At 38.6% G+C, this 72,089-nt stretch overlaps 1 protein-coding gene and 1 non-coding gene across 3 annotated transcripts; one reads left to right on the forward strand and one right to left on the reverse strand.

Moving 5' to 3' along the window:
• Positions 1-1,035: 1,035 nt before the first annotated feature.
• LOC141610206 (small nucleolar RNA R71) lies at positions 1,036-1,142 on the forward strand. Its single transcript, XR_012528099.1, has one exon. It is a non-coding gene; the product is annotated as a small nucleolar RNA R71 (small nucleolar RNA).
• Positions 1,143-23,889: 22,747 nt separating this feature from the next.
• Positions 23,890-41,269, reverse strand: LOC141605810 (phosphoinositide phosphatase SAC4-like). 2 transcript variants are annotated; one of them, XM_074424712.1, is made up of 17 exons: positions 40,979-41,216; positions 40,608-40,866; positions 37,921-38,125; positions 37,664-37,829; positions 36,814-37,036; positions 36,046-36,122; positions 35,343-35,530; positions 34,971-35,068; positions 33,928-34,061; positions 33,606-33,725; positions 29,956-30,313; positions 29,572-29,693; positions 29,204-29,317; positions 28,183-28,374; positions 26,294-26,470; positions 25,104-25,206; positions 23,890-24,437 (listed from the first exon to the last, which is right to left on the reverse strand). In XM_074424712.1, the coding sequence occupies exons 2-17, from the start codon at positions 40,707-40,709 to the stop codon at positions 24,321-24,323; spliced, it is 2,496 nt and encodes an 831-aa protein (XP_074280813.1). In that variant the 5' UTR covers positions 40,710-40,866; positions 40,979-41,216; the 3' UTR covers positions 23,890-24,320. The 2 variants fall into 2 exon arrangements, with proteins under 2 accessions (XP_074280813.1, XP_074280812.1); XM_074424711.1 differs by having other exon boundaries at positions 40,608-41,269.
• Positions 41,270-72,089: the final 30,820 nt, after the last annotated feature.

The raw sequence follows: 72,089 nt of genomic DNA on the forward strand, positions 1-72,089 counted from the left end.
ACACTTTGAATTTTTCCGGCACCTTTGCTTCAACATCTTTCTTTGGAGGAGCATCCTCCACATCTTTGACTTTATCATCAACAAGTGGATCATCCACCTTCTTTGGAACATCTTCACTTTCCTTACCTTTTGGAGAAATCTCCAACTCAACAAGTACCTCCTCATCTTCTTTGGGCATGGATGGCCCATCATATTTCGTACCACTTCTTAAGGAGATATCATTAAGGGTAGCATGGTTTCTCACCTTGAGAGGGTAGTTGACCCGTTTTCCTTGAAGAGCTAGATGAGGCAAGTTGAGCCATTTGTTGTTCCAACATCTTGATCGCGGCATTTTGAGCTTGCTCATTCTTTTGGATTTGAGCCAACAATTCCTTTTGCATTTGGACTATCAAGCCCTCTAGCTTACCTCCTCCTTTGTTGTTTTGTTGGCCATTTTGTGGTGGGGGTTGATTTTGTTGGTAATTGTTTTGTGGGGGCCTTTGTTGATTTTGATAACCCGGTGGAGGATTATACTTTTGTTGTTGAGGGACATAGGCATTTTGTTGTGGTGGGGGTTGTGGTAAGACATATTCGGGTGAAATCTTGTATTTGGATTATATGTGTTTAAGAATGTACCCGGTGGATAAGCATTTTGTCTTAAAGAGCTAGAAAGGCATTTACGTCTTCAATAGGAGCTTGGCAATGAGCGGTGTAATGACCCGCACCTCCGCAACCATCACAAATGATGATTTGACTTGTAGAAGACATGGCATTGAGTTATTGAATGGAATCTCTAGCATCCATTTCCGCCAATTGTTGTTGGAGTGAGGCAATTTGAGCTAGAAAGACGGAGTTGTTGGAGTATTATTCTTTACCTTTGAGTGGCGTAATGCGGGAATTGACATATTGTGCATCATGGACCGCCATAGATTCGATCGTGGCATGAGCAAGGTCGTGTCAATTTGATCAAACCGCCCATTGTTGGCGGAATCAAGAATCTTTCGGGATTCGGCACAACATCCATTGTAGAATGTTATAGCTAGAAACCAATCGTCTAGCCCATGATGTGGGCATTGTCTTTGTAGCTCCTTGTACCTCTCCCAAGCTTCATATAAGCTCTCAAGAGCTTGTTGACGGAATCCGGTGATTTGGCTCCTCAAAGTTTGAGTTTTCTCCGGTGGAAAAAACTTTTGATAGAAAGCGAGAGCCAATCTCTCCTAATTGGTGATTCCCATGGCGGTGCGGTCAAGGCTATTGATCCAAAGCTTGGCCTTGTCCTTCAAAGAGAAAGGGAAAAGTTTTCCCTTATTTGGGCTTGAGTGACGCCCTTTGACGGATCATGGAGCAATAATCACAGAAATTTTGCACATGAAAATTGGGATCTTCCAAAGGAATTCCCCCAAATTGCTTCCTCTCCACAAGGCTAATGAAAGCCGGTTTGATCTCGAATTCCGGCACGGTAATTTGAGTAGTTATGATACCGGCCGGAAGCATGGCCGTGGTGGGCTTTGAGTGATCGAAAAGTTTTACCATGTTTTTAGTAGTAGATGGTGGTGGTGGTGGAGATGATGAACTAGAAACCTTCTCCTCTTCAAGAACTTCTAGATCGTCTAAGTAAAACTTTCTAGCACTTTCAACTTGTACGGGAGAAGTGGCTTCTTTCACTTCCTTCCAAAAACGTCGTCTTCTCCTAAAGGTTTTCTCGGGGTCGGAATCCGGTGAAAGTAATTCTCCACTACCAGAGGACCTGGGCATAAGACAACAATTTCTAGGAAAATGATAAGTAACGGTCTCAAGGAACAAGTGTTCCTCAAGACAAAAGAAAACAAGATAAACATCGACAATTCAAAACGTAATAAAATTGTTTCCCCGGCAATGGCGCCAAAATTTGATAGGCTTATCGTGTACCTATGCAAAGATAATTACCCTAAACAACAAATGAATGTAGCAATAGGGGTCGAACACAAGAAAACGGGAATTAAGTTGTGAAATGCTTATGGGAAGATTTCTATCAAGATCGATTTCGTTTTTGGGTTTGGTTGTTTGATGACTAACAAAAACTATGATGTAAATTATATAATAAAAAGGAGTCTAAGGGGATCGGGTCACACATGCAAAGGTAAATATATAATTATGTTAAACTCGGTATTAAAACATTGTCAATTACTTAGGCTTAGAGACACCCACCTTACGGCATTAGTATCAACCATAGACCGGGTCCTAGAGAAACTTTCGTCCATGACTAGGTCGTCCTACTACACATGCTTTGTCTAATTCAATTCCATGCCTCTCGACTTTTAGAATGAATGAACAAACTTAACCAATGGATAAGGCCTTAAACAAAGATTAAACATTATGGTGCAAACATGTGATAGAAACAATTGAACAATATTATTATCAACCTATTTTAACATGTTATATACTTGATTTTGCATGGCTCCTCTAGCCCTTAGACTAGGAAATTTAGCTACTCATATTAAAGTGTAAATTATAAACTATATTGTAAGAAATGCTAAACATGATTGTGTGATTTATATAAACTAAATAATATAACATGTAATATAAATAATGCTAATGAAATGTAAATAAAGTACTAATAATAAACTATGCGTAAACTAAATAGAAATGTAACATTGTGAACTAGAAATAGAAATACCTTAATAGAAAAGAACTTGTATGGAAGAAACAAATAGAACCAATTGCTTGAAATGTATTAAGAACCAAATGTTGATAACTACAAGCTTAACTTATATTGAAATCTAAAATGAAAACTATTGAGAGAATTATAATGCTTAAGGCTATTGTAAATATATGAGACGTAAAAATTAAGATGCCTAAGCTATGAAGCGGCTCCCCTTTATATAGGGGAGGGAGTGAAACGTAAACGAGCTAGAGACAGCCAACCCCGATCGGGGTTGGGGGCCCCAATCGGGGACGTGTGATTCCTGATTAATTTCCTTAATTCCTCAATTAATTGTTCGAGGAATCTCTATGTTTATGTTTAATGCTCCTTAATCATCCGGTATTGCTCTAAATTCATAGCATCCTAAGCTTCTTGGTATCCAATGCTTGCACCTTAATATGGACCTTCTTTTTTTGGCTTGACTTTGCTTTTGACTTCAATTGTAATTCTTACTTCAATCCATCAAATCTTCATGCAAAACCCATGACAACACTTCATGCTAGTCCAACTTTGTTCCTACTTAGCTTAGTGAACTTGGTGTATGCTAAAATGATAGGAAAAAGCCTCTAAATGCTTAGATTCCTACAAAAATGTAACAAACACAACAATACACCTAGAACACAAGATTAGCTCATAAATATACTTTTTAAAGTATGATAAAAATAGAAACCGAGCTAAAATGAGGGGTAAAAGTATATATAAAATGAACACATCAATTTCACACCAAACTTTCTATATAAAAAGCAAGGGTTGACCATTAGAAAAGATTAACCGAAAAAATCATCAAGAGCTTTGAGAGATCTGTACGTAAACGTATTATTTTCGATCAACTGTGTTTTTCAAGCTTATTCTTGCAAATTGCTTTTCACGTTTTCAAACTCGTCTTTTGCAAAATTAGTTTAAGCCGTGTTTTATAAGATCGTTCTTGAGTACACAAGTTCTTATATTCATAAGGATATTTTGTTCTCCATTGTTCCGATTGTTGAACCATATAAGGAGGCAATTTGTGTTGTAATTTTCTCTTTTGTGAGAGAGTGTTTTTGGGGTACGGGGTTGTACTCGGGTTGCACGATCGGAGTAGATCGTGGGGGTTTTCTTTGTAATCGAGTTTGGTTATGAAGAAAATATTAATAAGAGAGAGGGTGGACGTAGACCTTTAGAGAGTAGGTCGAACCACGTTAAAAATCGCGTGTCTCTTGCTTTCTTTTATTTCGTTTGCCTTTGATTTTATTTGTTTTCATTTTTGGTTCACGCATTTGTTCAAACAAACAATAAAGCACAACTATGATTGTTTGAACAGTCATCGAGACTGTTCAATTGGCCTATGTATTGTTTCAGAAGGAAAATCGTGAACGACCTTTTGCCTTAATTTCGCCTTAATTTTAAAAAGGGTACTTAATTCACCCCCTCCCCCTCTTAAGTACCGGGTCGATAAACTCAACAATTGGTATCAGAGCCTCGTGCTCTTGATTGCCTTACCGCAAAGAGTTTGATCCTTTTTGAGTTTATCAGTTTATTTTTTCTTTTCTCAATGAATTCCAAATCTGTCAAATGTCCTGTCTTTGATGGCACGGACTATGGCTGGTGGAAAAATTGTATGATGCATTTCATACAAGGAACAGATTACGAGTGTTGGGTAATCATCGAAAACGGACCTCTAGCTATCACAACCACCAATGCAACTGGTGTGTCTAGTGTAAAAGCGCCCAAGGACTACACATCCGATGATTACAAAAAGGCGGAGAAGAATGCTAGGGCCATATCACTCCTGCAATCCGAAATTGGCAAATCAAAAACTAGTCGTATTGCAGGATGTAAAACCGCCAAACAAATCTGGGATAGTCTAGCACTAGCCTATGAGGGGACCCTGCAAGTAAAGAAACAACGTATTGATCTCTTAATGCAACAATACGAATCCTTTAAAATGCACGAGGATGAACCAATAAAAAGTATGTCTTCACGCTTTTCAAATATAACTAACGAACTTTCAGATGTTGGTAGACAATTTGAAACTGAGGACATTGTTTGTAAAATTTTAAGAAGTCTCACCAAGAAATGGCGACAAAAGGTCGCGGCCATTGAAGAGTGCAGAGATTTAGCCACGCTCACCTGTGAAGCTTTAATGGGATCTCTTATGGCACACGAAATAACTCTTGATAATGATGCCGAAGAGAAACCCAAAGCTAAGGAACTAGCCTTGAATGTCATCTCAAGTGATAATGAAAGTGATCTTGAGGAGGAAGTTGCCTTACTATCTAAAAGAATTGCCAAAACAATTAGAAAGCAAAATCAAGGAAAGTTCGAAAGTTATAAACCAAAAAAATCTGTTTCTTCGTCTTCTTCATCGCGTTCTATATCTAGAATGGGATGTTTTAAATGTGGTGAGCGAGATCATCAGATCCGAAATTGTCCCAAATGAGAAGAAGAAAAAACTAAGGATAAACGTGAAAAGTCTAAGCAGGAGTACAAACGAGCAATGATAGCTGCTGTTAGGGGTGAGTCCGATTCAGAGGACGAGGAACCTTCTGAAAATGAGAAAGATGAGAAGTTCTGCCTACGGTCTATCTACAAGTCTAGATCTCAACGAAACAGAGATGACGACTCTCTAAGGTGTCTTATGGCACACTCTGATGCATCGGATAGGGAATCCGAAGATGAGGTAAATCTCTCAAATCTCAAAATTAAGCTAAGATTAGATCTTTATCTAAAGAAAAAATTGTAAGATTGTTTGATGAGACATTAGATACTAGTTATGAACAAAATAAACGTCTGGAGGCTATGCAATCTGAAATTGAAAGTATTGCGGAGAAAAATATAGAGCTAAAATGAAATCTGAAGAACATTAAAAGACAGACAGTCGACCAGACTGTTCAATCTGAACTCACTGCTGAAAACGAGTCTCTTGTTAGCAAAATCCATGTTTTAACAAATGAACTAGATGAGATTAAAAGAATGCATGTTACTAGTTCAACTTCTTATTCTGAAATTTGTTCTAAGTTTGATAGACTTAATAATGATTATAATTCTCTACTTGATAAGAATAAAAAATTGCTCGTAGTAGTCAAAAATCTTGAAATTGACTTAAGTAATGCGAGAAATGTAGTTGCTAAATGGGAAGGTAGTACTACCGTCCTTGATTTTCTAGTCAATCAATCTAAGAACAACAATAAACTTGGATTAGGCTATGACTCACGTTCTGATTTCAGACAAAGCGATTCTTAATATCGTACTGTCTGGATCCCTGAACAGAAAGTAAACACTCCTTCCGACTGTTCAGTACGGTTTGACGCCAGTACTGCTGAGATTAAGAGACCTAAACCCATTAAGAGAGATTTTCGCAAGCGTAAATATGTGGGTCTACCTGAATACACTCTTTGCAAATTTTGTGGACACACAGGTCACGTATTTAACGCTTGTAAAAAACGCTTAAGTCATCTGGATCAAAACATAAGAGTTCTTAAGAAAATGTGGATTAGAAAAGATGTTTTAGATACCATTCGTTATAAGAAGGGACCCAAACTTGTTTGGGTTCCTAAATCATCTAACTAATTCTCTTTTGCAGGTCCATATGAGAGGAGGCAGCCGTTGGTATCTTGACAGTGGATGTTCACGACATATGACAGGTAATAGACACCAATTTCTCTCATTATCGGCCTACGATGATGGAAATGTGACGTTTGGAGACAACAAAAAAGGTGAGGTACTTGGCACTGGAAAAATTGGTAAGTCTCTTTCACATTCCATTGACGATGTGCTGCTCGTAAGAGGTCTCAAACACAATTTAATTAGTATTTCCCAATTATGTGACAAAGGAAATAAAGTTGAGTTTTATGCAAATCTTTGTTACGTAATCAAGGAAAGTACTAACGAAATTGTTCTTGAAGGTAAGCGAATTAACAACATTTATGTGGCTGACTTAGGAAGTATTCCTAGAGAAACCATTAAGTGTTTAACGGTCATGCAAAACGATCCTATTTTATGGCATAAAAGATTTGAACACGTCGGTTTTGATTCATTGAACAAACTCTACAAACTCGATCTTGTGGATGGTTTACCATCTATTAAATTTTAAATTGAAGGAGTTTGTGATGTTTGTGCTCGATGTAAACATGTCCAAAGCTCTTTCAAATCTAAAAGGTTCGTTAGCACCACTAAACCTCTAGAACTCATTCACATGGATTTGTATGGTCCAATGAGGATTAGAAGTCGAGGTAGACGTCTTTATATATGTGTTCTAGTGGACAACTATTCCCGGTTTGTTTGGACCTTATTTCTACATGCCAAAAGTGAAGCTTTCGAAGAATTTCATGTTTTACTTAAAAAGCTTCAAAACAAACTCGGCCATAAGTTAATCTCCATTAGAACCGACCATGGAAAAGAATTTGATAATGAATCGTTTATATCATTTTGCAGGGAAAATGGTGTGGATCATAATTTTTCAGCTCCTAGGACACCGCAACAAAATGGAGTAGTGGAAAGAATGAATAGAACCTTGGAAGACATGACAAGATCCATGTTGCTTTGTAGCGAATTGCCAAGAAACTTTTGGGCCGAAGCTATGAACACAGCTTGCTATATTCGTAACCGTGTTGCTATTAGATCTATCCATAGAAAAACGCCTTATGAGCTTCTATATGGGCGAAAGCCAAACATTTCACATTTCCTCTGCTTTGGATCAAAATGCTATGTTCATAACAATGGCAAAAACAATTTGGGAAAATTTGATCCAAGAAGCGATGAGGCGGTTTTCATTGGATATTCAAACAAAAGCAAGGCCTATAAAGTTTACAATAAAATAACTGTGTTTTGAGGAAAGTGTCCATGTAATTTTCGATGAAACTAATGTGCTTAACGCTGAATTGCAGGATGATGATGACTTTGAGATTGGATTTGTAAGAGATGATTCACCTGAACTATAGGAGGAGCCCTCATCGTTGGAAGGAACAGGTGCATAACAGTCCACGAATTCAGGGGGAACTGAATAGAACACAAAATTGTCCAGTCGTGGAAAATCACCAAGTCCAAACGAGTCTGAACAGACAGCTGAACCGTTTAATGACACAAATCGGGCTTCCAGCAGCTCTAATGCGTCACGAAATACAGATGTGAATGATGAACAGAATCGAACAGGTGACATGAATGTTCAACCTTCACCAGAAGCAGAAACCTTTGTTCCACGACCATAGAAGCATCAAAGTTCCCATCCTATGGATAACATCTTGACTAACATACATGAGGGAGTCAAAACTCGATCTTCATTGAAAAATTTTTGTGCCCATTATTCCTTTTTGTCTGAACTAGAACCTTCTAATGTTAATGATGCCTTAACTGATTCTGATTGGGTTATTGCTATGCAGGAAGAGCTTAATCAATTTGAGCGAAGCAAGGTGTGGCATTTGGAACCACGTCCAAGAGATCGTTCCGTCATAGGAACAAAATGGGTATATTTCGAAACAAATTGGATGACGCAGGTGTGATTGTGAGAAACAAGGCTAGACTTGTAGTGCAAGGATACAATCAACAGGAAGGGATCAATTACGATGAAACCTTTGCACCTGTGGCAAGACTTGAAGCCATTCGTCTCCTTATTGCCTTTGCAGCTCATATGGGTATCAAACTCTTTCAAATGGATGTTAAGACCGCGTTTCTTAATGGCTATTTGCAAGAGGAAGTATATGTTGAACAACCTCCCGGTTTTTTAGATAGTAATTTTCCTAATCATGTGTATAAATTAGATAAGGCACTTTATGGTCTTAAACAAGCACCTAGGTCTTGGTATGATAGACTATCAAAGTTCCTTATTGAAAATGGATTTCACAGAGGTTCCATTGACAAAACACTATTTCTAAAACCGGTGAAAGAGGACTTATTAGTTGTTCAAATATATGTAGATGATATCATTTTTGGAGCAACTAATGATGTGTTATGTGCCTATTTTTCCAATCTTATGCAATCGGAGTTCGAAATGAGCATGATAGGCGAACTAGGATTCTTTTTTGGTCTTCAGATAAAGCAAACCACACATGGCATAATGATCCATCAAAGAAAATATATCAAGGAGATGCTAAAGAAATTTGGTATGACTACAACAAATCCATTTCCTACACCTATGTGTTCTACACTAAAGCTTGATAAAGATGAGAAAGGTAAAAGTGTTGATGAAAAGGTGTATCGAGGTATGATAGGTTCACTCTTATATCTTACCGCTAGTCATCCAGATATTCTTTATAGTGTGTGTTTGTGTGCTCGGTTTCAGTCAAATCCTAAAGAATCACATTTAACAGCTGTAAAACGTATTCTTCGATATTTTATTGGAACTCAGGATTTATATTTATGGTACCCTATGGATTGCAATTTCACTCTCACGGGGTATTCAGATGCAGATTATGCAGGTTGCTCAGTTGAGAGAAAGAGTACCTCTGGTGTTGCTACCTTTGTAGGACCGTGTCTTATCTCTTGGGCTTCCAAGAAACAAAATACGGTTGCTTTATCTACTGCTAAGAGTGAATATGTCGCTGCTGCTCAATGTTGTGCTCAAATCTTATGGGTAAGACAACAGCTGCGGGATTACGGTATGATCATTAATTGTGTTCCTATTCTTTGTGATAACACTAGTGCAATTAATATTTCAAAAAATCCTGTTCAGCATTCCAGGACAAAACACATTGACATTCGTCATCATTTTCTTCGTGATAACGTGGAAAAAGGAAACATAAGTTTAAAATTTTGTAAAACGGAAGATCAGTTGTCAGATATTTTTACTAAACCTTTGGCTAGAGAACAATTTGAGAAAATTCGGTTGGAATTGGGTCTTCTGAATGATAGCTCGTAGTTAATTTTCTCCTAAAATTTATCTCCCAATGATTGACTAATTTGGAGAAGTCGTGATTGTGTGTTGGCAATTTGTCCTAGGTCTTTGAGGTTGAGGTGCAATCTGCTTGCTCTAGTCGTTTCTGTGTCTCATATAGATTAGTAGCGAATTGACCATTGTGGAATATTAACGTATCTGTAACACCCCCTCATACCAAGGTGCCTTACCAGGACCACCCTACCATGAAAGTGTGTTACCATCTCGGTTGCCCGAGGTTAGTACATATCAAAAGCGTCTGAACTGAGCACATTTATTAAAGTACTGTAAAGTATAAAGTTTACAACATCCAAATCCAAATACTGGTTTAACAAAATACAACTCCAAAGTCTAACAATAAAAGACATCCAACTAAGACTCAGACGGTGATGCTATGACTGGTGATGGCAATACTCCCAAGACAGTCCCCAAGCTCACACTAGCAATACACATCAAGCTTTGCTCACCATCCCCGAATGGATCACCGCAGATTCCACAAACAACAACGGGTCGAGATACTCAAATATTAAGACAAACAAACGGAGAAATCAACGATCATCGCCAATTCCCAATCCTCCATTCTCACACAAGAACCGACTACACACACCGTAGTGTGTAGCCCTGCCAGATTACCCATCGCAACAGGTAATCCTCGCCGCCAGTGGGTGACCGCAGCCGATCCCACCTAGTCCAGCTCCTCAACGAGCGACAACAATCCCTATCCCTTAATGTGCACATCCCCTCCCGTGGCGGGTTCCACGGAGGGCGAACTAGGGTGTGAAGCCACTCCCGCAAGTGACTCCACCACAATCACAATCACATGATATCACAGCCATCTCAACACCCTCACACCAACATCGTCACAACAATCTCCATACTCCGATGATCAACAGATAACAATAATCACAACAAACATGTCTTACAAATAACAGTAAACTGAGTAGGAAACCCTACCTTAGAAATCAACAGTGGAATGAACTTGAACACTCAGAAAGGCTCCTCTACGAAGTCTTCTCCTATACCATAATCATATCACACAATTACACATTGCACAACCCCCATATTCCCAATTCCGTAAATGTACAGTAACCCCAACGAATACAAATAACATAGAATAGAACTTACCAACAGTAGGATGAGGAATTATACGCAAGGACTCCGAAGATTTCACAAACAACAAGGCTATGGGATGATTAGGGAGTGATTAGGGAGAGATTAGGGTTGACGTAGAAATGATGAAGTTGAAATGATGTTTTGAAAACTGACGCGGGATATAAAATAATCTTAAACACTCCCTAATCAAACCGTCAAAATAATACTCGCCAGACCGAATACTCGGTCGAGTAAAGTTATACTCGGCCGAGTATCTGCTACTCGGTCGAGTATTCACTATACTCGGCCGAGTATTCATCGGCAGAACCAAAACAGCTCACAACAACAGCACTACTCGGCCGAGTAGGCTCTACTCGGTCGAGTAGTCACCAAAGAAAATCCGTAGTATTACAGTCTTCCCCCCTTAAAAAGAACTTCGTCCCGAAGTTCACACACTACTCTAAAAACAAGGCACAACACAACGCCACAAGACTATACTAACCACATAAAACAACACCAAAGAACTACACAAGTCACCACAAAATCACTACCCCGACTCAAAGCAAAACAACAAAATAAGACAAAACACGACCGCAACCATCTCCTACCCCCCTAAAAAGACAACGGTTACGTCCCCGTAACCAAACATACCTGATCAAAAAGCTTAGGAAAACGTTCTCGCATAGCTTCCTCGGGTTCCCATGTGGCTTCCTCCACGTTATGATTAGACCAAAGGACCTTGAGTAAGACCGTCTCACCATTACGGGTCTTACGAACCTTGCGCTCAAGAATCTCCTTAGGAATCTCGGCGTAGGACAAGGATTCATCAAGCTCGATGTTCTCCATTTCAAGGATATGCGACGGATCGCTCACATACTTCCGAAGTTGAGATACATGAAAAACATTGTGTACTCTATCCAAAGCCGGTGGTAATGCTAACCGGTAAGCTACCTCGCCAACACGGTCCAAGATCTCATAAGGACCTATAAACTTTTGGCTTAGCTTACCCTTTTTCCCAAACCTCATAACACCTCGCATAGGTGACCCTTTCAAAAGAACCTTGTCACCTACCGTAAACTCAATGTCCCTGCGGTGTAAGTCGGCGTAGCTCTTCTGACGATCTTGAGCTGCTCTCATCTTTTGCCGAATTAACTGGACTTGCTCAACCATATCTTGAACCAGCTGTGGCCCTAAAACCACCGTCTCGGAACTATCATCCCAACAAACTGGACTTCGGCAGTTCCGGCCATACAAAGCTTCAAAAGGTGCCATCCCAATGCTTGTATGATAACTGTTATTGTATGAAAACTCGATCACATCAAGCCTGTCTTCCCAACTGCCCCCAAACTCCATAACACATGCCCTCAACATGTCCTCTAAGGTCTTGATGGTCCGTTCCGTCTGACCATCGGTTGCTTGGATGAAAGGTCAGTACTCATCTTTAAAGTTGTACCCATCAACTCTTGCAGCTCTTGCCAAAACTTGGATATGAACCTCGCATCACGATCAGAAACGATATCTTTAGGTATACCATGTAACCGAACCACATGCCTCCTGTAACCCAATGCCAGCTGCATCTTAGACCAAGTATCTTTCATGGGAACGAAATGGGCTGACTTGGTTAACCGATCAACAATCACCCAAATCATGTTGTTACCTTGTTGTGACCTAGGCAACCCCACAATGAAGTCCATTGAGATCGACTCCCACTTCCACTCGGGTACTTCCAAAGACTGAATCTTACCTTGTGGTCTCCTTTGTTCACCCTTGACCCTTTGACAGGTCAAACATATGGCTACAAACTCAGCTACATCTCTCTTCATATTTGGCCACCAAAAAGTCTTCTTAAGGTCTTTATAAAGCTTGTCACCACCCGGGTGAACTGAATAGGGAGTGCAATGAGCCTCCGTCAAGATCACTCTCCGCAACTCTGCATCCTCAGGAACACACCATCTCCCATCAAAACGAACACTCCCATCTGAATGGATAGAAAACCTGGAAACCGTTCCACTCTCTACCTTTGACTTCCACTCCTGAATCTTAGGATCAAGCTCTTGCTTACTCTTGATGTTCTCATACAACTCTGGCTCGATCGTCAAATCCCCGATGGTATCCCCCTCTCGAATCATAAAGATCCCCAACCTAGACATCTCATCCCTCAACTTCAGCAAGGACATAGCTGTACATAGCGAATGAACGCTCTTCCTACTCAGTGCATCTGCAACAACATTAGCCTTACCCTCGTGATAGATGATCTCCATATCATAATCTCCAATCAGCTCCATCCACCGTCTCTGTCGCATGTTAAGCTCCTTCTGAGTGTAGATATACTTTAGACTCTTATGATCAGAGAACACCTTAAAAGTTGCTCCATAAAGGTAGTGCCTCCAAATCTTAAGAGCGAACACAACTGCACCCAGCTCCAGATCATGAGTAGGGTAGTTCTCCTCATATTGCTTCAGCTGCCTCGAAGCATAAGCTATGACTTTCCCTTCCTGCATCAAAACACAACCAAGACCATTCTTTGAAGCGTCGGTATATATCTCAAAATTCTCACAACCCTCTGGCAAGGCTAGGATAGGAGCTGTGGTCAAACGTTCCTTTAAGGTCTGAAACGCCGTCTCACAACTCTCATCCCAAACAAATCTGACTTCCTTCCTCATCAAAGATGTCATAGGCCGCGCTATGGTAGAGAAATCTTTCACAAATCTCCTGTAGTAGCCGGCAAGGCCTAAGAAACTCCGAATCTCAGCAACATTCTTCGGCGATTCCCACTTGGTAACGGCCTCAATCTTACTAGGTTCCACGGATACCCCCTTCTTAGATATTACATGGCCCAGAAAAGCCACTTCCTCTAACCAGAACTCACACTTGGATAGCTTGGCATAAAGCTGATTTTCTCTCAAGGTCTGCAGGACTATCCTCAAGTGCTCCTCATGCTCTTCCTTAGTCTTAGAATAGACTAAGATATCGTCGATGAAAACAACCACAAACCTATCCAAAAACGGTGTAAAGATCCGATTCATCAAATCCATAAAAGCTGCTGGCGCATTGGTCAACCCAAAAGGCATCACCACGTACTCGTAATGACCATATCGAGATCGGAATGCTGTCTTAGGAATATCCTCATCTGCTATCCTCAGCTGGTGATATCCCGACCTAAGATCAATCTTGGAAAACACACATGCTCCACTAAGCTGATCAAACAGGTCGTCAATCCTAGGCAACGGATACTTGTTCTTCACTGTGACACGATTGAGCTCTCTGTAATCAATGCACAGTCTCATACTCCCATCTTTCTTCTTTACAAAAAGAACTGGAGCTCCCCACGGTGACACACTAGGCCTGATGTAACCCTTGCCTAGCAACTCATGTATCTGCTTTTTCAACTCGCGCAACTCTTTAGGTGCCATACGGTAAGGTGCTTTAGATATAGGACCCGTTTCCGGCTTAAGCTCCACGCTGAAATCAACATCCCTCTTGGGAGGCAAACTCGGTATCTCCTCGGGAAAAACATCTTCGAACTCTCTCACCACGGATATCTCGGAAGTCGCTTCGGTGGCTCTACTCGGTGGTCTCTCACATGACAGAGAATCAAGGGACACTTCTTCCTCAAACATGACTTTAAAGTCATCACAGCTATGAACCTACACTTAGGCTTTACCACAAACCCTCTATAGGACACCCTAATACCCTTGGGACCCTTTAAGGACACCCTTTTTGCCGACAATCTATTCTCGGCATCATACTTACCCACCCAATCCATCCCGACAATCACCTCGAACCCATCCATAGGAAACTCTAACAGTCTCTTGGTAAATCTACCCCTCCAACTACCATGGATACTCCCTTATACAACTTGAGACACGACACAGACTCCCCTGAAGGTATGAACACATCATCTTTTACAACCTCAAACTTCTCCAAACCCATAGACACAAAGATGACTCTTAGACACAAAAGAATGTAGCCCCTAATCAAACAAAACAAAGGACGGTACATTATGAACAAGAAAGGTACCGGTAACTACATGAGCATCATCATGTGCTTCCCGCTTGTCCATCATGAAAAGCTTTCCACTTTTTTTCCGTCCTCCACCCCGAATCAAAGCATTGGAGGTACTTGGCTTGGTTGCTTAATCTCGAGTGGTCTTTGTTGTTCGGCGCCGATAAGATCCACCACCACCGCGGTTGTAACCGCCCTGGTTGCCCTGTCCACCTCTGTTGCCCCATGAACCTCCCGGTCGGTTACTAGCAAAACTCGAGTCGGGCCCCGAGAAAAATTCCCCGGCCGAGCTCCCGAACCGATCTTGGCCCGTAGCTCGTGCACTCCCGTCTTTTGTGGCCTATCCCACCACAGTTGAAGCATGTAAGGTTAGAGTTGTCACTCACACTCCGACCTCCATTCTTTCCCCACCACGAGATCCTCCCGAAAAACCAGCTCCCCCGAAAAAAGCCTTAACATGGGTCAAGTTCCCTTTCTTGTTGGCCGGTGACTCGTTGTTTCCACCATCAGCCTTCCTCTTTTCAAAGCAATGATCCTCTCATCGATCTCTCTTGAGAGATATACCATTCTCTCAGCTTGACCCGCTCTCAGGTACACTTTCTTGAGGTCAGTAGCAACCCCAGCTGGCATACGACTCACGATCTTAGCAGATAAACCCCTCTCAAAACGGAGAGCCAAACCTCTATGTCCTAGCTGCATGTCCTCAACATAACGAGATAGCTCCAAAAACCGATGATAGTAGTCAGTGACCGTCATCTCCTCAGTCATGGTGAAGGAATCAAAGTCAGATCTCATCTTGTGTCGGATATGCTCCGGCACGAACTGCTCCCTCATAGCACTCTTCAACCCAGACCAAGGAATAGCTCCTTCTGCCTGGTAAAAAGCTCTAGCATCTTCCTTGACATTTTGCCACCAAACTGCAGCTTCACCTCTTAGGTAGTACACTACCTGCTCAACAATCATGTCTTCGGGGCACTTAACCATTTCCATGAGAGCTTCAATCTCACGGTGTCACTTCTCGAGTAGCTTTGGTTCACCTACCCCATCATATGTGGGAGGGTTGAAGCGAGCAATGATGATGCTGAGCTGAGTTGCATCCATCGACTTCTCGTTCCCCTTTCCCGCATTTTTGAGAGCTTCAAGGAGAGCCTCTTGTTTCTCAATCATGCGAGCAACCTCATCAAGAGTCATCTCCGAAGCTTGGATATGCGCGGGAGTTCTTTTGGGCGGCATACTGAGCTGACAAGAAACACGGAAACGTAAACACAAAAGCCTACAACTCAAAACGTAATAACCTTCCGCTAAAAGAACACTCGGCCGAGTATACAACCATACTCGGTCGAGTAACGACTACTCGGTCGAGTATCTTAGATACTCGGTCGAGTATTCGACTCCAGAAGCGAACGTCAAAAACTCAAAAACAACACTCGGTCGAGTTAAAACAACACTCGGCCGAGTAGACCCTACTCGGTCGAGTATACTTTCTTACTCGGTCGAGTTATCACATACAGTAGCTACTGCTACTCACTGCCAATCAATACTCGGTCGAGTGCTTGGTTACTCGGCCGAGTGCTCCCTACTCGGTCGAGTACCTGCCCTGCTCGGCCAAGTCACAGAATAGACGGGTATACAGTATAAAGTTCTCTATCATGCTCACTATTCCCGCAACGAACACATAACATCAAGGACTTTAATGCCACGTTACAATCACATCAGCATACAATTCAAATATCAAGAACTTTAATGCCACGTTATAATCATATCAGCATACAATTCATGCATATGCTAAATCCAACATGACAAACATTCACACACCCGTCACATCCTCCATTTCTCCCATCACCACACTTACAACTTTCAACACACACACTTTCAACTATCAACTATTACCAACATGCATCTTCACATACATGTACATACAAAACCTAACTCTCATCACACTTCCCCATGTTACCGGCTCGAGTTAGTGAGGGCCAATTTGCGACTCCGGGACGTCTCTCGAGTCTTTGCGGTAGCTCCAAACAACTCTCCCCGGGTTCATTTTATTTAGACTCCCTAGGTTCATTAAATTTATTTGTTTAGGTGCCGGAATCTTCGGCTCTGATACCACTTTGTAACACCCCCTCATACCAAGGTGCCTTACCAGGACCACCCTACCATGAAAGTGTGTTACCATCTCGGTTGCCCGAGGTTAGTACATATCAAAAGCGTCTGAACTGAGCACATTTATTAAAGTACTGTAAAGTATAAATTTTACAACATCCAAATCCAAATACTGGTTTAACAAAATACAACTCCAAAGTCTAACAATAAAAGAAATCCAACTAAGACTCAGACGGTGATGCTATGACTGGTGATGGCAATACTCCCAAGACAGTCCCCAAGCTCACACTAGCAATACCTGTCAAGCCTGCTCACCATTCCCGAATGGATCACCGCAGATTCCACAAACAACAACGGGGTCAGTATTACTCAAATATTAAGACAAGCAAACGGAGAAATCAACTGATCATCGCCAATTCCCAATCCTCCATTCTCACACAGTAACCGACTACACACTGAAGTGTGTAGCCCTGCCAGATTACCCATCGCAACAGGTAATCCTCGCCGCCAGTGGGTGACCGCAGCCGATCCCACCTAGTCCAGCTCCTCAACGAGCGACAACAATCCCTGTCCCTTAATGTGCACATCCCCTCCCGTGGCGGGTTCCACGGAGGGCGAACTAGGGTGTGAAGCCACTCCCGCAAGTGACTCCACCACAATCACAATCACATGATATCACAGCCATCTCAACACCCTCACACCAACATCGTCACAACAATCTCCATACTCCGATGATCAACAGATAACAATAATCACAACAAACATGTCTTACAAAGAACAGTAAACTGAGTAGGAAACCCTACCTTAGAAATCAACAGTGGAATGAACTTGAACACTCAGAAAGGCTCCTCTACTAAATCTTCTCCTATACCATAATCATATCACACAATTACACATTGCACAACCCCCATATTCCCAATTCCGTAAATGTACAGTAACCCCAACGAATACAAATAACATAGAATAGAACTTACCAACAGTAGGATGAAGAATTATACGCAAGGACTCCGAAGATTTCACAAACAACAAGGCTATGGGATTATTAGGGAGTGATTAGGGAGAGATTAGGGTTGACGTAGAAATGATGAAGTTGAAATGATGTTTTGAAAACTGACGCGGGATATAAAATAATCTTAAACACTCCCTAATCAAACCGTCAAAATAATACTCGCTAGACCGAATACTCGGTCGAGTAAAGTTATACTCGGCCGAGTATCCGCTACTCGGTCGAGTATTCACTATACTCGGTCGAGTATTCATCGGCAGAACCAAAACAACTCACAACAACAGCACTACTCGGCCGAGTAGGCTCTACTCGGTCGAGTAGTCACCAAAGAAAATCCGTAGTATTACAGTATCTGTCTTATGCATATTTATTTATGGCAAAATAAATCCCTTTTTAATCCGTCTTAAATACTTCCTTCAACCGACCCACCTCATGAAACCTTCCTATACTCTCGTAACTTCCCATCTACCTCTCTCTCTCTCATCAAATAAACCACAAAAATCAACCATAACCCTAAACCTCTTCGCCGGCGGCCATGGCCAAGAGGAAAACCCAATCCACCACCACCAAAGCAACGGCCATCCCCAAAAACACTACCACCACCAGATCTAAAGCTGCCTTCACCAAAACCGCCAACAACACTCCTCCCTCCGACATCCCCGAAGCCCAAATTAAACCCGACACCACTCCTTCACCAGAAAATGACATCATACCCGTCAACACCTCTCCCAAATCCAAAATCCCAACTTCAAAACCCAACCCTTCACCCTCTTCTGTATCCACCCGCTCGAAAAAATCGCATGCAATTGAAACTGAGCCGCCAGTCACGGAAGACGAGGAGCCGTTCACTACTCCACCGGATTCGAGGAACACCAAACCCATAGTCACCAAAGCAACAAGAACTCGAAAGGGGGTAAGCAAAGGGTTTATCATAAATGAACCTATGGAGCGCGAGACCCGAGAGGAAATTCCAGTTGTGTTGGGTAAAGAGAAAGGAAAAGTAGTGGAGGAAGAGGATATTTGTGATGAATATTGGGATGATGGCTTTGATGATGATGTTCTTAAGGGTGATTTCAAAGCAAAGGGCCGATCTTTAAAACGCAAGCTGGCTAAAGCTGATTCGGATGATGATGATGACATCCATGGTGTATCCGCTACTCTTTGCACCTCGGTTGATACAGACCGAGTTATTGAAATTCTGAAAAGTGTGGGACTGTCGAAGACGGCTTTACAGCATTGTATTCGCCTATGTGAGCACTCTATTCTTCCGGGTCGCTACTATCCGCAACATTGGCTAAAATCTGAGCAGGCTTTTAATTTTTTCTTGGAAATACTTAAAGCTCAAAACTGGGTTGGTATGTTTTCTATTTATACTGTGGTTTTTGTTCCTGAAATTCTTCAATTCTACCAGTCTGTTACCGTTCATACTTCTGGTGATTTCTTAACTGCGGTAGTTAATGGGAAGTCCTTTATGGTTAGTACTGAAGAGGTCGCCCGAATGTTTAACATTCCCAATACGGGTCTTGAATTGTCTGATTCGAGTGGTTGGCCTCCAATAGAAGGACTTGGCTCTCTGGTTGTCTTGCGATATTTTGACCCGTCTGCCACTGAGGACACCCGTATTCCTCCTAGTCGTTTGGATGGACCACATCAGTTCTTGTTTAATTGCATTCGTCGCACTATTTTACCCCGCACACACTCTCGCGGTTATTGCTCTATTCCTGATCTGTTGGTTCTGTTTTGTCTAATGACGGGGAGGCCTGTAAACTTGGCTTCTATCATGTTTTTCCACATAAAGGAAGTTGCAGCTGAAGTACAGAAGGGTGTAATAGCTGTCACTAAGAAGAAGTCGAGGAAGGGAGCTCAGACGAAAAGAGAGCTTCCGTATGGTATGTGGTTGACCCATATCATGTAGCAGAAGAAAGTATTGCCTACTGATGGATACTGTGTTTCTATGAAGGATTGTATGACGAATGGGTTGCTGGGTCAAATGCATCTTCGCATTGTTGATGATAAGCTGGTTGGGTGGAGTGGAGATGGCTATGCAGGGGCAGGTTGCAGTTCTGGTGGTCTTCGTGGTGTCACATCTCAGTTGAGGGCTCTTTATGACATCCTGGCTGGTCGCTTGGGGACAATTACAGACGACCTCGAGCTTATCAAATTTTTCCTTACCCCACTCCTGGCATTACCTGACCTTCTTGAGCGTCTTATAGCTCGTCTACCCCCTCCACCTTGATTTGCCTTGACCTCACCCTTTTATTTTGCTTGTGCTTTCTTATGCTAAGTCTGTACGTTTAATACTCTTTCTAATGGTTGGTACTAGCTACGATGATGTCTATTTTAACTGTGTCCGGTAGCTGCATTAAGGCCTCCCTGACTGTGGTAATCTGCGCTGACACTTATTTGATCGTTCCTCTCCTTTTGATGATGTCAAGAGGGGGGAAATTTAGGACTTATAATACTTAGTAGCTATCTGTTTAGACCATTAATTGTGACGATCTTTTTCACTGCGTTCTAATGAACTCACTGCGTTCTAATGAACTTTAGTTTAGCTTTTAAACTGATCGTATTGTTTCCTATTTCTACTGTTATTGTCTTGGATATTCTTGAATGATTGCAGGGGTATTCCGATATTGAGGGGGAACTTTTTCAAAGGGACTTGCCATCATCAAAGGGGGAATTTATTGGACCTATTATATTGATGATGACAAGTCCTCCATTTTTATATCCCCGCTAAATTAATGGTATATGCTAGATGTATGTATGGCAGGCCCACAAGTACATTTGTTCGGAAGAGAAGACGGATGGAGCATTGGATCAAGTTTTGGATTGTGTCTAGTAAAGTGTAAGAGTATAAAGCCTGTGTTTACTCTTCTTGATCGGTTCATTAAATCACGGCTTATTATATTTGACAAAGGGATTTTAAAAATATAATTTTACCATATAGTTTTGACCAAAAATATTTTGTTGAAAACTTTCTCTTTTGGTGCTAAATAATATCTTTTTGTTTGTTGAGAAATTTGTGTTTAACAAACATCAAATATAACGTATAAGATGGTAAAAAAGAATTTATTTGAGTGGTGTTTGTTACCTAACAAAAAGGATGTGATTTGGTCAAATATTTGGGAAATTATTTTGTCAATAAAATCTTTCTGATAGTGCTTAACGCGTGGAAGAGATTTCACACCAAACTTTCTATATAAAAAGCAAGGGTTGACCATTAGAAAAGATTAACCGAAAAAATCATCAAGAGCTTTGAGAGATCTGTACGTAAACATATTATTTTCGGTCAACTGTGTTTTTCAAGCTTATTCTTGCAAATTGCTTTTCACGTTTTCAAACTCGTCATTTGCAAAATTAGTTTAAGCCGTGTTTTATAAAATCGTACACAAGTTCTTATATTCATAAGGATATTTTGTTCTCCATTGTTCCGATTGTTGGACCATATAAGGAGACAATTTGTGTTGTAATTTTCTCTTTTGTGAGAGAGTGTTTTTGGGGTACGGGGTTGTACTCGGGTTGCACGATCGGAGTAGATCGTGGGGATTTTCTTTGTAATCGAGTTTGGTTATAAAGAAAATATTAATAAGAGAGATGGTGGACGTAAACCTTTAGAGAGTAGGTCGAACCACGTTAAAAATCGCGTGTCTCTTGCTTTCTTTTATTTCATTTGCCTTTGATTTTATTTGTTTTCATTTTTGGTTCACGCATTTGTTCAAACAAACAATACAGCACAACTCTGATTGTTTGAACAGTCACCGAGCCTGTTCAATTGGCCTGTGTATTGTTTCAGATGGAAATTCGTGAACGATCTTTTGCCTTAATTTCGCCTTAATTTTAAAAAGAGTACTTAATTCACCCCCTCCCCCTCTTAAGTACCGGATCGATAAACTCAACAATGTTTTTAGTGTAGACCATCCTGTTTAGTTCGGATTCGAGTAGGGTAGAACCACTAGAGCGGTAAAGCTCTCCCTCATGACTTTTAAACACTACTGCATTTCCAGGGCTCAAACACGAGACCTCTGGTTAAGCTAGACCAACCCCTTGCATGTTGACCTCTGATTAAATCTGCACTTACTAAGAAGATTTAAGTAACACAAATTTTCATTTAAGACGAGCACTATTTATTTAAGTTGACGTAAGTAAGGAACTCCCTCCCTTATAGATAGCAAAACGGAGCATATATTTAACTGTGTCAAAGTGGCATATAATGACAAAAAGAAAAAAAATATATAAAGTGTAATGTTAAACACGGTCCAGATTGAATTTAAAAAAAAAAAACGTTTTTAAATGTGAATTGTTTTTTTTTTATCTATAACATTTGATTTAAATCGGATTTTCAAGATGAGTAAGATTACTAAATAGGCAAAGCTCTTTCTCATAAATATTACTCCCTATACTGCATTTTTAGGGTTTGCCCTCAAAATTTTTAATCAAGTTATAACAAACCCGTTAGTTTTTTTTTTTTTTTTTTTTTGGTCTAAACCATCCGGTAATCTGAACCACATTGGGCCGACTAATCCGGATTTCGGGGCGTGTCCAAGGATTACGGTATTTAAACTCCTCTCAATCGCAGTTGTGGAGGATCGATCCGCAGACCTCCCTACCAAGCGCAGCCCCATGCTACCACTGCGCCAACCAACGATTGGTAACAAACCCGTTAGTTGAAAAGGTCGCGTTACCCCTCAAAAAAAAAGGTCGTGTTACGGAGTATGAAGAGCAAACCACTTGTTTTACGCTGAAATTGCAAAATTTTGCTACGTACCGACCATCACTACTTAAAGTAGAGCAGTAGGTCGTCATAAGGGAGAATTTGTGAAAGTAGAGACATGCGCAAACATCGATTATTGTACCAAATCCGTTAGTTTTTTTTTTTGGTGAAGTGTACCAAATCCGTTTGGTGAGTGACTTTAGTTAGCATTTGATATGATTTTGATTGATGATCAATTATTGATGATTAGTTGTTAATCACATTATTCATGTTTATAATTAACTATTCCTAATTATTTATTTATCTTTTTTATTATTTATCAAATAATTTAATTAAAGATAAATAAATGATTGAGACGAATGTGAAGAAACCCAATAAGTCTCACATGTGGGTATTGTATCACATCGATAAAAGAGGAGTGTTTACCAATTCACTCCTTTTGTTTCGGTCATTTGTTGTCATTTTCCTTTTTGGGTGTCTCAGTCAATTGTTGTCTTTTCTAGTATTTTAAGAATGAACTTGATGAGCAATTTGATCATTCACATTCAATTTGTTCCACTTGTCATTTAATAATTGACCTCCTTCTCTTTCCTTGATCTTTGTGCCAAAACCAAATGACAACAATTGACCGGGACGGAAGGAGTATTAGTAAAGGGGCTACTCCATTTATTGTCAACTCACCAACTGGTTTTAGAGTGAAACTTTCTTGGGCTTATAAAGCGGACTCTCTCTCCTTCATTTGGGTGCGGCCAATTTAACACGGAGTATTTAACATTTCTTAAGATACACTAATTATGTTTAAATTTCTATTCTGTTTACCAAGTTTGTTTGTTACTACACTAACAATGAAAATGAGATAAATTTTGGAGAAAAGGGGACAATAAAAATGGTATAAAAAGATTATTTTATATACGGATAGACTTGTAAAAAGACTATTAATTTTAATTTCTTTTTTTCAAAAACTAGGAACTTTATTCATCCGAACTTGCCAAATAAAAAAGCATCGTACAAAAGTAAGAATAGCCACTATAAACTCAAGAGTTTAAGCTGTCAATTATCTCGTCAGTACAAGTTCTCTACTACTCAACATCATGACTGACACTCACAATAAACTCATCAGTATGCAATGAGCCACTTAAAATCCTTTTGGTCTTCTGAGTTTTAACCCAACCAAGCATTGTATATAGTTGTAGTCTTGTAGATAACCCAGTATCTGCGGCTTTCAAATGACGCCCGTTGATAATCAGACAACATGATGTCTTCGATAAAGGTGCGTAGACTCAATATTTCATGAGACAGTTCTTTCCGAAACTCTCGGACAAGATTTTTTAATATCTAAAATGTTTTCTACATGTCACAAGTTTCGAAATGACACTAACTAGAGTCAAAACTAAGTCCAAAATGTGAAACTTGAGTCGGAATTTGCAATATAAATGAAACCAAGATTGAATAGTTCCTCTTGGTGAACGGTGTCCCAAAGGCAAATGCTATATATATATTGAATGTTTACAGCGCACCATTTTTTAAAAACAGTATTCTTTCTATCGCTTTCAAGATAAGCCTCTTACAATGGGCAACAAAAATGATTAAAAAAAAAAAAATTAATGGACTACATTTGAGACAACTCCAAAGGGCAAAACATAAATATTTACAGGGCACTCAAGTAAAATAAGAAAATCTTCTAAGATAATCTTCGACTAGAATATTCTGTGACTACCAGTATATAGTATTTACCATATACAATAAGACAGCCGAATGAACAACTCTCTGAGCCATGGCGTTTGACTCTATCGCATACAAGCGTCAAATGATGTTTACTACTCTCATGGCACACAGCTGAAGTATGAAGTCGCCCGCACAAAAAAAAGGAAGAAAGACAAAGTTGACAACTAAATCATTGGCAAAGCGTCTCGCCATATGTTACCCAATGCACAAAGTTGTCCGAATATTCTTCTAGCACAGAATTGCCAGCCTTGTTGCAAGATAGTTCTGGGTCTGTCGGCTCTCTTCCCTGTGATGAATTTGAACACATTAATTATGCCCCGGCATCTAAGAAATTACTAACACTTAATGTGTAAATACTAAATAGCTATCACGATATTATCATATACCGACACTTAAATGTGTAGATACTAAATAGCTATCATGATATTATCATGTATGAATATTCAAATACGGGATATTGAAAAGCAACTTATTCAGTAATTAGGCTTTGTAAAGCAAATTCAAGTATAAGTGGATTTGGCGATCAGGACATATATCGTAGCAAATTTCATGCAGATACTCAGGAATCCACGCATCACTTGTAAACACCTTTTAAGCTATGGGAAGTCTTGCTTTAAACACAAATACACAAAACGTTAAGAGGATTCTCCTAAACCATTGCGTAGTCAACCACAAAATGATCATCTACTACATGCACATCATAAATGTATTACTGAAACCATTACAACAACATTACCCAAATGCATCGAGGGCTTTCGCATCACCCCAGATGGCATGGTAAGGAGGATTGGGTGAAAGTAGTCTTACCCTAGTGTAAACAACAAAAAGACATTGTTTCTGTATGACCCAAATGAAAATAATTGCCAACAAAAGGAATGCTGTCTTTAGTGAGCAATTTTGTCTTATACCGTCGTGATTTAAAACCATTAAATAGTAAAATAAAAGCACTGACCTTCATCCCAGACCCAAATTGACTACTCGATGGGGTCCCCAACACTCCATTCATAACATTATCTGATGACAGCCCAGCTACTGGAGAGCTTGTAAACGTTGACCTGTGGTGATTGAAAAGGGATAAAAATTTAAAAATTACGCATATTGTGGTAATACAAACTACCACAATATAAAAATTTAAAAATTAGAGCTTGATTACACAGTCCTACTCAATCTAGTGCCTCTACCATTACGCATACGGTGTTCAGAAATGTGAGACTTTTCGGAATGTTGTTCATCCTCTTAATACAAACTACCACAATTTCACAAACTTGGATCCTACTCAGAAAGACTGAATACTCTCTAGAAGATAAGCCAAAGATCTAATTTCAACATGATTATAATTTATATATCTTCCTTTCTATTCAACACTTCCACAGTTCCACTATCAAAGCATAAAATCAAATGCTACTTCGTTTTTCATACACAGGTTTTAGCATAAGCATTGCTATTCGAAGATGTTACTCATAATTTAAAAAATGTGTCCATACTCTCCATAGGAATTAGTGAGAAAAATGGCTCTGGTTATTTCTCACGAGATTTCACTCATTTCACTCGACATCTTAATAGTAGGGCGCAGAAACAGTTCATCATGTATGCAAGAAATGTTGGTACTTTGATATACGCAGCCTAAGTTTTGTTTGCCAAAACGCCGATGTTGCCTGAAACTTCTGCTGGATAGAGCTCACCCACATATATCAGTCATAAGAATAATTCAAGGTTGTGCAAACGACAACAGAGAATCAAATTTTAAAAGAACAGAGTCGATTGTGCCCAAAGATGATATGCATGGTTTGAAAGTAAATCAGACAGTATAATGTAGGAAAGAAGACTTGGGCTAGGCTCTATTGTTGATGTAGAGACATAAAATCAATTTGCAGCCATTGGCAGAATAAAAGAGCATAGGATGTCAACTAAAATGACACAAAGGTGCCAGTTCAGAGGAGCAGCTGGCGCTAAGTCCACGATAAAGCATAAACTGAAAAAGTAGTCCCCCCCTAAGTTATTACTTCATCCTAACAAAATGATGAGGGCAAAAGGCAAACTACAATGCCATGACAGCATGATACCTTATTAAGAACAACTGGAATTTCTAGCTACACATGACTAGACCAAAAATGACAATAGTTCGAGAAGAGGAAATAGTACCTTTCATATGACTCTTCCTCGCATGAATTTCCAGAAGAAGAAAGCCATTCCAAGTCTACAAAATTTGAGCAGTCTAATGAATCCAACCGTTCATGAATGTTGACATGATTGTTTTCGACATACTGTTCTCGTTGTACATCTCCAAAGAACTGCTTTCGGGGCATAGATTTTGTATACCTGTGGCAAAGAATATTAGAGAAGTTTAATACTTGAGTAGACGAATGCATACGAAAAAAATGTCGAACGTCGGAAACACAAAGACCAAAGAACTGCTTTCGGGGCATAGATTTTGTATATGCTTTCTTTTGTTGTTAATATTGTTACTTTTATTGCATTCGTTATTACTACGGTTACTTTCACTACATCCCGTGGGAATAATATAAATGGGATGGAGGCATGGAGCGAGCATAAGTTTTTAAAAGTTAACAAGAGATCTGAGTAAAAACAACTTAGTGCCATTGTAAAAACAGTTATTTTCTAAATTTGACATTCCAAAATATTTTTTTTCTATAATTGCCACTTCAAAATACTCATTACTTGGTTAATTACCATTGGTTACTTTTGTTACCTACTAGGGCAGGTTAACCTAACTACACTTGTAATTATTCATTTTTTTTATCACTTTGGAAAATTTTAATCAATGATATATTTTGAAAGTGTTTGCCTAACCCTCATAATATAAGAATTATAAGCCTAGCAATATACTTTTAGTTTCTACGACTATTTTTAGTGAGATTTTCAAATCCTAGATATACGTCTATCCTTGAATCAAGTCTTTCGTATTGGAATGTATTCATTTGTGAATAAGATTCTTGATGTTCTTTATATTCAAACTCGGTGATGTAACATTAATAAATTTGAACATTTTCTTCAAGCCTAAGCGAACATTGCGCAATGTATGCAATATTGCCACAACTTTATTTCAAACTTTGCCGAAACTTAGCTTGAGTGGGGTTTATATTAGATTTGTTCGAACATATTTTTATATCCGATCTTTAATAATTTTACTAACATATAGACACCCAAAAAAAAGGAAACTTCATAATTCTCTTAACATAATATAAGTGATATTTTAGTAACGTTGACAATATAGTTTCACACAAATTGAATTTTTGAGAGCGCATATCTATATAGGAGAAAAACTTCTTTTGGTATACCATTTTTGGTATTTAGTTTTATCATATTTATATTTTAAAATTTTATAGATTTTACTATAAGTAATAGCTTCTGAAATTTTGACCATCATATAGGTTGACTTGTTATAGTAGGAGAAAAACTTCTTTTAGTACCATTTTATGGCATTTTCATAGCTTAAACATGCTTAGTAGTGGCATTGTCAGAAAAAATAATAGTGGCAATTTTACAAAAAAGATGATTTTAGAGTGGCATTAGGTGCTTTTATCTCCAAGAGATCTCATAGTGCTCCAAATCCACATCCGAGGATGACACAAGCATAATGCTTGTTTGACAACTTCAAAATAGTCAGCTCAAGCCAACACGATCCAGCAATCAAAGAAAATCTATCCTTTAAATCCATGTGTTTGTTCAGTTATTTTCAAGTTCTTTCAGGCTTGGAGAAGAAACTTAATCTATCCTTTAAATCCACTGACAAGTCACAACATCCTTATCTCAGCTACGTGAAGTAGCATCATGAATTCATGACACAGCTAGTTACATCAACGTGGTAAATCTTCCCTAATAAGCAAAATGACCAAAAAAAAGTGGGTCAAGTTATCAACATGGCAAATCTTCCCTAATAAGCAAAATGAACAAAAAAAAGTGATCAAATTATCACGCCACCTAAAAATTATCACCCAATTTAACCAAAGCAACAAAAGACATAAACCTATAACATGATGGAACATTTATGGAAAGGAGGAATGAATAACCTGCAATAGGATGTATCACTTTCTGATGCTGATATGTCTGGAGATGACTCCACCAGAAGCCTGTTAGAATCTTCAGATGAAATGGGGAAAACATAGTTTGAAAAATTTTCTCGCCGCATATTCGAAGATGAAATAGGTGAGCTGCTTTCACGGAGAATGCTTCCATCGGACCAACACCTTTTGAACGATGACCTAATAGAAGTTATATAGATAGTTAACATCCCTTAGTAAAACCTTGTGTCCTGGTAAAAATTCACCCTTCTACTTATGCACGAGAATAACCAAGGAGATATGAGAATGTAAGAAATAATATGTAATGGCCTCCCACTTATTAAGAAGAAAAAACACTGATTCATGATTCTAGATGCATTCCACAATGCGTACAACTAATTCACTAAGCAGCCACACGTTTGTAAGTTTTCCACTGTGATGTCACCATATTTTATGGCGCATTACACATGAATCTTATGTCAAATCGGCACGAGTTGCGGTGGCAGAATATGCCTGCAAAATGGCATTTTAACGTAACATTGGCACAACTATTTAACTTCCATCAATGAAGGACATCATATGACATTTCATAATCAATAAGCGAAAATCTAAATATTAACTTTAAATTGTCGCTGCCTTGTTTATAAAGCACATTTCATAATTTATCATCTATGAGGGCTCCGATAAAGCACAAAGGTGTTCTTTGGACCCAGATGTCTTGATCGCTTTAGAATAACTTATAGTTACAGGCCTATATAGTCATCTTAGAATCTTGAACTAATAAAGCATATACTCCATATTCTTGAAAATTTATCATTGTAAACAGCATGAATAGTATGCTGGCTACACAAGGAATGCAATAACTAGCATCCATTACGTAGCCATATTAAATTATCAACCAAACTGAACACTATTAAAAGTAGCTATTAAAAATTTTACCACTAAAGATCCAATATTCGACAAATAAAAAGAAACGCAGCAGCTTAAGGCTTCCTATATAGCCCTATTCATGTCCATGAGCTATAAGTACCTTTCAGTTTCCTTATGTTCTGATTGCACATTTCTCCTAGAATCACAATCATGATCCGAGCCTAACTCCCACACTGAAGGTTTGCCACTCTGAGGTTGAAAATTCCCCAAAAATCTGCAGGAGTTTGTTTCCATGAGATAAGCAAAGAACTGCGTGTGTAATAATTTTCTAGAGCAGCAGAAAACTTTGGCAATCTTCCAGGATTTTGATCACAAACCAAACTTTTATTAATTGTTTCATGCCTTATATTACTTTCAGGGCCAGATACTCAGGTACATTTAAAAATTAATTAGGTATGGAAAAGTGAGCAATGTTAGAAACCTACATTATTAGAAAACTTATTTAGAAAAAAAAAACATAAAGCTTACACATTTATAGCATTCTGCTTATCTGCATCCATGTATGCATTGCTGTAATACCGCTGAAGAGTTCTGAAGAATTCCTGAGATTGAGTCGCTGCTTTCCATTGACCCCTTCTTTGAGAAAATATCTACAAATACAAGACGGAAAATATAGCCACTTATCTATTTTGCCACTTAAGTTATCTTCTTGTATCAGGGAGGGAAGGGTGGAGTAAAATTTAAATAAAAGTTTGGAATCCAGGAGAGCAGTTTTTGCTCCTGTTTAATAAGATAATTTTCTTCTGCGTGATTAGTTTTCCTTTTTAGAGGGATATCAAAGACTAATGGGAAGAACATTGGAAACGAAGGAAGCAAAAAAGAACTGCTCGTTGAGGGCCATGCAAAGTATACCTTGTTATGAGCGGCAGACCCTCCATACTGATGGGCAAGAGTATCTCCCATATTCTCATAGATACTCATTAACTCATTCGCCAAAGGAGAATCAAGGTCTATCCTTGGGATATCTACCATGTCTAAAGCATGAAGCTGATGGCCAAGAGCAGCCAATCCATAAGCAAATTGCGCAACATTTGTCCGATCCAGGCAATCTATGCAATTGGTCCTCAGAACACCATTTTGAAACATTGTCTTTTTCTCAGCAATATCTCCACTAGCTTCACGATCAACAGTATCTCTTTCAATGACATCAACATGTTCATGTGAAAATTCATGATCCACCTGCTGGGAAAAGCTACTTGTGCCAGCATTCCTGCATCAAAGATCACCCTTACACTCTAGAAACCAAGACAAACAGAAAATAGACTTAAACTAGAGACTGATCATCCAGCAGTTCACATACAAAAGTTTAGCCAAATGTGATAAACTTAAACAAATAGATAATCATACATACAAAATAGATGAATAAAGTCCTGTAAGCAGCAAAATCGAAGAGATGTACATAGCAACAAACAGAATGGATTTAAAAAAATGACCATACTACAAGATAAGTACATATTACAGATAAGACCCTGCAAAAAGTAATAAATCAAATCAGATAGAAACAAAAGAAGGTCCTTGCTCACGCCAAGAACAAGAGTGCATTGCGAGTAGGCAAAATACATGGCCAGATATCCCCACTAAGAGGCGGTAAAATGCAAAATCTCCGATAATCTAATTTTTAAACTGGTGGCCCACAAAATAGTTTAAGAGGATCCTAAGAGCTGATAAATGAAGAAAATGTATTACTTACCCATTTAGCTCATTAATATCACGGGAAAAAGGAACGGTCAACAAAAATTTATGGAACTAATAACTACCTTTTTCGATTTTCCGGTGACATAGTTTCTATTTATATATCCTACATAAACACAAAGTTTGGTAGGATGACACTGAAAAAGCATTTGCTTCCAACATGGAAAAACTGAGATTTATTTGCATAAATATTTCTGAAAATACTCAAGGACTATATTTTCGTTATGATCTCCTGGAGACAGAAAACATATGCAGTAACTTTACAGACATCCGCCCGTCCCCCACCTTCCCGTGCTTTCAACGTAGGGGTAGGGGTAAGGATGCATGCATATGGCCCTCCTTACCCTACCAGCTAGAGCTATCGAGGGCTATCGAGGTAATGTATTGTTGTTGCATTGAAGGAGTTTACGGACTTTTCACCTTGATCTTGAAAGTCGCCATACAGAAATAAAGTCCTTGATATACATGAAAAGGGTTTTATTGCATAAATAGTGAAGGAGGCGGTACCAGATGTAAAATTGGGTTCTACAATTCCTACCTTCTTTTCATTAAAGAATCTTATGCTTAAATATCATGTGAATATTTGAGAAAAGAATTATCTACCTATCTTATGTTACAGGGAGAAAATAACAAGTCATATATATTGGTAATATGAAAAAAAAAACTCTTTAAACAAGTGGATTTGAATGCCATATTTAAGCCTCAGGTCAAGGGAAGAGACATTGGTGAGAAAGGGGTGATGTAAAGCGGAAGGGTAAAAATAATGGATAGATTCTTCAACTTACAAAGGGTTGAATATGTCCGTGCCTCCTGAAAGAACGAAATTTAATGACTCGAATAAATCACGCTAATCTCAAACAAGAACAAAAAAAATTTCTTAAGAATCCTCACAATTATTTATTAATCACAACCCTATGTTACTCCGAATCTTCTTATTACCACGCATACCCGTGTCCGACACTACTCTCGGACATGGGTATGACACTTGGACACTAGATTTTAAGCCGAAATATGCGGAATTTCATAAAAAAAATCGAGTTCGACACTTGATACGCGGATACTTCTAAACAAGTCTTGAGTAACATAAATCACAACAGACACAGACACATCTAATAAGGAGGATACAAGCTCCCTTAAAATAGTAGCCAAATTATGCAGAAAATTACTTCTTAAATATACTAGAATGACGAAATCCTACCACACCTCAAGTTAGCAAAATATGAGATAAGAAAACATGATAATCCTAAGCAAACCAAATTAGTTTATTCTATCATAGCATATCTACTAAAGATATTCATCTGTCCAAATCATATCCTTCAACATAACGCATCGTAATTCTCCTACATCATAGACTGATTCATAGTCTCCTTTTTGAAAAGATTCGACCTTGAATCCAATATGATTTTAGTAGGTGTCAAAAAGATAGCATCCATGATCAATAATAAGCACAAATTAGATAATTTGATCACCATCCATGTACCATACTTCCTTTTCTGTTGTCCATCCGACCTCCCTCACGCTTAATCTTTGGTCCATCGTGACTTATTGCACATAATTCATATCTGTTTTCACCTTCTTTCTTGTGAAAGTGCTCAAAATAAATGTAATTTTCTCATCTACCCACAGAGCTCATCATCTCTATATTTCTCAAGATATTCATGTGAAGGCCCACCTTCTTGAAAAATATCACCATACTCATCATCAAAGATAGGTAGCGGCTTTCTTGAAAATCATTTCATCTTCATCATGAAGGATGGTAATTCTGGTTCTCTGGATTTAACGAATTATTATCCCAGGAGGAAAATTTGATTCTTTTTTTTCTTCTTCCTTCTTGATCATTTCAATAGGTTTTGATAGAAGCCTAGATCGTAATCCATAACTCCGAACTTATTGTGCTCATGCTTAGACGTATGATCGAAAGAAAATTTTTAAAGAGCAAGTTTTCAACCCTCCATGTCAGCCAAGAAGAGTTGATGCATCAAAGTATTACAACGCACAAATGTTTCAAACCATGCAAATGAAGAAATTTGTTTAACCTAGTTATGAGGCCAATTTGATGTAAATCGGAAACGTAAAATAAAGGATAGATTATTCAACTCACAAAGAGTTGAATAAGTTGTAGCTATAACACACACACACACAAGTCTTCACAAAAAAGTGAGATTTAGTGACTTGAATTAATCAAACATATCTCAATTAAGAACAAAAGATTTTCCTTAAGAATCCTCTCAATTAGTTAATAATCACAACACATCCACCTAATAAAAAGGATACAAAGTCCCTTTAAATTGCACTCTAATCACACAGAAATAAACTCCTTAATAATTAGAAAAAAAGGAAATTTTACCATAACTCAAGTTAGGAAAATACTGACATAATGGAACATTGGAACATAATAATCCTAGCAAACTAAACTGCTTTATTCTACCATATCTACTAAAGATATGAGCTTCTACTAATAATATCTTTACCCACAACACGTCCGGAATGCTCCTGCATCATGGGGCACAAGAGAGAACATAAGAAGAAGAGAGAGAAGGAGACATGCCTTTACAGTGAGTTCTACTGAAGAGAAGTTATCTGAAGGAAACAAATCATGTAAAGCACGGTCCACGATATATATTACATTATTGCAGCAAAATATACCACTCTCATGTAACAACCAGCAATAAAAACCAAACTAGACCATTCCTTTTCTATCCCAATGAAGATAAGCACAGCAAACTAAAAATTTTGAGGATTTATGAAAAAATATTAGGCCCGAAAAACTTGTTGGTATAAGAGTAAATAAAACAAGGAGATTGGCTTACGTGAGAGGGATGCTTGAAGATTCGCAAGTCCCGGAGGCAGGAAGTTGACAATAAAAGAATCCTGTTAGTGTCAGTGCATATGCAGCAAGTTTCCCAAGGAGGACCAGGACGTTTGCTTTGCTGGAAAAAGAAAGAAAAATAACACCCGTGTATCTTTCAATAAAGATCAAAGTCCTCAAACCACCATTGACTAAAAAAAACGCCAAAAAAAAAAAAAAAAAAAAAAAAAAACAAAAGAAAAAAGAGAAGCATTTGTGAACATACAAAAACAAAATATCAAAAGAAAAAAGACGGAATAGCAGCAAAAAAGTGAGACAATTACCTTCGTGAGTGTTTATTTAGGTCCCAATGCAAGAACTTCAAGCGCTTTTCGTCGGGTAAATCTCTATTGATACACTCAATGGCATTTGCAAACTCCGCACGGAGAATAGACTCTCGCGGCCTTCTCTCTACTGTCTGTTCGAAGAAGAGAAAGCTAATATAATCAGATGCTTTTGTGAATGTAGTCGTGTACCAATATCAGAGGCGGTTCTAGGATTTGATGGACGGGGGTGCGTAAAAATTTTTAACTATGAAAATATGGAGTTATATGAGAAAAAAAAAATTGTTTAATTGGACAAAATGTATGGTAATATAACATTAAATAAAAATTGTTCAATGCAAGGATAGAACCCATGACCTCTAACTAAGAAATAGTCTTAATAACCGCTAGACCCACATAATTAATGTGCTCCATTACTAAAGAATATTGTAATTATTTTTCGGGAAAGGGGGTGCAGATGAACCCCATGCACCCCCGCCAGAAACGCCTCTGACCAATATTGAATAGAACTTCAATGACTCTCACAGTTAACTCCATGATGTAATAGAAGTAACAGACGTTACTCGAACTTGAAAAGAAGTATCCGATACAAGGAGTGCGCAAGGTGTCAGACTCAGCGATTTGTCATAACCATGTGGAAGTGTCGAGGCCACTTCGAGGGTATGGACACAGGTACGCCATGTAATATGAAGATAAGTAATGAGGATAAGGTGCGAGTCTCTGACACCGTTAGCCACGAGAGAGAAATATTCAGGAGGGTTCAAGTATTTCAATTTAAGGAATTGAAGAGATTAATTTAATAGTCTCCCTTCACCCTCCAAATCCACCCCCAGAAAAAAGAAAAAAGAAAAATGAAAAAGAAAAAGCTCCAGATACTCATTTATAGAATGAATAATTCGTCAGTATCCCAACAATTATTTTGCCATGAAAAGGTAAGAGTACTTTCTTATATCATCTTTGTGGGAGAGGATGGGAATGGCTGAAGTCAGCTGCAAAGATAATATGTTAACACTGATCAAACACAAGAACAATTAAATACATACCTTGATCAAGTTCAAAATGATTATTGGGTTGCCGTATCTCATGGCAAGATTTTCGAAATGTAGCCTTGTGGCTTCGTAGTTCAGATCTTTCTTCGACACTAAAAAGTAAAATTCAAAACAAGGAATTTTTCAGCAAGCCAACAGGTAATAAAATGGATTGGAGAAACAGCAACAAGCTGGCAAAATTCATGAATAACAAAATCAGGGTAATAGCAGCATCAGCTGTGCCACAAGTAAGGAAATTGATTTCCCAAAATCACAACATAATGAGTATAGTTTTGAAGATACTAAAACGATTGTACATCTAATAATGCTAAAAAGAGTGAGATTACCAAGATACAAAATAATACAATGAAATTGAGATAAACATACATATTATATCTGGCTTGAGATTTAGGCGTGATGTTTCCTGTGACCAGAAAAGGGGAATAGAGCCACGGTTCTGGACAATAGAACTAATTTGCACAGGGGATCCTTCAGGAATATCCTCTAACACAATTTGCTCTGTTTCAACGTCATTTGCTACTCGTCCCTTCTCATTTACTCCGCGTTTAAGATACCTAATCGATGCGACGAAAAAAGAACTAAATATGACAAGAGCCTATACACATTTCACTTCCAGTTCAAGATAAATGCTAAAATTAGTTGGAAAGAGAGCCATTACTCCACGTTTAAGATACCTAATAGAGGAAAGTACTCAATACGACAAGAGCCTATACAAGTTTCACTTTCAGTTTAAGATAAACGCTAAAAATTAGTTGGAAACTGGAAAGAGAGCCATTAACTCCACATGTAATATGGTAAGATACCCAATATAGGCAACAGAACAAAAGATTGTAAGCGCCTACAGGAGAGCCACTCTTTGTTTATCATATTGCATGCATATGATCAGATAAAGGTTGAATTAAATAGATATGAATAAGTAAGAATCCATTAGATTACAATCCAAACAAATTTAGACCCTACAATACGTGGGACTGAAGGGAGGAGAAAAGATGGTCAAATTTTATAGCAGAGGGGGTAAAAAAAAGTTCAAAAGTGCAAATTAAACGAAGCAAACAACTTTACTGCCAACCTTGTCCCTGCATAATGGCGCGAACGCCTTGCTATAAGAGTAAGACTGAAATACCGCCCATCTACAGATAGTGTATCCTGAATTAGGTAGACAAGACAAGTCAGAACAGACGAATAGAACACAGACAACGGACATACAGCAAGATGACAATAGTGAATTTGAAATACAAGAACATCTTCATAAAACCTCAAGGGTTCCTGTAAATGATGAATTAAGGAGCGCTCAATGTACGCAGCCTTACTCCTAAGACACAAAGAATCTGTTTCTAGATGACTCATAATGAAATTGCATCAAATGACTATTTCACAATTTAAAATTTTTAAAATTAAAAAAAGGAACTTGATATAGAGAGTGACCGTGAGGTCACGGTGTTGCTTTGTGACCGTGAGGTCACGGGTTCAGGTCCTTGGAGCGGCCTCTTGCCAAAATGGCAAGGGAAGGCTTGCCCCAATTACACCCTTGTGGTGGGACCCTTCCCCGGACCCTCGCCTAGCAGGGACGCCATCGTGCACCGGGCTGCCCTTTAAAAAAAGGAACTTGATATAGAGAGTCATTTTTCCTTATCACATAACAATCCAAAACAAAAGAATAGTAAATCTTTGGCTCGGTGCCTCTATTAGTAATAGAAACCAATGTAAGACAAAAAGAAAATCTCCGGCTTAGCCATCAGCAACATCTCAGACCACATCAAGTTCACGTAATTACGTCCTGGTTTAAACATGATGAGACTCATGACAATAAATGAGGTGAGAACAAGTCACCACTAACCTGCCTAAAAAAGCCATATACCAATGCAACAGTCCATCGAGTGTTTTGAAGATGATTCCTTATTCCACGAGTCAAAAATTCATTCCAGACGAACATAGTTTCGTAGACAATCTGACCCGTCTCTCTGTCCCATAGATTTTTCTGCAGAGTGCGCATGACATTGTATGAATAGCTATAAAAGAAGTCCTTCGTAAGATCAACCATGCATAGAAGCTTCTTATATCTGCACCAAAGACACAGATGTTAGCAATATAGTCTTAAGATTTGAACAGCGGGTTTTTGACACAGCTAGTGTAAGGAGAGAAAACACTCCAAGTGGATTAATCGAATTTTTGGTCTTCATATGGGCATCTTTTCATAACTATATAATATTAAATACACAAACTGCATTCTCGAATTGTAAAAAGCCGTTTCTGATAGTGGTAAGCTGTACAGGGGAAATGCAAACTTGATAGAAATCAAGTTAAATTTATTCCCTAATAATACTTGCTCAACATGGGTAGCTTTCTCATTTTAACTTTTTCAGTGGAAGGTTCTGTATGTCAGAACCGTTCTCTTTACCCCATTTGGAACAGGGGTCTCTTAAGAGGCATTGAGATAGTGATGAATATTGACGGCCATGATGAAGTTTCAGTTCAACTACTACGCGGTACCAGAAATGGTATAGCCAAGACAAAAGTTTACAAATTTAAGAAATATCTCACTGTAATCACTAAGACCTTTTGACGAACTGCTGACTGGAAAAAAAAATTTGAGCACCAATGATAAAGAAAGACAAGAGAAAAAAGTAACTTTATAATCTATGTTGCTTAATATGAAAAGAGAAATTAGAGATGTAGTCTTAATGTACCTGTTTTCATTTCTACACACCGGCATATTTGCTCGCTCGGTTGAATTCGGAAGCAGAATCAGCTCACTTTTAGAAATAGCATAGATCGTATGGCCACATATCGCACCAACTTCCCTCCGTTTGGTAATTAAGAGCATATAGTAAGGTCCAAGAAATTTAATAAACCCTAAACGGAGAATAAACAAGTGTTTATTATTTATCTTAATAGGAAAGAGTCGTAATTGGCTGAACTTACATGAAAAAAAAAATGGACATACCAACAATTCCATAGCAAATAGTAACAAATTTCAGGCCACCAATACACTTATTCCCTTCATTGATCCGCCTTATAAGGTCATTGCATTCAATTTCAGAGTATGTAGTAGGATCTTCCCGAAGATCCAGCTCAGATGGTTCTGACCTACTAATTGTTAAAACTCGCCAATACCTCCTACTCTTGTCCCTTCCTATCATGTAGAAATTCTACACATTGACGAACAAAGAAAAAAAAACATCTAAGTACAAACGATCAGATAGGAGACAGTTGCATAAAGATACAATTATGCTTTGCCGCAAGCTACATGAAAACAGATGACATAAACATGTTCACAAACTTGAGACCAAAAAAGTAGCCTAACAGGGAATTATTATTAAATTTTAGAGATGGTTGAGCTCTATACACCCAGAGAATCTTGAACTTGACTTTAGTAAATACTCATCAATCAAACTAAAGGAGCTACGGGCCATGAAAATAATAATTTAGTACTCAATACTCATCAATATGACCCGACCCGCTTTGACCCGACCCCGTAACCAACCAGAGTGACCCGATTGCCACCTCTAGAACTGCCTACGGCTAATATAAGCTACGATGAGATAAACAAGGATAGAGCCTTCCAGACAGCTAATTGTTTATTGTCTTAACTCTCAATTCATCATTATAAGCAATTTACATTTGCTTGCTGGTAATCGCATCATACAAACTGCAACAAGGCCGTTTTCAATTTTAGGTCGAGTACAAAGAGAACATGTATAACATTTTATAGTCGCCCGCACAATCTCCACATTAATTCCAGACCCCTATCTTGATTTTGAAGGCATTCTCTTCAATAAATCGTATTAACTTCACTTTCCTCCATTCGACACTCAATAGTAAGATATGACTTTCAACGTGATAAATACTCTTTTAAATTGTCCTAGACTAAATTCTAGGGTTAAATCTAACATTGAAAGGCGTATCCACTTTCCAGGCTTATGCCGGGAAAATCAAAGGCCAAAGTAGTTAGGTTTCTTTCAAACATAATTCATAACTCCCTTCATCCCAATTGATAAATTTTTTTCCTTATCAGTATTTAGTAAATCCCACTTAATTATTTACACTTCCATTTTTGCAACTTTTAAGTGTACAAAAATACCAAACTATTTTTCATTTTTCCAACAAACAAACCCAAGTACAGTATGGGAGCCAATTTTACAATAACAAAGCCCACCCCTACCTACACCGTCAACCTTGTACCACCTTCGGGACCAATCATCACTTCCACAATCCTCTCCTCCTCTCCTCCTCTCACAGACCAACAGCACATCCCTCCCTCACCCTCACAATTTCAATTTTCAACCACATAAGTCTCAAGCCCAGGATCCCACGGGTACAACCCTGCAATACCCCAGTGTCCCTAATTGAAACAGCTATGCTAAGAAAACAACACCAAATTAGCTGCAATTCACACAGAGAAATTGATCCATAGTATGATTTAATGGGGCTGTCAGTTAACAACCCCCACCCCCCACCCCCCCACCCACCCACCATCACACACAAAAAAAACCAATGTTTCTGGTAAGCATTCAACTACGAAAGTTGCTAACTTGCCATATGCTGTTAAAGTGAAAAGTTATAAATGATAAATAGTTTCCAAATAAGCTACTTTTGAGCAAGTAGAGCTAAAAATGAAACTACTAAATGCTGCAGACCTTGTTAACCGAAGATTCTTTTAAACCAACATATAGATCTCACTAGATAACCCTAATACCACGCTGTGTGGGGTACATTGCTCCAGCTTATGTTTACCTTATGTATCGAGATACCAGCGTCACAGCCAAATGTAGTGTAGGACAGATGGACATATAATTTTAAACAATAAAATGAAGCCTTTAGCCAATTGTTAAACACGTATTTGATACTTGATACCGTGTTTCAGCACCATTGTGAAAAAACCTATAAATATTTGGTTTACCATAGCTCACTTATCATAAGGAGGAAACACTCCACTGATGGATTATACAATGTTCCAATGTCTGATTTGATCACAGTACGTCAATCTTTCCATATGCAAGTAATTTGAATTGCTTCATCAAGCGCTAGCTAGTTTCATATGCCATAATGGCAAAGCACGAATAAGTCAGTTAGTATGGATTATTCTGGTGTCAATTTCCTTTCAAGTGACGTAAGCAAACATTATGCGTATATAAGAAGGTGCCCTAAAGCATTGCCATATCAACATTTGCTTTTATATATTTACTCCGTATTTTTTATCACCTATATGCTTTGAATCTAGTACATACCGATAACCTAATAAAAAAACCCGGCAACTTGTAAACCCCCCGCAACATTACACCAGTGTCTTAAGGGCTTCCATAAATTGCAGGATAAGGGGCTTCGGAAGCCGGAAGCGTTAACCCTTTGTTCACACGATAGAGAGGTTGATCCTGGATGATCGAGCGACTCATAAGACAAAGTAAAAATAAAACATTCACACAATTCAGGAGTTCCATCAATTGTAACTCCGTTTTCCAACTTGAAAATTTCCTATCTACCTTATACAAAACCATAAAGAAAAATGATCTTCATACAATACAACTCCACTAATACAAAAAATTGTCATGCTAGAAAAAGAATTCAATAATCAACCACAACAGCAATAAATAAAAAAAAAAAGGATATTCTGAGTAACAAAAAAGGCGGTACCGATCGAGTTTCATAGAGCCTGAACTTGTGCATTATACATGGCTGAGGAGAGGAAAGAGAAGGATGGAAACTTAGGGTTTCATAATTCTGTTGAGACCCCATTTTTCCTTGGAATTCTTCCTTTTCTCTTTCTTGTTCCCCAACCTCTTCAATGGCTAAGGAATTCCCACACCTTTATAACTCAATTGTTTTCAATTCAACCCTTGAATTCCATCAAAACCCCATTTTCGTAACATTGCTTGCTTCAAAAACACCATTTCTGATTTTTCAAAAAAAAACCCACCAACAAAATTCAGCTAAATTCCCAGAAATTCAAAATTCAAAACAAAACAAAAAATATATCAAATTCCAACAGATTTCAGGTTAATTACCAGAAATCATATGGGTTGTTAAAGAGGTAAAATCCAATTATTATGTCAACTAAATCTCAGGAATTAATTTTAAAATTAGGAGGAAAAGATAGGAAATTTAGAATCAAAAATGGTTTATAATTTCTGGGTATGAGTTGAAAAATGGAGAGAATGGAAGGAGATTGAGAAAGGTGAGATCGGAAGAGGCAAAACAAACACCACAAAACTCAGCAAATTGGAATATGCCCAAATCCCACACTATTTATTTCTTTTTTCTTTATCCAACATTTAATGTTAAATTATTTTAATGTTAAATTATCTGAATTTGATTTGCTACCATTTTTTATAACTTGTACCATAAAAATAAAAGTAAAAATTAGAAATTATTTTCACAATTACACAAATAGATGTTAAACACGATCATTTAGTAACCAATTGTTTTCATTAATAATTTGTATTTGGATTCGTTTTACAACTATATTAATGTAAAACCGTCTTACATAAAACTAACTTTAATAAGTAAACCATCTTGAATAGCTCGAGGTAGCTTTCATAGTATTTTGTCATACTCATACTTAAAGATACAAAGATAAGCGTGAGTCTCTCAAAAAATGAGAATAAAGTTATGTTAAAAAGTCAAGGGACCATTTTATCAAAAATTGATTATCGGCATTAAGGCTGAATAAATAGTACGGAGTACATTTTTTTGTGACTAATTCATCATAAATAAACACAAATATGTAAGATGTAATATCTTGTTGGTTATTGATATACGTTTTTTTCGTACCCTTTGCATGTTCGTAGTGCTTCAATTTTTGAACTAGTTGTTCAATTGAATTCTTATTTTTATAATAAGCATACTTACTTTATCATTCATCGTGATCATTTTTACCAGCAAACCATTTTCCCATATTATTTGTACCCCTTTATTTAATTTTGGTATCATTTTTATTTTAAATTGAAAAATGATCTAATAATAAACTTTTGTCAAACTGTTTTTTAAAACACTTACTAATCTAAAAATGATAGTTCTGGACATAACGCATATTATTCATGATTGATATTTTGGAGAAAATGGTTTAATAAGAAAAACTTTTTAAACAATGATATAAATAAGTACTGTTTAATAATTAGTTCACTTAGTAAGGTTAGATGTATGAACGTATTGGACGAATATAAAGGTGAAATGTGTAATATTGTCTACCCAAGTTAGTCTTGTTGAAGATTGTTTTAATTGTACAATATAATTAATAATTGTAGTTGGCAATTAATAGAAAATATTATGTTAATTTTAAAATAATTTGAATGACAGTTTTTGTATTAGTGTATGATATCTTCTTTCAAATTTACCTTCACTCTCACTTTAGTTAACATATTCGTCTTGAGATTAAATCGAATTATATAGTATCCCACTTGGATAGATCATAGATGAGACAAGTTTTTGTTAGTTCATAGTTACTTTCTTTTGTTTCGTTTATCATATTTTATATTTTTATTGGTTTTAAGTTTGATGCATATGTACCCATAATTAAGAATTTGTGATTTTAAATGTCCTTCAAATACTTTAAAAAGTATGGGAAATAAAACTCATATGAAGTTATGTGTGAAGAGAGGGGTTGAAAGAAAAGGAGGGGGGTGGTTAAAGGCAAAAAATGAGAAAAAGGGCATGAGTTTCTTGTGAGGTGTGGTTGTGTTAAGTCTCAAACACTCACATTTAAAATAGTGTATTTAGGTCTTTTATTTTTTTAACTGAAATCGTTTGAACTGAACTTATTGGAGCTGAACTGATCTGAACTTAATGGATATGAACGGAACTGAATTGAAGTAAAGAGTTAATTTGTGAAGAGAAAAGTCGAACTGACTGAATGAAGCTGAACTGAACTAAATAGAACTGAACTGATGAGTTGAAATAAAGTTCAAACAAACAGGGCCTTAATTAGTTGAAATTATTGGAAGATGGTGACCATTATTTTTTTTGAGAGAGAAAAGAACAATTCATTAATAGAACGTCATACGGCACTTACAAAGAATAATTATAATCGAAAACAAATCTAATGGAAACCAAAGAAAAATAATTTTCTTATAAACTAGGGATCTCAAAACAAAGATCGACAATTCGGCTCGTCCTATTATCGCTATCTTCATGTAGCTTTTGAGGGGATCCTTCGTTTGATTTATGAGATAAAATTTACCTCTGACTGGTTCCAAAGATCGTTGACAAATTACTTTTACCCTTTGAAAGAACACGCTGCAAACCATCAACGAACTACTCTTGACTATATTACTGATGAAACTAATCCCACGAATAAATGGAAAAACCCTGAAATAAGGGACGGAAAAACGATTCTCACCAAAAGAGAGACTTTTATTGAACAGAAAATAGATATGCATACTATTGATTGAAATTTGAAATAATTTTGGGGCTTACCATCGATCGAATGATAATCGATGGGAGCCCCTTGTATAATATGATGGAGGCTAGGGTTTTCTTTTGAGATAATTTTTTTGTATGTATAAGTTATTATTGGGTTTTCTTTACAGTCCCCTGGTGTACCATGTTTGGCACACGTGTTTGTTACTCATCGCCATTGCCATTTTTTCAAAAATTATTATAATTAATTAACTAGTAAATCTTAAAACGGGCCAAGTATATATCATTTGTATATATAAGAACGCGTAGGGGAAAACAATTTGTCTTATACACAAGTCGTATGATATTTGACCCGTCTTAAATTTAAAACCAATAATGCCGTTTTAAATGGGAAAATTTGTGATAATTAAATAGGTAAGAGATATTGATGACACTTACTTCACGAGAGCTACCGTTTCTTCCTTTTTCATACGGACTATTTCGCATTTTGTTCTATTATTACATTCTCCTAACATGGTTTACATAATTTTATTTTATAACTAGGTTCGGTGTTCGGTCTCGCCCGAGCTACCTCTATTTATCGTCAAATTTTATTTTCTAGGAAATAAAACTACGTTAGACTTGCTTAAGTCATACGTTTACCATTTATACTGAAATGTAGAATTTATCAAAAAATCATGAGACATATTCACTACCCCGCTGTTAATATTATTACTTTCACGACATCTCATGTTAATACTCTTTTGACTACTCAAACTATTTTTACGGTATATCCATTCCCGTTAATTTTATAAAACTCATGTTTAAATAAATAATTTTTTTCTTAAATTGAATTGTTAGCTAATTTTTTTATAATTTCTCCGTTTTTCCTACTGTTTTTTCATTACATTTGTTGTGACTACTGTTACTTTCACTACTCTCGCCGTTATTATTGTTTCTTTCACTACTCCCGCATTTAATGATGTTAATTTGAGTACACCCGCTGTTGTTACTATTACTTTCACTTATCATGCGGTTATTATTGCTACTTTTATTACTCATATGAGTGATTACTTGATGTGACTCATATTTGAGCACATTTAGTCCCCGAATTAGCCTCGTTCCTATGCTTTATAGTGCATAATTGGGTCATTTACTATCTTTAGTTTCCCATTTTGCATATTCTTTGAGGTTTTGTTTCCTTGGTAGGAGATGAGTGCAAACCTTGCATTTACATGGCGAAATGGAGCTAAATTGATCGCATCTAATGACCAAGCATCAAAGGGAAGACGATACTAGAAGGCCTATGTAGATAATAAAGTAGATTGGGCAATGATGAAAGGATCCTTGCATCCTCAATAAGATCCCCGCGGATTGTTGAGGAATGAAGAGAAGAGAAGTGTCTGTCCCAGGATCCGAGCGGATTGCAAGCAATCCGGGCGTCTCCCTGCACAACAATCCGAGCGTCCCGACCTCAAGACGCTCGTTTTGAAGCCATACAATCCGAGCGTCTCCTCTAATGATCCACTCGGATCACCTGACAGAACCCACCGTGCCAGCTTCCAAGCCGCTCGGGACGAGCATATCCATACGAGACTAGCAAAACGGAGATGCTCATCTCCTTGGAGAGGAGCATTTCCTCAACTTTTCTTAAGGGTCTTAATAGTCATTTAAGCCCTTAGTAACCCTAATCTTTGTACCTAATCTTTAATATAAATACCCCTTGTACTACCTAGATTAGCATGCTCTCTTAATCAAGTTGTAATCAATTAGTAATCTCATCTTAATCTTGTAATCAACTCTTAATATAGTCTTAATACAAATCTCATTCCTTAATCGTTCCTTAATTTCTCTATTGTTCATCATTTATTTTGGGTAATTAGAAGATTATTTGGGTTTATTTGGAGGATTGACAACCTTCCATCAATCATCAAGTACTTCTATTATTCTTTGCTTTTGTATTTGGAATCATCTTCATAGGTATAATTCTCTCTTAATCCTTTTAATTATTGTTAATCACTTTCATTTGTTCATCATGTTTTGCCTTGCTAGTATGATTGACAACCTTGTTAGCATGTTAAACTTGATAATGAGTGAGTAGTTTTCTTAACTAGGGTTAATGGGGAATTAGGGAAAACCAACATGGTGATTGATTCAGGCTTAATCTAATATGTTTTCATAATTAATTGGCTTGCTTGTTGTGATTCCAACTTATGCACATGTTATGTTTGATGAAATGCGAGCCTATGAATCCTTGCATTTTTTTACCCATCACCTATCTTTTCAATGAGACTTGTAAAACATAAACCAACTCGAGTCTCATTAGACCATGCATATAGTTGGATAGGAAGGACTAAGTCGACTTGTAGGTGTTGTACAATCTAATCGATTCAGCTCCGGGACCCAAACCTTCTTAGGGATTGTAAGATATACACTAACTCGATCCCATCACAACAATAAGTGTTTGCATCTAGTAGAAAACATGTTTGTATGATCAACTCCCATGAATCCCCTATGAACCCATGACACCCTAGTGCTTTTAATCAATTGTTTACATCTCATTTTAATCATCTTGCTTGTTTTTATTACTTTACTTTCATATTGTTGATTAGTTTAGTTGATCTCCTATCTCAACCAAAATTGTGACACCCTTAGACACAACCATTTGCAATTGAAAATCCTACATCAATACCCGTCCCTTTGGATCCGACCTTTACTTGCCTCTTTACTAAGAGTAGTTTGTAAAGTTATAAATATTATTTTGGTTAGGTGACTTTTGACGACGAGTTTAACCTCTGACCAAAAATGGCGCCGTTGCCGGGGACGGTGTTAACTTGACTTGATTTTCTTTAATTGTTTTTAGTTGTGTCTTTCTTTACCTTGGGGAAGTAAAACTCCTCAAGGTACTTCTCATCTGTTTCTCTTAGTACATTTTGCAAGATGGATATTATAGATTGTTTTGTTGAGGACCACTTGAGTATACCTTTCTTCAAAGACCCCATGCAAGCATTGGAAGCCTTAGAAGCAAGTGAGGCCAAAAATATGCATTGGGAATTGGAAGTAGATCTCCTTGAGGCCACTCTAGCCAACAAAGAACTTACTTATGAGCAATCCGTATTAGTACATAACATTCTTGTGGAAGCTTCTCAATCTATAGAAGAAGAACAAGCAACCGAAGATGATATCATACAAGTCGAGGAGCTAGATGAATTTGTCATGGAATTTGAGTATGATGAGATTAGTGAGCTTGAAGAACAAGTTGAATATACCATGATAATGGAATGTCTAATGGAAATGGAGCAAGTCCTTAATGAATCTTCAATGGAAGAAAGTGAGGTACAAATTCCAACTCTAAAACCCCTTCCCCCAAATTTGAAGTATGCTTACCTTGATGAGTCTAAAACTAAACCCGTGATTGTTAATGACAAACTTGATGAGAACCAATTGAAAAGTTTGCTTGATGTGTTAAAACAACATGAAAAGGCTATAGATTATAGTCTAGATGATCTTAAGGGGATAAGTCCCAATTTTTGCATGCATAGAATTCATCTAGAAGAAGACCATAGACCTACCATTCAATCCCAAAGGAGACTAAACCCCCACATGCAAGAAGTCGTAAAAGCGGAGGTTATGAAATTACTTGATGCGGGAATCATATATCCTATATCGGATTCCTTGTGGGTTAGCCCTGTTCAAGTGGTACCTAAGAAAGGAGGTACCACGGTGGTAACAAATGATAAGAATGAGCTAATACCCACAAGGAAGATCACCGGTTGGCGTATGTGTATTGACTATCGAAAATTGAATTCCGCAACAAGAAAGGATCATTTTCCCCTACCATTTATTGACAAAATGCTTGAGAGGTTAGCCTCTAACAAATTCTTTTGCTACCTTGACGGGTATTCGGGATTCTTCCAAATCCCAATACACCCGGATGACCAACATAAGACCACCTTCACATGCCCTTATGGTACTTTTGCATATAGGAGAATGCCTTTTGACTTATGTAATCCCCCCGCCACTTTTCAAAGATGCATGATGAGTGTCTTCTTCGACTATCTAGAAACCATAATGGAAGTCTTTATGGATGATTTTAGTGTTTATGGGAAAGACTTTGACTCTTGCTTGCATAACCTTTCTCTTGTATTGCAAAAATGTGAAGATGTTAGTCTCGTTTTGAATTGGGAAAAGTGTCACTTTATGGTCAATGAAGGTATTGTTTTGGGTCATTTAATCTCGAAAAAGGCCATCGAAGTCGATAAAGCTAAGGTTGAGGTGATAGAGAAACTCCCACCTCCCGTGAATGTTAGAGGGGTGAGAAGCTTTCTCGGTCACGCGGGTTTCTATCGCCGTTTTATAAAAGATTTCTCAAAAATCGCGAAACCCCTCACTTAACTCTTACTTAAAGATGCCCAATTCCACTTCACTAATGAGTGTGTTGAAGCCTTTAATAGAATTAAGGAAGCACTAATCTCGGCACCGATCATCCAACCACCAAATTGGGAACTACCATTTGAGATTATGTGCGATGCGAGTAACTACGCCGTTGGAGCGGTTCTTGGCCAACGGGTTGGAAGGGCTTTGCATGCTATCTATTATATAAGCAAGACTCTTGATTCCACCCAAGTGAATTATGATACTACCGAGAAGGAACTCCTTGCCATTGTCTATGCATTAGACAAATTCCGTTCCTATTTGCTTGGGTAAAAGTGATTGTTTTCTCGGATCACCGTGCTCTTCGACATCTCTTGATAAAGAAAGAGGCAAAACCAAGATTGTTGAGATGGATTTTGCTACTCCAAGAATTTGACTTAGAAATAAGAGATAAGAAGGGGGCCGAGAATGTGGCAGCGGATCACTTGTCAAGAATTCGATTTCATGATGAAGAGGGAGAAACACCGATCAATGACTCTTTCCCCGATGATATTTTGATGGCCATTCATTCACAACTTGAGAAGCATACTACCCCTGTAGGAAATATCGGTATACTTCCCTTTAAATTATAAGGATTATAACGAAATTATGTTTATGAATACTAGTCATAAAAGAAATTACATAAACAAAATAAAGAGATTAAGAAATCAACCTTCGGTCCTAGCAAAATCGGCCTAAGAACAATATTGCAATGATATTCGCCTAATCGTTGCACCCAAGATGATATGAGATATGCCTTTTGTTCTTGCTAGAATCGATCCCCAAATTCCCTTAATTAATTTAGGGTTTTGTGTTTTTTTTTTATGAGAGTGTGCTAGGTCAAAAATTAGGTTAGAAAAAATGATCTCCCACTCCCCTTATAGAACCGTGTATGAGGAGAGCATTAGGGTAGATCTTTTTATTTATTTTTTTTCGGTTTTTAACAACAACCAAATAAGGATAAAATCCTCTTATTTTTAGTTGTTGTCAAATATATATAATGTGTATATTTATCCAATTGTCTATATATCGACATGTATTAATAAGTCCACTTATAACAGTTTGCAGTCGATTTATCAATACCAGTCTGTCAACATTTATTATGACAATATTGTATAATATATACTTTAATTATAAATATCGCATATTTATAATTAGCTAATTAAATATAACCGATTACATTTAATTACGAATTAACATATTAATTCGTCCAAGCTAACATTATATACATTAATTAAATATAACATATTATATTCAATTTACGAATTGATTAATTAAATCTCAATAATATTATTTAATTAGATTAAATAATCGTCTCATCAACACATTAACTAACTGTTTAGTCAAATACATGAACTAACCTTTTAGTCATATTAGGCATCAATGTGATTACATTTTCATACAATCACATCTCTCAAACACATCCTTTAGGTGTGACTTTTAGGGACCAGTTGATCACCGCCATCAGTATGATAATAACGTCAAACTTTCTAGCAAGCCAACCGTTATTAGGTAATCGTTAATCAACTGATAAAATACGAAGTATACCCTTGTGAACCTATAAGAGATTTATAAATGTTATCACACTAATTTGTGGAGGACACAAGCTCCAACAAACTCCCACTTGTCCTCACAAGTGTATGTGCGATAACCGATTCTCATATCCTAAAATTTCTCCCACTCAATGTAAAACAATTTGCAAAATCCGTATTCACAAATGTCGTATTTTACAAGTGATCAATATCAAGAGTGGTTTCCCCGACTAGAGAGTAACTTAACTGATAAATGAATCATCATTCGAGCATGGCCATGCATTTCAGTTACAACTCCTCGAGTGGCCCTGAGAAATAACTATACCTGATAAAGGTTGGATATTTCCTTCAACTCGAATCCTGCAGATGTAAGCACAGTATGAAATGACCCAGAAAAAATATACTTAGTCTCCTGTTACGGCAGACCATGAGAAAGAAACCAAAGTCACCCAAAAACTGTCTTAATCTCAAGAGACAGTCGATAGTCAAAAGAATCGACTCTAGGAACACAATGGACGTCCAATCCACGACCTGGCACCGAATGTATTTAAACATTTAGGACTCCATTACGTTGTCACAAAAATAATTGTCCTACGAGGTATTGTTATAACCCGTATTTGATCGATCGATCGCCCACCGATTGACTTATGGCTCGTTGAACCCACCATCAATCGATTGCACAATATAATAGCCAGAGTTACTCATTAAGGCGATTACGGACCAAAACAAATATAATGTAATTCATTCACTTTGTATGCGTTCAAATTTGTCAAGATAATCCACATGAAAAACAAAATATTATATTAAAACGATGAAGTTATAGATAGTATATGAAAAAGATAATGTATCGAATCCATAATCAACTATTACAACTCAGGAACACGTTTAATTCCCATGGAAATAACGTGCCCTTCATGCTTATCATAATTCAACGGTTTAGTGAGAGGATCCACGATGTTGTCATCCGAAGCTATCTTGTCAATCACTATCTCTTCTTGCTCCACGTAATCACGGATCAGGTGAGCCTTCCGATGTACATGTCTAGATTTGTTGCTAGACTTAGGCTCCTTAGCCTGGAAGATGGCACCTCTATTGTCACAATAGATGGTGATCGGGTCATTCGAACTAGGAACTATCATGAGTCCTTGTAAGAATTGAAGCATCCATATAGCTTCCTTTGCTACTTCCTAAGCGGCATAGTACTCGGATTCAGTAGTAGAATCTGCTACAACATCCTGTTTGGAACTCTTCCAGCTGACCGCAGCACCATTAAGAGTGAAGACGAACCCAGACTGAGATTTTGAATCATCCCGATCCGTTTGGAAGCTAGCATCTGCGTAACCGATTGCGCATAACTTAGTATCTCCTCCATAAGTCAATACCCTATCCTTAGTCCTCCGTAGGTACTTAAGGATATTTTTAACAGCTATCCAGTGTGTTTCACCTGGATTCTTTTGGTACCGACTCGTCATACTCAATGCATATGCCACGTCTGGACGTGTGCATATCATGGCATACATGTGTAGATACCTCGTTTCTGCACCCCTCGCAAACCACCCGGTGATGATTGGGCCGCATGTTTGGTACGCGGAACGATTTGTGACAGTTCGTAAGATTATCGTCAAGTGATTGCTCAAATATTAATCTCTACCTCTTAGTTGTCATCTACGTGCCATTACGGTCGTTTTGGCAGTAATTAGAGTACATTTGGAGTCCGGGTCAAAAACCGTCTTCATTTTCTATAAACCGTCAAATCCCGAGTCAAAAGCAATGTGCTTGTCTACCTAAGATTAGGATGTCATAAAATGTTGAGATTATATCTCATTTTGAGTCTCATGTCACCTCATTAGGCTAAACTAAAAGTTTACATTACAAAATGTGCATTTCATTTAGCTAAAATGATAACCCGATCTTTAGGCCCGTTTTACGAGGTGATAACGACTTTTTTGGGTCAGGCCTATTTCAAAGAAAGTTCTAGATCTCTTTCTTAGCTTTCCAACGCCACCGAAATCACCTTAATCCGAGTCTTGTAGAGAAAGTTATGCCTAAAATACGACAGGCTGTCAAACGCGTTTTCTACGCGCAGAGGAACCTACCCGGGAAAGGACGCAGCAAGTGCCGCGCGCTCTTCCCAAGGGACGCAGCTCTCGCGCCTTTTCCCAGGGCTTTCTTTTTGTCCAAGTTTCCGCGTTTAACCTAAGTCGGTTATTTCCGGATCTTTCCTTCCGTATCCTAGTCTTACCGTAATTCCTTCACGTGATTAGTATAAATAGGAGCCTTCGTTCCTCATATTTCTCACGCGAGTGTCCGCCCTTCTCTTCTCCCTTTGCATTCTAGACTTCGTTCTTACTAATTGGCGCCTACGTGCTTGGACTTCCGACCACGTAAGCTCGGATCTTTCCGGGTACCAGCCTCTCCGTTGCATGACCGACCAATTTGACCAACTACACTCAATCAATCTAATTAATCAATTTGTTTCAATCGTTTTCCTCTTACGAGGGCACTTTCCTTGCATTCGCGTCGAGCATCACTAATCGATATCTTAGTCCTTCTCGTTTCGTCAACATGTAAGTCTGAGGGTGTATTAATCTCTCTTTTATTTATTGTATTTAAATTATTGTATAACAATTGTAAGGTTTATGTCGAAAACACCATTAAAATCGATTTCTAAAACCGTCTTTAAAACCTGTTTTGCGGATTTCCGAGAGATGACGTCTAGAAAAGACGCAAAGAATCGCCGCGCCTCTTCGAAGGAGCGCAGACACTGCTGCGCCTCTTCGTGAGGGCCGCCAGCAGCTCGCTTCTTTTCTTCTTCCTCCGTCCTCTCGTAATTCGTATCAAATTTATTTCTTTTGTTTTGTTAAATCATTAATTCGTTCACATGATAGTTTAATAATCACATGTATATTGTATCATTCATGTCATTCATTAATATGTTTTAATCGTCATAAATCCGACTTAAATCCCTTATAATTCATATTTGCGGGTTTTCGTCATTAATATTCAATTCGGGTTTTAGAAATTCAATTCGTTCATATTGAGTTTCTGGGATGCATCGTTGATATATTTTCATCTGTTTAGTCATTAATTCGTCATCATTCATCATGTTTAGTCTAATTAATTCGTTTAGTTAGTTTGTTAAATCATTCATTAACATCGACCCTTCACATAATTAATCCATCTTAATTCCGTCTCATCCGTGTTTTATCGCTTTTATGACCATCATTCACATGTAATTAACCTGTTAATCACTTTCATCCGAGTAAATTTTATCAATCAACCATTAAAATCATCAATTGACATTAACGATTTGCGCTTCCGCTTCACGGCCCGAAATTCACCCTTGAACAGACGCAAAGAATCGCCGCGCGCTCTTCCGAGGGCGCGATCTGCTGCTTTGTTCGAGAATGAGTTCGCCTCGAACTCCTTTTTCTGCGCTTGACGTAATTAATTAGGCTACGTATTAATTAACTAATATCCGTATTATCACGCTAATTCCTGTTCGTTAATTTATGTAATTTATTCCTTTATTCGTTTTCTCAAATTATCCGTTTTAGCGGTATTTTCGACATAAATCGCCTGTTCCATTGTAATTAATGTAATTTTCTTTATTGTAATTTTATTATTATTATTTCGTATCATTTGTATGCTTCACATGTAAATGAACCTTAAATCCCAACTTCGACATTAATTGTTTGCTAATTACATGTCAACCGACTTAGTCTAATTCTCACATGCTAGGATTAATCTATGGATGTTGCATTGCATGCATATAGCCGACGATATATCAAGTACGAATAACTTCCCTAATCATTAGTAGAGGCCGCTATCGAGGCGGGCGGGATTAGGTGTTCGATCAAAAGAGCTTCCTAATACGTACCCTCACCCCTTACTCCAGATCTCCGTGAGCACCCGTGTTCATTGGCATCCACGAGAGTCATTCTAGACATAGAATGCTAAGGGTAACGATTGCTTAGTGTTCATGTCACTACTTTGTGTCTTGACATGACATGAGGTATTCGAACGGTTCCAATTTCCCATAAAAATTGGTGGCGACTCCATACAAAATGCAAACGCTTGTTTCGTTTCTCACCAAGCGCCCCCGTGGGCGGCCCGCTGTCCACAGTTTGGCGACTCTGCTGGGGATAATACACTTACGTGTAGCCAAGGGTGAAACTCGAACAAGGTTAGGGAATAATTTGTACAAGACAATTGTCGGTTTTCATAACTCGGTCTTCCTAGACCGTTTAATTCGGCCTTCCTAGGCCCAACCCAACCCATTCGACAAATCGTCCCGTCTAAACGGTCCTAATTCTTATTTGGGCCTAAAGATGGATAGCGATTGACGTCATCCATACCATGATGCTTACTCTTGTTTGTATCAAGGGCCTTCACTACTTGAGGAAATGGACTAGGAATCGGCCTTACTCTTGTTTGGCACGAGCCTCTCCACAGACTTCGGGTTTGATGGTTCGGTATGGCAACCCACCCTTTAAACCAAAACCCTTTTAAATGCACTCAGCATCCCGTTATAATGCTTGTACAAATTCTTGTACATTACATGATCACCATTTTCTAAACAAAACCATGACGTTTTTTCAAAAATCAAAACCCCTTTTCTTAATCAAAATTTCGAAATAGGCCATTTGGTTAGCGCAAAATCCAGTCGAAATTCTGTCCATATGTCGAGTCAAACGTCGGGCCTAAAACCCATTTCAAAAAACCAAAAAAAAAAAAAAAAAAAAAAAAGCGAAAAAAAAAAACCCAAAAAAAAAAAGCAAAAAAAAAAAACGAAACAACAAAAAAAAACCAAAAAACATTTTATTCAAAATATTTTCAAACCGTGTAAATGTAAATATGTAAATTCAATTGGGCTAAGTTAGAGTCAAAGTTCAAACCGACTATGTCCTAGTCGGAACTCCGTCGAGTCATGAACCCGTTTTCCTTTACATTTTTGGGTCTTCGAGTCAAGTCCTAAGGCGTCACGCCATTATTTTGGACTCCCTACCCCAATTCAGTTAGGATCTAAACATTTCCACACCTCGACTCACACACTCGAGGCTAACACATCGAGTCATTCCCATATCCGTTTCTTGAATTCTCCTAGTACCCGTTCGGGACACACATACCCGAACCTCGAGTCAAGTCTGTCTTAAACACACAAATTAGAATCAACACGTGTCATCAATCTTGTCAATAAGGTCAACTGTATAAATGTCACTCTGTCAAAGTCAACACTCGAGTCTAAAGGTCAAGGTCAAACACCGTGGATTCAAACACGAGAAGTCGCTCACGACGTTTCACGAGTTCACAAGTCAAGTCTAGATGTGTCATTTTGTCCTTTCCTTGTTTGTTGCCTTGGTATGCGTGATCCCATGTCCAATCAAGTTGTAATGCGCGTCATTTCTGTCGAGTAGGAATCCGGCAAGTTCCGTCAGTCAGCAAGGTCACGAGGCAGATCAAGCCACAATCACCGTGTCTCTTCAAGACGTTTATGCCATGGTCCTACGAGTTCAAGCTACAGTGGAAAATTTGAGCATTCGCGTCCTCACCCTTGAAAATGGAATGGTGGAAAAGAACACACCAACTAGAGAAACCTCTAGTCTAGGTCGTCCAAAGCTTACCTCTTGCAATAACCATCGTCCTAGAAAGCCGAAAACAGCTGAAAAGAAACCTGGGAGGCATCAAAGGGTGCTTACCGATTTAGGCATGTCTTATGCCGATGCTTTGAAGAGACTTTCTGCCCAAGGCATGTTACATCCAATAGGGCCGACTCCGGATCCACCTTTAGAGAAACAGATGAACCTCTGGAAGGGCAACAAATATTGCCTATATCACCAAGGTAGAGGCCATGATGTTGAAGAGTGTTTTCTCTTGAAACACACCATCCAAGATATGATCGAATAGGGCAAGCTTCCTAAGCCACCTTCTGTCGCGCAATCTAAGAAAATCGACCCTCTTGGGTCTAATATCATTAAACATGACGAAGAATCATCTCTAGACTGTTCTCATCTCCTCGATCCTTATGACAACGGAGATGTCAACATGCTTGAAGACGACGATATCCAAAATGGAATGCTCATGCTTTCCATGGCCTTCGACAACAAATTCTCCAAAATAGAGGGAGCTATTGATAGCTTAAACTCTAGACTTTCCAACATAGAAAACCAGTTCGCCGAAACGGGTAAGAAGCTTGATGCCCAACCTCTTAAGATGAAAAGTATCCAGACAAACCCTCAACTTGACAGTCCTAAGAAGAAAGCAACAAGTGGGCAATCCATTCCTAGTTCTTCTCATCCAGGAATCAAAATCAATAAAGGCATCCTCATGGATCCTTCGTCAAAGAAACCTAACAACCCTGTAAGGTCATCCACAAAGGCTTCCGAAAGTAAGGGCACACCTCCTAGGAAATTTACCAACATTGGTATTACATACACCGATGCCCTTCATAGACTCATAGAACGACGAATGGTGAAACCTATCGGTCCTACACCTGATCCAGAAAAGAAGGCTAAATTCTGGGATGAGAACGTCTATTGCCGGTATCACATGGGCAAAGGGCACGATACTGAGATGTGCTATAAGCTCAAGCATGTGATTCAAGATATGATCGAAGACGGGAAGTTGTCCCTCTCAACCTTTAACCCACAAGGTAGCTTAAGCGATCCTCATGGATATGCCACTTATCAAGAAACTCTTCTTGACTGTTATCCTTCCAATGTTCCCAATGATGAGGATGAGGTGCTCAAATGGGTGAATGCTCAAAGTCAGATGCCGAAGCCAATTGCTAGAAGAGTAAACGTTCAAGCGTGGGCCGATGATTACGAGTCTGGATCTGAAATCGAGTCAAAGTCCGAGTCCGAGTCCGAGTCTTAGGCTTTCTTTCCCCAATTATTCTAGTGTCTTTCTTCTTGTCCATTTTCATTCCTAGTGACAACCTGGGGGCTGTCCCACGAGTCACATGTCTTCTCAAGTCTATTCTTCATTTCAATAAAAATATGCAATCCACATATTCTTCTATCTCTTCCTCTACCCCTTTTCCTGTGACAACAAGAATTGATTTGAGACATTTTAAATGACAACAACAACACATAACAGTCAATGTGAGTGCACTTAGATGATGTTCTATTCCAAGTTGTAGAGGACCTGAAACTCCGTGTTCTTTTCTTACCTATTCCATGTCTGGCAATAGAAACCACAATATAACCCTAGTTGAGGACGAGCCTATCTCAAGAGATTCTAGGACGAATCCAGACCATCTTCCTTGTTAACGATCCATGACGGAAGGCAAGCCCATTCCCCACAATAAACAACCCGTGTTACTAAAGACCAACCCATTTCACACCAAAGGTGCTAGTCTGACCCAAATCCAAGATAATACGAGCCACGATCAAAGACAAAGGATCAATCAAGAGAAATACCCAAGATCAATATCCGAAGCCGTAGTTATGCCTATAGCCCAAGACAAAAGAGACAAAAGAACGTGGCTCAATCAAGCAAGTCAAGTCAATATCCAAAGTTAAAGTTATCTTCAAAAACCCGAATCAAGAATCCGAGCAAAAAGCAAGGTATATTCTAGACCAAGAATCTGAGTCTGAATCAAGAACAAGTCTGAAATCAAGTACTAAACGGAATACTGCTGAAGTCTATAAAGAATCAAGACATCAATGAAGATGGTCAGCTAGCACCCTCACTTAGCCTTTCACACATCACACACCCTAAGTCCTTCTCGAGACCGTTACAGAGAGATAGTTAGGAATTTTTAGAATCCTCTCAAGCTCGTCAAATACACCCATCCTTTAGGGCCAAGACATGGAAATTTGATCCCACGTCATTTTAACCCACCTTTATGTGCTCAGGCTACATCAAGCCAAGAGACTCCATTTCCAAGCCACATTACAAGCCATAATCCCATCAAGCCTTAACTCCACAAAATCAAGCTCCAGAGATTTGCTCATCAAAGCCTCTTATTACCGAGCTCCACATTCCAAATATCCAATCCAGTTTCACCTTAACCCAAACACGGAGTCTTCAATACTTTGCTACCCAGAACGGAACGAACCCATATCATCCTTAGGGTCCACTTTTAGGTGTGCTCACGCGACAAGGAAATTTTTACAAACTTAATTATACCTCTTTGGTCTATGATCAGAGGGAGTTATCTCAAATCGATTCTTCGAGTCACCAAAGGAATATTACCCTTGTGACCCCTGCACTTTAAGGTCCTAACAACTTAGCTTAGGCACACACTTGAACTACGAGCATGGTTTGATTTCACCTCTTCAGGTGGATACGTAGGCAGTCCTTTCTTACACAAGAAGGATACAACCACAACACCCAAACAAAATTAACCAAACCTCAGAACTACGATCTGGTTTGATTTCACTTCACGTGAATACGTGGCGATCCTCAAGGACACAACCATCCCCACTTCCAACTTTCAATCTCAACCATCAACTTCCAACCTCAATTATCAACCATCCCAATTTTCAAATTAACATCCCTTCTATAATCAACACCTCTATACTGGGGGCTTCTTATTGTCGCCCAGCCTCTTTTTTACCAAAGTCCAGAGTCATATTCTCATCCTGGGGGCTTCTCTTCCGAGATTCCACCCTTCCTTTATTCCTCTAAGCCAAGCTAGTGCTCGGTCCGGACAATGACAAAGATCTTAGATCAATTCTCCAAGTCATCGTGCCTTAAGAGGGGTCTCTTTTACAGCAAGCGGCGGCAGAAAACATCCAAGTAGACAGCTGATCCATGGCTCATGCCTTGCCTTTATATGCCTTAATCATTCTTGCAATTCTTCTACCTGATACGCATTGTCACCCACACTTGGCTAAGGGTTGCGCATACTTAAACAAAGTCTGCCAAAGTCATCTCTGTGTCGCGTCAAATCTAAGTTAGTATCGCGTTAGTCCAAAGCTAAATGTCGTATCCTAGTAGGTCTACGTCGCGTCAGTCACGTGTCTAAAGCCCATTGAATATGCATAACGCATTACAAACGACAAATTTCCTTTACACAAGTTTTAAATGACTTTTATAAAGAAACAACTTTTGCAAAGCCTATGTGTTTCCTCATTCGAGGTCTATGTGATAATTGCTTACGTGCATATGTGTTTATGTTCTATTTGCATATTAGATTGCATTCTTGTGTGGCTAATATCCATGCAGGTAAGTATCAGAAGCGATTGCTCCGATCGGGGGCTTCACCCAAGTCTTCATTCTCCCCAGCGCAGCAGTATTTTGTAGTATTGCTCACTCAAGATTTCTTCCATGACGATCAAGATGTTCCTAGTCGTCAAAATATTTGTCCCCAGCGCAACAATATTTTGCAGTATTGCTCACTCAAGATTTCTCCCATGGCGATCAAGATGTTCCTAATCGTCAGTATATTCCCCAACAAGAGTTCACTTGAGACCGACGCAAGCAGATTCAACCTCAAGTTTTTTGCCAGAGTTCGCTTGAGACCGACGCAAGCAGATTCCCCAGCAGTTTCTACCGACGTCATGCTACTCACAATATTATTTTTTCCTCATAGAGTTCGACAAAGGTGTCGTTCTCCGAAAGTTCCCAAACCAAAGCCTTCTTCCTTAGGTTCGTAAACCCAAAGTTAGGATTCTTACCCCTAGATTCTTAGATCCCAAAATGGCCTCCTTTAGGTTCATAAACCTTTAAGCTCCCACACCAACGACCTTAGGTTCATAAACCCATAAATCCTTTTGGAGTTCTCATACCTCAGAAAGCTTAAGCGCACGCGTTTAAAACAAGAATTAGTAACCCAGTAGTTCCTAAACTTAACCCTAGGATCCCAATTCCTCTTAGGTTCACAAGCCTTTAAGTTCCCATACCAGCCGTCCTTTTAGGTTCACACACCTAGCTCTTTAGGTTCCCAAACTCCCTAGAGTTCATACACTTTTTCCCTTTAGGATCACATTCCTTTAGGATCACCTTTTCCTTTTAGGATCACATTCCTTTAGGATCGCCTTTTATTTCCTACACCTAAACCTTGGTTACCCTTAAGTTGAACTTATATTTGACCTCCTTCTCGTCGATGCTTTCCTTTAGGGCCTCACACCCTAGCACAATCCTTTTATATCTTTTAGGTCTTACCCTTAGCTCCTATGGTTACCCTTAGCTCCTACACTTACCCTTAGCTCCTACGCTTACCCTTAGCTCCTACGCAACTCCGGAAGCATCTCGAGAAAGAAGTCTCAGGTATGGTCTCTTCTTATGGCTGGCGAGCTTCCTTACGTAGTCTAATGGACTTTAAACGACCCTCCCCGATAGTCGACAGACTCTAAAATGTTCCCGACGACAGTCCTCGGCTCGGACCCCTTGAACCGCCTCGCGTCGCCATAGTCGTCAGGTTGTAATCTTCGATTGACCTGATGGCTATACTTTGACTTTCGCCTTGTCCAAGCCTCAGTCAAAGTGGGGGCTCTGTAGATACCTCGTTTCTGCACCCCTCGCAAACCACCCGGTGATGATTGGGCCGCATGTTTGGTACGCGGAACGATTTGTGACAGTTCGTAAGATTATCGTCAAGTGATTGCTCAAATATTAATCTCTACCTCTTAGTTGTCATCTACGTGCCATTACGGTCGTTTTGGCAGTAATTAGAGTACATTTGGAGTCCGGGTCAAAAACCGTCTTCATTTTCTATAAACCGTCAAATCCCGAGTCAAAAGCAATGTGCTTGTCTACCTAAGATTAGGATGTCATAAAATGTTGAGATTATATCTCATTTTGAGTCTCATGTCACCTCATTAGGCTAAACTAAAAGTTTACATTACAAAATGTGCATTTCATTTAGCTAAAATGATAACCCGATCTTTAGGCCCGTTTTACGAGGTGATAACGACTTTTTTGGGTCAGGCCTATTTCAAAGAAAGTTCTAGATCTCTTTCTTAGCTTTCCAACGCCACCGAAATCACCTTAATCCGAGTCTTGTAGAGAAAGTTATGCCTAAAATACGACAGGCTGTCAAACGCGTTTTCTACGCGCAGAGGAACCTACCCGGGAAAGGACGCAGCAAGTGCTGCGCCTCTTCCAAGGGACGCAGCTCTGCTGCGCCTTTTCCCAGGGCTTTCTTTTTGTCCAAGTTTCCGCGTTTAACCTAAGTCGGTTATTTCCGGATCTTTCCTTCCGTATCCTAGTCTTACCGTAATTCCTTCACGTGATTAGTATAAATAGGAGCCTTCGTTCCTCATATTTCTCACGCGAGTGTCCGCCCTTCTCTTCTCCCTTTGCATTCTAGACTTCGTTCTTACTAATTGGCGCCTACGTGCTTGGACTTCCGACCACGTAAGCTCGGATCTTTCCGGGTACCAGCCTCTCCGTTGCATGACCGACCAATTTGACCAACTACACTCAATCAATCTAATTAATCAATTTGTTTCAATCGTTTTCCTCTTACGAGGGCACTTTCCTTGCATTCGCGTCGAGCATCACTAATCGATATCTTAGTCCTTCTCGTTTCGTCAACATGTAAGTCTGAGGGTGTATTAATCTCTCTTTTATTTATTGTATTTAAATTATTGTATAACAATTGTAAGGTTTATGTCGAAAACACCATTAAAATCGATTTCTAAAACCGTCTTTAAAACCTGTTTTGCGGATTTCCAGTAGACAGACGTCTAGAAAAGACGCAAAGAATCGCCGCGCCTCTTCGAAGGAGCGCAGCACCTGCTGCGCCTCTTCGTGAGGCTGCCGCAGTTCCTGCTTCTTTTCTTCTTCCTCCGTCCTCTGTAATTCGTATCAAATTTATTTCTTTTGTTTTGTTCGTCTGTTAATTCGTTCACATGATAGTTTAATAATCACATGTATATTGTATCATTCATGTCATTCATTAATATGTTTTAATCGTCATAAATCCGACTTAAATCCCTTATAATTCATATTTGCGGGTTTTCGTCATTAATATTCAATTCGGGTTTTAGAAATTCAATTCGTTCATATTGAGTTTCTGGGATGCATCGTTGATATATTTTCATCTGTTTAGTCATTAATTCGTCATCATTCATCATGTTTAGTCTAATTAATTCGTTTAGTTAGTTTGTTAAATCATTCATTAACATCGACCCTTCACATAATTAATCCATCTTAATTCCGTCTCATCCGTGTTTTATCGCTTTTATGACCATCATTCACATGTAATTAACCTGTTAATCACTTTCATCCGAGTAAATTTTATCAATCAACCATTAAAATCATCAATTGACATTAACGATTTGCGCTTCCGCTTCACACGAAATTCACCCTTGAACAGACGCAAAGAATCGCCGCGCTCTCTTCCAGAGGGCGCGATCTGCTGCGCTGTTCGAAATGAGTTCGCCTCAACTCCTTTTCTGCCTTGACGTAATTAATTAGGCTACGTATTAATTAACTAATATCCGTATTATCACGCTAATTCCTGTTCGTTAATTTATGTAATTTATTCCTTTATTCGTTTTCTCAAATTATCCGTTTTAGCGGTATTTTCGACATAAATCGCCTGTTCCATTGTAATTAATGTAATTTTCTTTATTGTAATTTTATTATTATTATTTCGTATCATTTGTATGCTTCACATGTAAATGAACCTTAAATCCCAACTTCGACATTAATTGTTTGCTAATTACATGTCAACCGACTTAGTCTAATTCTCACATGCTAGGATTAATCTATGGATGTTGCATTGCATGCATATAGCCGACGATATATCAAGTACGAATAACTTCCCTAATCATTAGTAGAGGCCGCTATCGAGGCGGGCGGGATTAGGTGTTCGATCAAAAGAGCTTCCTAATACGTACCCTCACCCCTTACTCCAGATCTCCGTGAGCACCCGTGTTCATTGGCATCCACGAGAGTCATTCTAGACATAGAATGCTAAGGGTAACGATTGCTTAGTGTTCATGTCACTACTTTGTGTCTTGACATGACATGAGGTATTCGAACGGTTCCAATTTCCCATAAAAATTGGTGGCGACTCCATACAAAATGCAAACGCTTGTTTCGTTTCTCACCAAGCGCCCCCGTGGGCGGCCCGCTGTCCACAACATGATTGATCCTATTGCAGATGCATAAGGAACACGACTCATGCGCTTAATCCCTTCAGGCGTCGTGGGTGACTGAGACTTGCTCAACTGCATCCCAGACGTCATTGGAAGGTTCCCCTTCTTGGAGTTGGTCATGCTGAACCTTTCAAGAATCTTATCCAAATAAGACTCCTGACTAAGTGATAACGTCCGTCGTGATCTATCTTGGTAGATACGGATTCCCAATATGCGTTGTGCCTCACCCAGATCTTTCATCTGGAAATGGTTCTTCAACCATCCTTTAACCGAAGATAAGAGAGGAATGTCATTCCCAATCAAGAGTATGTCATCGACATACAATATCAAGAAAATAATCTTGCTCCCACTCGACTTGATATATAAGCATGGTTCCTCGACCGATCGAGTGAAACCATACTCTTTTATCACTTGGTCGAAACGATGATTCCAACTCCGAGAAGCTTGCTTAAGTCCATAAATGGAACGCTTAAGCTTGCACACTTTCTTAGGATTCTCAGGATCTATGAAACCTTCGGGTTGCACCATGTACAACTCCTCCTCCAAATAACCGTTTAAGAAGGCGGTTTTCACATCCATTTGCCAAATTTCATAGTCATGAAAAGCGGCAATCGCTAAGATAATCCGAATGGAACGCAGCATAACTACGGGTGCAAAAATTTCATCGTAATGCAAACCGTGCACTTGAGTGAAACCTTTTGCCACTAGTCGTGCCTTATAGGTATCTGGTTGCGCGTCTACAGAATGCTTTATTTTGTAAAGCCATTTGCACTGTAGAGGTTTTACCTTATTAGGTAAATCAACAAGATCCCATACGTCATTCTCATACATGGAGTCCATCTCGGATTGCATGGCTTCAAGCCATAGCTTTGAGTCGGAACAGGTCATGACACCTTTATAGGTAGCGGCCAGCGGGTTCATCACTCTCTAGGAGTAAAACGTCACTCTCCTCGACCATACCAATGTATCTGTCCGGAGGATTAGAGACTCTACCCGACCTCCTAGGTTCCTGAGGAATATTAACCGTATCATCAGTTGGAGGAACAATTTCCTCCATCTGTTCCTTGGTTGTTGGTTCTGGAATCTCCGACAGCTTGAAGGTTCTATTACTTGTCTTGTTCTCGAGAAATTCTTTCTCTAAGAACGTCGCACTAGCCGCAACAAAAACTCGATGTTCGGTAGGCGAATAGAAGTAATGACCAAACGTTCCTTTTGGATAACCAATAAAGTATGTCTTGACCGATCGCGGGCCGAGCTTATCCTCGTGTCTCCACTTGACATAAGCCTCGCAGCCCCAAACCCGAATAAAGGACAAGTTAGGGACCGTTCTCTTCCACATTTCATATGGAGTCTTGTCGACAGCTTTAGTCGGACTTCGGTTAAGTATAAGAGCAGCTGACAAAAGAGCAAAACCCCATAATGAATCAGGTACTACCGTGTGACTCATCATGGATTGAACCATATCATGTAATGTTCGATTTCTCCGTTCGGACACACCATTTAATTGAGCTGTTCCAGGTGGAGTTAACTGTAAAACGATTCCACAGTCTTTAAGGTGTTGATCTAACTCATTTGAAAGATATTCGCCACCCCGATCTGAACGGAGTGCTTTAACCTTTCTACCCAGTTGGTTCTCAACCTTGTTATGGTATTCCTTGAATTTCTCAAAGGACTCACTTTTATGCTTCATTAAGTAGACATATTCGTATCTACTCAAATCGTCCGTGAAAGTGATGAAATATCTATAGCCATCTCTAGTGGTAATTGACATAGGTCCACATACATCAGTATGTATGAGTCCTAATAGGTCACTAGCGCGCATTCCAACACCTTTGAAGGAAATTCGAGTCATCTTGCCGATAAGACATGATTCACACGTGCCAAAAGTAGAAAAATCGAATGCGGGAATAGTCCCATTATCGACGAGTTTCTTTACACGTTTTTCATTTATGTGTCCCATTCGACAATGCCATATATAGGTTTGATCTTTGTCACCAACCTTTAATTTCTTATTATTCACGTGTAATACTTCCGTGGTTTGATCTAAGATGTAAATTCCATTCATGGAAACTGCTTTGCCATAAATCATTTCATTGAAAGAGAAAATACAGCTATTATCCTTTATTAAAAATGAAAAACCGTCCTTATCAAGTACGGAAACTGAAATAATGTTCTTAGACAAACTGGGTACATAGTAACAGTTATATAAAAATAACTCAAAACCACTAGGGAGTTGGATTACGTATGTTCCCTTCGAGACTGCAGCAACTCTAGCTCCATTCCCGACCCGCAGGTCCACATCACCCTTTCCGAGAGGTGTGATGTTTTTTAGGCCCTGCAAATGATTACTCAGATGAGAACCACAACCAGTATCAAGTACCCAAGTTCCGAAACTTGCATGGTTAATCTCAATCATATGAATATAAGATGACATACCAACAGGAGTGACGCGGCCTGCTTTTATGTCCTCACGGTACACGGGACAGTTCCTCCTCCAATGTCCAGTCTTGTGACAATGGTGGCACTCAATGTCACCGCCCTTGCTCTTTGCCTTGCCTTGTGAGCCACTAGTCTCACCAGGCCCACTCTTACCGTTTCTTGGCCTTTTAAACTTTGTCTTACCTACAGTTAGGTCGCCTGGAGCTTTGCCCTTTCCTTTATTCTTGTTGGAAATCGTGAGAACATCCTGCTTCATGCTCCCACTCAATTTCATATCCTTCTCGGTCTGTACGAGAAGTGAGTGTAGCTCATGAGGACTTTTCTTCAAGTCATTCATGTAGTAATTCGTCCTAAAAAGGGCAAAACCATCATGAAGTGAATGAAGCATACGGTCAATGACTATGCTCTCACTGATTTTACAATCAAGTGCCTCTAATTTCTCGACATTCTCAATCATGTTAAGAATGTATGGGCTAACCGGCTGGCCCTTCTGGAGTTTCGCATCAAAGAAGCGACAGATATGCTCATAAGTAACGATTCTCGGTGCTTTTGAGAACTCGTTAGTGAGCGTGGTGAAAATCTTGTTTGCACCTTGGGCAATGAAGCGTCTCTGCAAATTGGTTTCCATTGCAAAGATGAGTACGTTCTTTATCGCACCCGCTTCCATGACGAAGTCACTGTAAGCAAGTGACTCGTTAACTCCTGCATTGGGGCCTGAGTTTACCGGTATTGGCTCGCCAAGTACTTGAGCTTACCGTCGGTAATGGCAGCATTCCGTAGTGCTGCCTCCCAGTCCGCAAAGTTGGACCCATAATTCTTCAGTCGTGTGAACTGATTCATGTTGTCCATGAAAACTTTAAGCCAGGACTCGCGTCCAAGTGTGGCACTAGGCATTGGGATTTCGTTATTTTCAGCCATTTGTTGTAACAGTATTATCAAAATAAAAGTATTCTACACTGCGAAAAGAAGAATAAAATAATAAGCATATGCATCGTTATGATTTAAGTCTTAATGCAAAACTGTTATAAGCGAAGACTCAAGCATTTATACAATTGACCTCCCTCAAGAATTATATAAATGATCCCAAGACTCGATTATCTGTAATTTGATAAGCCAACCTTTTGGCTAATTCTACTGTTAGAATTCTTGGTCGATAAATTTCTGTAAATTCTATCTTTAGTCCATCATAATCACGAGAAACTCTTCGGACTATAATGTTGAGATAAACTAAGTCAACACAAACTACTTACCCAACGTAGAAGGGGTCATATTATGCCTACCGACGAAGAAGGGATTCATAGTTGTTTGCCCTTATAAAGACTGGTCTCAATTTCCGTTTTAGAGGAAGATCCCATCAACTTTATTTTAATTCATTTTAAGTGAACTAATATCTAGCATGCGTGAACGAATAAACTAAGGTGATGGCTTAAACTGTGTGACATCTGTATGTCTATGAAAACTAACATACAATCTATATGAGTCAATTTTCATGCATTTTAGTAGGTGGTTTGGTTTTAGGCGGAATATGATGCACTAACTAACTTGTGAATGAAAAGCAATAAGAACGGTAAAACGTAAAACAAAATAAAGTCCTAGTGTGGCCTATCTACCAAAATGAACATAAATACAACTTTGGAATCCATCCTTGGACCCGAGAAGCTTGTCTTGATGTTCCATCTTGATCCATGTAGCGGGAGTGAGCAATCCAATCTCCATCTTTAGTCTTCTCAAAAATTACAATTTAAAATTACATAATAAACCTATTTACATTCTAATTTCAAAACCGTAATAAATAAAGAAAACCAAACGGAGATACGAGATCTCAAATTACATTAAAAATTATGTTTCCATCATTACGAAAACATAATTTAACTAAGGCCACACTAGGTATTACAAATTACAACCGATTGCAAAAATACGTAAATAAATCCATTCAACGATTCATTCAACTAAAAAAATGCATCAACTAAAAATTAAACATGCAATACATAATTCCTTAATTATGTAGATTAATTTATCCAAACCACCTATTTAAATGATCAAATTAAGTGACAATTCCTCAATTACTCACATTAATTTCAATCTTAATTCACATTAATCTTGTAATATGAATTTAATCCAACATTATTTTAAACTTCTTTAAAATAATTAGGTATCTAAAATTGTGAACTTTTTCACAACAATTAATCATACATTATTAGTTTAATGTATAATCAATATTGGCCAAAACAAAACAAAAAAAAACCGTTTTTTTCTTTTGGTCTCGGCATTCCAAAAAAAAAAAACAAGAATTTTTTTTCTCATAGCTATCGGCATATTGCAAAAACAAAAAACAGAAACCTTTTTTTTTCATTTCGGTATTTCTGTAAAAAACCGAAACACACAAAAAAAACAGAAACCTTTTTTCTTATGCACTCGGCTGAAAAAAAAATTGAAAACAGCCCTATTTTTTCTTTTCATTTCGGCATTATGCCCTAAAACAAAAAAAAAATTTAGATGAACGAATTCGTTTATAGTTGCTATTAGAACAAGATTGGCATAATCATAAACATATGAATTGATGAAATATGATTCTAAACAACAATTTAAAACCATATATGCCAAAAACAAATTATCATCATCAATCAAAACTATTCCATTTACATTTCAATTTAATCCTAATTAAATCAAAACATCTACAAATTTATCATATTATCATCTTAACGGATTAAAACAACAATATGACTAAATCAAAATGGAACAATACATCAAAAAAAAAAAAACTTGCGGCAGGAAAAAAAAAAATTTCACGGCTGGATTTTTTTTTTTTTTTTTTTTTTTTTTCCGATCCATCACTTTTGTTTAAATTCAATTATGAAATTCATATAAAATAATTTCGTGGCCTTGTCTCTGATACCACTTGTAGGAAATATCGGTATACTTCCCTTTAAATTATAAGGCTTATAACGAAATTATGTTTATGAATACTAGTCATAAAAGAAATTACATAAACAAAATAAAGAGATTAAGAAATCAACCTTCGGTCCTAGCAAAATCGGCCTAAGAACAATATCGCAATGATATTCGCCTAATCGTTGCACCCAAGATGATATGAGATATGCCTTTTGTTCTTGCTAGAATCGATCCCCAAATTCCCTTAATTAATTTAGGGTTTTGTGTTTTTTTTTATGAGAGTGTGCTAGGTCAAAAATTAGGTTAGAAAAAATGATCTCCCACTCCCCTTATAGAACCGTGTATGAGGAGAGCATTAGGGTAGATCTTTTTTTTCTTTTTTCGGTTTTTAGCAACAACCAAATAAGGATAAAATCCTCTTATTTTTAGTTGTTGTCAAATTATATATAATGTGTATATTTATCCAATTGTCTATATATCGACATGTATTAATAAGTCCACTTATAACAGTTTGCAGTCGATTTATCAATACCAGTCTGTCAACATTTATTATGACAATATTTTATAATATATACTTTAATTATAAATATCGCATATTTATAATTAGCTAATTAAATATAACCGATTACATTTAATTACGAATTAACATATTCATTCGTCCAAGCTAACATTATATACATTAATTAAATATAACATATTATATTCAATTTACGAATTGACAGTTAATTCGTCTCAGCTAATATTATTTAATTAGATTAAATAATCGTCTCATCAACACATTAACTAACTGTTTAGTCAAATACATGAACTAACCTTTTAGTCATATAAGGCATCAATGTGATTACATTTCCATAATCACATCTCTCAAACACATCCTTTAGGTGTGACTTTTAGGGACCAGTTGATCACCGCCATCAGTATGATAATAACCTCAAACTTTCTAGCAAGCCAACCGTTATTAGGTAATCGTTAATCAACTGATAAAATACGAAGTATACCCTTGTGAACCTATAAGAGATTTATAAATGTTATCACACTAATTTGTGGAGGACACAAGCTCCAACAACCCCATGGTTCGCCGACTATGCTAACTATATTGTTGGAGGAGTTCTTCCTCCAAACTTGAACTACAATCAAAGAAAGAGATTCTTGTTTGAGGTAAAGAGATACTTTTGGGATGATCCCAATATTTACAAGGAGTGTAGTGATGGACTTTACCGGAGGTGCATACCCCAATGGGAGGTTCACGGTGTTTTGGAAGGATGTCATTCATCACCTTATGGTGGACACCATGGAGCACGAAGAATTATTGCTAAAGTCCTCCAATCGGGTTTCTTTTGGCCTACCATGTTTGAAGCTGCTAGGGAATTCATTCTCCATTGTGACCCTTGTCAAAGAACCGGAAATATTTCTTGGAGGAATGAGATGCCACAACGAGGAATATTGGAGGTAGAAATTTTCGATGTTTGGGTAATTGACTACCAAGGACCGTTTGTGACATCTACAGGAAATAAGTACATTCTTGTAGCCGTTGATTATGTCTCAAAGTGGGTAGAGGCAATTGCTACCCCAACCGATGATGCCAAAACGGTCACCAAACTCTTCAAGAAAATAATCTTTCCAAGGTTCGGAGTCCCTAGAGCAATCATAAGTGATGGAGGGACACATTTTCATGAAAAGAAGCTCACATCCCTTTTGACCAAATATGGTGTTCAACATAGAACCGGCTTGGGATATCATCCTCAAACAAGCGGTCAAGTTGAAGTTTAAAATAGAGAGATCAAGCAAATTCTTGAGAAGGTTATCAACAAGACTCGTAAGGATTGGAGCATGAAGCTTGATGATGCTCTTTGGGCTTATAGGACGGCCTATAAGACTCCCATAGGAGCCTCCCCTTACAAACTTGTCTATGGAAAAGCATGCCACTTGCCAATTGAGCTAGAATACAAAGCTTTTTGGGCAATCAAAGCTCTCAACCTTGATCTCAAACTAAGTGGACAAAAGAGAATGATGCAAATCCAAGATTTGGAATAATTCCGACTACAATCTTATGAAAATGCCAAAATCTACAAAGAGAGGACAAAGTTGCTTCATGACAAGAGAATCAAGCAAAAGGCCTTGCACAAGGGAGACAAAGTCCTTCTATTCAACTCCCGATACCGACTCTTTCCCGGGAAGTTGAACTCTATATGGATGGGTCCTTATGTGATCACCGAGGTAGGAAAATATGGAGACTTCGAGATAAGGTCGAAAGATGGGAGCAAATTTAAAGTCAATGGCCAAAGGTTGAAACCATATTACGAAGGAGCATTCATTGGAGAGGTCGAGGTCACCTACCTCGGACCTCCCCCTCCATGAGAAGATCATCAAAGAGAGAGCTTGGTGGAGTCCTCTCCAAACCACCATTTGTAAATATACTAACTCTTCTTACTTGTATTTTTAACTTTATTGCATTTTCACCATAAGCATGATTCTTGGCATGAGGGTAAGTGAGGGAGGGTCACTAACCCTTTTTGATGAATGAAGGATTTCGAAATTCAAGTGTGGGGAAGCACTTTCACCAATTGAGAAAGAAGAGGACGAAAAAGGAAGAGATTCCAGGCAACCCGAGCGTCCCAATAGGAAGCCGCTCGTCTAGGAAAGTATCCGAGCGTCCTGGATACATCCGCTCGTCTTGGGGTACCTGGAAGTTGGAGAAACTGTGCTGACTATGTATCCGAGCGTCCGCAGGCTAAGATGCTCGTCTCCTTACATTAAGACGCTCGTCTCATCAGAAATCCGAGCGTCCTAGCTACTCCAAAATTTGGGGGATTTTCTCTGACTAAAGATCCGAGCGACCCGTAGGGAATCCGCTCGTCTCAAACAAGACGCTCGTCTCGGGGAAGATCTGCTCGTCCTTGTTGTATTAATATCTGGGATTTCTCCGTGACCTTGAATCCGAGCGTCTCCATGAAGATCCGCTCATCTCCAGGAGCTATGATCCGAGCGTCCCGTGCTCGATCCGCTCGTCTCCCTGCCGTCCTACTCGCCAATTAAAACTCTTCCCCACCACACATTTTGTGAGACCTCATCCTTCCTTCCACTATAAAACATAAAACCCCCTCTCATATAACTCAAATCATATCTCAAGCACTCATTCCCCCCTCAAAAACAAAAACCCCCAAAATCTAGGGTTTTAAAGAAGATCTAAATCACAAGGAACATCTCCATATTCAACAAGTCCAATTCTAGATCTACATTCAAGAATGAGGTCAAGAGGATCATTACATAGAGAGAGAAGAAGACCAAGGGTAATGGGGAGCTCATCTACTTCTCACCTTAATACTTTGAGGAGGGAACATGAAGAGATAATTGATCTTACAAAGCTTGATGAGTTTTCCAACATAGAGTTCATTAATGACGTCCAAAGGCTTGTTTTCCATCGTATTCTTGGTAAGAATATCATTCCCACTAAATTTATGTGCCATGAGACTTTGAGGAAACTTGGAATCTTTCATCAAACCGAAGCTCTCTTTGAATTGTTTGGTCTTTCAACCTTATTTCACATGCATGAGCCCATCTATCGATCTTTAGTTCTTGAGTTCTTGAGCTTCCTAAAAATCCCTACCTTGAACAAGACCATATGTGTGGAATTTAGATTAGAAAACACCACCCATATGATGACCCTTGTTGAATTTGCTAGTGTACTAGGGCTTGATGTTTCTCCTACCCGAACATCGAAACCAAGAAAGTATAGCATATCACCCCTTTGGAGAGCAATGACGGGTCGGGATTTTTCTTACATCAAAGAATGCTTAGCTTTTCACATTCAAAATCCTATCATTAGGCTCACCTACCGATTTTTAGCCGGCACTCTTCTTGCCCGTCGAGATCCCGCAATAGTGAATGAGCTTGACCTTGTCTTCATGGAGTCCTACCTCGAAATTCAAGGAAGGAGCGGGTACTATTTTAACGCCCCCCTTGTTCTTCTCGAGAAATGGGCTAGATTCCGGAATGGGGACGATGATGGCGTAAAAGATATTGTCAATGGGGGACTTATCACAAGGCTTGCCAAGTTTTTCAACCCCAAATTCAATGAAAACAATGAATATGTACCCCTTCCGGGCAACACAAGGATCAATGAAGAGCTAATCCTTCGGCAACACCATTGGATGACCCTTGAGGGGTATGAAAAGAGAATCAAATGGCTTACTAAGGGGAGCACTCCCATTTACCTACCAATAGAAGGATTAGCAAGAATTTCACCAAGACGAGGCCCTCTCTCTCCAATACCGTCCTATCTCATTCCAACAAGCACGAATCATGCAAATCAAGCAAACCAAGCACCACCTCCAACACAACATCAACAACATGAACAACAAAATAATGACAATGAAAAAGTTGTGATCCCACCTTACCCCTTCCAATACCAACCTTACAACCACCCGAATCCTTTCATCCTCCCTAGG

Source organism: Silene latifolia, chromosome 10 (genome assembly GCF_048544455.1).
Source record: "Silene latifolia isolate original U9 population chromosome 10, ASM4854445v1, whole genome shotgun sequence".
In the NCBI taxonomy this organism is placed as follows: Eukaryota; Viridiplantae; Streptophyta; class Magnoliopsida; order Caryophyllales; family Caryophyllaceae; genus Silene; species Silene latifolia.

Excerpts from the sequence above, each read along its gene's own strand:
- LOC141605810 (XM_074424711.1), bottom strand. The coding sequence starts at position 40,709 with ATGGGGTCTCAACAGAATTATGAAACCCTAAGTTTCCATCCTTCTCTT. Across the intron at positions 36,123-36,813 it reads TATATGGCTTTTTTAGGCAG|GATACACTATCTGTAGATGG; the intron begins GTTAGTGGTGAC and ends TACCTAATTCAG. Across the intron at positions 30,314-33,605 it reads TCTTCAAGCATCCCTCTCAC|GAATGCTGGCACAAGTAGCT; the intron begins GTAAGCCAATCT and ends TCTTTGATGCAG.